Source organism: Trifolium pratense, linkage group LG4 (genome assembly GCF_020283565.1).
Source record: "Trifolium pratense cultivar HEN17-A07 linkage group LG4, ARS_RC_1.1, whole genome shotgun sequence".
Lineage (NCBI taxonomy): Eukaryota > Viridiplantae > Streptophyta > Magnoliopsida > Fabales > Fabaceae > Trifolium > Trifolium pratense.
The window spans coordinates 53,984,396-54,056,484 of NC_060062.1; the positions used below are offsets into that span (position 1 = coordinate 53,984,396).

Below are 72,089 nucleotides of genomic sequence, written 5' to 3' on the forward strand. Positions count from 1 at the left end.
TCATAGAAATTGTTTGGGTGTCATTTAATTAGAAAACTTGCTTACGTGACATTCAATTGAATTTTTTGTAACCCATTATTTAAGAAAAAAAGATCTTCTAAAAAAAAGATTTAAGAAAAATAATACAAAAAAATCTTCTCAAAAAAAGATTTAAAAAAAAAAGGAAAAAAAATAATCTTCATACCCAATAAAAAAAGATTTTTGTATCTCACTATTTTTTGGATTGATGGTTGGATATATACAAATTAATCTGTAATAAAAAAACACAACTAAATTAATCGGATATATATATAAGCTTATACAAAATTATATTCTATTATATATACAGAACTTATTCATTGTGCAGTATAACATGCCATGTCAATTTATCTAGAATATCGACAAGAGTGTACATAACTGAATCGGGAAACATTAAATTTCATTACATATCGTCCGAATACATAAATAGGATTACAAAAATCCAAGTTATTAATACTAAGTTGAGCTAACAATTGAAAACATAAAGAAACTAAATCTTATTCACAATATAAGATAACATGACATCAGCTCAACTAGCATAATCAAGCATCTGAACTCCATGCTTGCAGACCATGATATCTCGATCAACCTGTTTATCTGAAATCAAATAAGTGGGGGATGAGACAGTCACTTCGTCTCAGTGGATTCCTACTACCCAATTACTATTGATGTCTACACCGGGGGCAACTGATGAACTAATGTTCCTTGATCCTGATAGTCAATCTCTAAATATGATTTACATAACATAATTTCATAACATAATACATAAAGGTGTAACACAAATTATTTATCTTGTTCGTTTTATCCATAACAAAGACACTCTGAGGTGAGCCGGTCTCAGAGGCCTGACATGTCCGTCTGCGATAATAATGTACATCGACACGACTGATCACAATCATAACATGATTGGATTCTAACGAATCCCATAACGTGGTACATAAGTAACCACCATAATTGATTGACTTTCTTAACTTAACTTAATAATCCTGATTGTTATCCTGCCCATGAATTCCCTCCGGGGTAATACTAACTTGTCCTGATTTCCTGATTATCATGTACCTAACGTGTAATTAACATTCTAATTATTTAATGTACTTACAGTATCCACAAAAAATATCTAGAAGGGTCAGAGATCTAAAAAGAGTGAAACCAAAAATTGCCTAAACCCAAAAAATCGGCCGAAAAACCTAAAATCGGCCAGAAACCCAAAAATCGACTATTAACCCAAAATGAAAGGTAGTTTAAGGAGAGGGTACCTCGACTGTCTCTTCCGCTTCCTTTGGAGATTTTCGCACCAACATCAGATGGTGAAGCTACCATTCGTAAAGGAATAAAGTCATTCGGTGTAAGGGCTGGACGTTCAGATTCTCGATCGACAAAGTTACCGGCAAGAAGAGACCTTTGCCGCTTTCTTGTTTCTTGAAGCAGAGGAACTTGTTCATGACATATCACCTTCCATCTCTTGATCAACAAAACAAATATGTATGTATAGGTATGACTAACATAACAAGACTAAAAGGTTTTTAAAACAGAATTTTCATTGAAGTAATAGACACATACTTTCGGCATTGGGAATCGGTGCGGAGAGGCACATATTCCGCAACCTTAGACCAGCAATATCCATACTTGGTGATTGCAGCTTCTAATCTTAAATCCTCATCCTCAGTCCACCCACCCCATTTCAAAGAAGGATCCAAACTATTAAGGTATCTGCAATAAGAATGCTCAAGAACTTCAACAAGAAGCCTAAATCATAAAAAGTCTGTTGCTAAAATGTTTATAAAATAGAATAGAATGCAATACCTGTCCCTACACTGAGATTGGATCCTGCCAGGAACATATTTGGCTATTTGATTCCATTTCCGGCCAAACAGCATGACTGCTACTGTAAGGCGTTCATCCTCCTTGAGAGTAAAGCTCCCTTTCCTCACAGGACAAATTGATTTTTTCCATCTGCATCAATTATAATTTGTTGCATTAGTAGACAAAATACAGCAACATATAAACAACTTCTCCAGTTCTCATGTTTCAGTTTTTCAGTGACCAGGCTTTGTTAATCATTAATTGTGTTATTTCAATATCAAGAATAAGCGTAACATTCTCATTTTATTTTTACATTTAGCAACCTTGCAAGAGAAATATAGGAACGATTTGGGGGCTTAAGCCTATTCCAAATGAAGTTGAGAACATAATGCACGGCCTCAGAGACTAACCTCGATGACGACACAATAATTTTCACATGATGCTACATAGCAGCTTAGGATTGGAAAAACATAAAATGTCTACGTCTAAAAGTTGCAACCAGATATTCCCAGTTAAAACCAGAATGTAAGTCAACATTTGATACAACAGGGTAGATTACTGTTTTGTGTACTAGAAGAATGGCAAAAGCTTGAAGCTGAAGTTACAACGGCATAATACTTCTTTTCTCAATCTTCCAATCATAATCATAACACTATATAAACAAAGAAGTCAAACAGTTGAGGTTCAAACTATACTAAGCTAAAATGTAATTAATATTTATTAGTCACTTGTAACTGCAAGGCCACATGACTTTCCCTTGAGAAAATAGATTATTAAGCCACCAATATAGTTGTAAATGAAATACTTATGAATAGGCTTTAAACTAGCATATAATATGTACATCGCTAATTTAAGTGATAGGTTACCATCGCTAATTATAACAAAGAGTTAACCTACCTATTCGAGCACTGGGTTCCCGTCCGCCGTTCTAAAACAGAAGCAACATTCTGCCAATTACTATCACCAAAATATGCAACAGCAGAACAACGTTGGGCATCTTCTTCCTCAGTCCATTCACTATTTATCATCGAAGAATTTAAGCTCCTTTTGAATCGTGCCAAACATTGAAATGGAATCCTGTTTGTGGCCAATGATACAGCAATATCTGTTGGAAAATCAATTTTAATAAGTGCAAAATCAAAGTCTAATGCCGTAAAAGATTTTGTTAAAATGGTGCAAAATCAATTTCAAACAAATATTCAAGTATTTAGAAGTGATAACGGCAAAGAATATTTTAACACAATGTTGAGTGATTTTTTTCGTGAAAATGAAATTGTGCATCAAAGTTCATGTCCTAACACTCCCCAACAAAATGGAGTTGCAGAAAGAAAAAATAGGCACTTGTTGGATGTGGCTAGAGCTTTACTTTTCGCAAGTAAAGTACCAAATTATTTGTGGGGTGAAGCAGTTTTAATTGCTGCATACTTAATTAACAGAGTGCCCTCCAAAGTTCTTAATTTTCAAACTCCAATTCATATTTTCAAAGAATGTTTTCCTAATGATCGTGTTTCAAACGATTTGACCTTAAAAATCTTTGGTTGCACTGCATTTGTTCATGAACATAAGAATATTAGCAAACTCGAATCGCGTGCTATAAAATGTGTTTTTGTTGGGTATTCTCCAACCCAGAAGGGATATAAATGTTTTGATCCAAAAAACCAGAAAATGTTTGTCACCATGGATGTTACATTCTTTGAAAACAAACCTTTTTTTGACACGCATCTTCAGGGGGAATTTAAATGAAGATTCGTTTCAAACTGAGGACACGAGTTTTTTTAATAATTTATCTTTGCCGGTATCACAAAGTTCTAAGACTTATACTTCTGCACCAACGAAAAATGGCCATGATTCTTTATCTAATCCTACTCCTGTTATGAGTAGTGAACTTAGTGAATCCGAGCCTACATTTTCTCATGAAGAAAACAATGAGAATCTTGAAAACGATGATAATGATGATCTAATTGAAATGCCACAAAATAATGAGTCATATAAAGATAATAGGTTTGAAGCAGGAATCAAAACTTGGAAAGGAAAGGTTTTTGTGAGAAAGAATCACAAAGAAAGTGATGAGTCCACATCTCAACACTGTCATGAATCTGAACCGGGGGATGATCAACTTCCTAAAAAAAGAAAAGGTAAGTCTATCTCTGTTTCTGAGAGTCGTATTTTGTATCCTGAAATCGATGATCCTGTGACTGTTAGAAAACCTGTTAGATCTTGCACTAAATACCCATTGTCCAATTTTATATCATATTCAAATTTGTCTTCGTCTTTTTCTGCCTTCACCTCAAAATTGTCTAGTGTAGAGATTCCAAAAAATGTACAGGTTGCTCTAGAAGTTCCAAAGTGGAGGGAAGCTGTACTTGAGGAGATGAAAGCTCTTGAAAATAACAAAACTTGGAGTGTTATGACACTACCGGATGACAAGAAGACGGTTGGATGCAAATGGGTGTTTACTGTGAAGTATAATTCAGATGGGTCAATCGAAAGGTACAAGGCTCGATTGGTGGCTAAGGGTTTTACTCAAACCTATGGTATAGACTACTTAGAGACTTTTGCTCCTGTTGCAAAATTGAACACTGTCAGAATTCTCTTGTCTCTTGCTGCTAACTTAGATTGGCCCCTACATCAGTTGGATGTTAAGAATGCTTTTCTCAATGGTGATTTAGAAGAAGTATATATGGACATTCCTCCTGACTTTGAAGACAAGTTTGGATCAAATGTATGCAAACTAAATAAGTCTTTGTATGGATTAAAGCAGTCTCCTAGAGCTTGGTTTGAAAAGTTCACTTATTCCATGAAGAAACAAGGGTACATTCAAGGACAAGCTGACCACACCTTGTTCACAAAGTTCTCCCAAGATGGAAAAATTGCTGTCCTAATTGTTTATGTTGACGATATCGTCCTTACTGGAGATGATATAGTTGAAATGGCAAGAGTAAAAGAGAAATTAGCATTAGACTTTGAAATCAAGGACTTGGGATCCATGAGATATTTTCTTGGTATGGAGGTTGCTCGATCAAAAGATGGTATTGTAGTTTCCCAGCAAAAATACATTCTAGATTTATTGAAAGAAACAGGAATGTGTGGATGCTGACCACCAGATACTCCCATGGATCCTAATGCAAAACTTTGGGAAGAAGGTCGTGTTCCTGTTGATACTGGAAGGTACCAGAGATTGGTTGGGAAACTGATTTATTTGTCACACACTAGACCTGACATTGCTTTCTCGGTTAGTGTAGTAAGTCAGTTTATGCATTCTCCTTTTGAGGAACATCTTGAGGCAGTCTATAGGATACTGCGATATTTGAAAGCAAATCCTGGAAAGGGATTATTTTTTAAGAAGACTAGTGAAAGAAATGTGTCTATCTTTACCGATGCTGATTGGGCAGGTTCAGTCACTGACAGAAGATCAACCTCTGGATATTGTACCTATGTTTGGGGTAATCTTGTGACATGGAGGAGCAAGAAACAAGGAGTTGTAGCAAGAAGTAGTGCAGAAGCTGAGTTTAGAGCTATGGCTCAAGGTATTTGTGAAGGATTATGGATCCACAGAGTCCTAGAAGAGCTTAAGATGAAAATTGAGCTTCCATTGAAATTATACTCTGACAGTAAAGCCGCTATTAGCATAGCTCATAACCCAGTTCAACATGACAGAACCAAGCATATTGAGATCGATCGACATTTCATAAAAGAGAAGTTAGATGCCGGAATCATATGTCTACCTTTTGTAACTTCGAGTCAGCAAACTGCAGATATCTTGACCAAAAGCTTAGCAAGACCCACCTTTGAGCATTTGATCGGCAAGTTGGGCATGATAGATATCTATGCACCAACTTGAGGAGGGTGTTGGAAAATATTTAGTTTCCTACTTTGTTATTTCTAGGAGATTCTAAGCTTATCTATTATTTCCTTTTATGTTTGTACTCTTCTTATTTAAATCAGCCTTGAGCTGAAGAATAACACACAACAGTATTCACTTATTATTTTCTACAATATCAAACAAGTTCCTGATGCCCTTCTCTTGGACAATAGTCAAAAGAGACCTATCCTCTTCTAAAGTCCATGGGCCATGGTTGATCAAAGGGTCTTCACAATTCAACCACCTATGGTTGCAAACATTAGAAGAATTAGTCAAATATTATTATGTCTAAGAATCCATCCATTTACATTAAGTTATTCTATGTTCTAATTAGATTCAAGAAAGGAGTGTCCCAGACATATGTGATGACAATCATCATCACAGACATGTTAAGCACCGCCATTTTAAAAATCATTTCATGGACAGTCCCACCTGCATGATCTATGTTGATCTTGAACTCTTATTGAAACCCAAAAAGGATAAACTGTCTGTGATTGTGAGCGTCATAGATGTTTGCAATGCCCAGGAAGATATTCTTCATTGAAAGGCAGTAAACATGAAACAATAGTCAAATAACACACTGATAATGAAGCATCTGATAACACATCCCGTGCATAATCACACTAACTACACAAATTCAACACAACTTTAGGGTAATTTTAGCTACATGTCAATCACACAATCATGCAGAAAAAATCCTAACTGGAAAAATTTGAAAAACTTTGCTTCTTTTGGCCAGCAATTTGAATTTCCTTTCCCTCCCATTCATCTCATTGCTTGCTGGGCCAAAAACAACAGTCCAATCCATTAAGGCACAAACAAGCCCGGTCCGGTTTGTTGAAAACAATAAAAAAATCGAAAAAAAGCAAAATAGGACAGTGGAAGATCATGAGGCGTCGTTTTCATTGTTCTGCAAAGCATAACTCCTCTTCTTCTTTTGGCTAACAAATTTGAAACCATTTTCACAACCAAAAAGTTTCAATTACTTATCGATGCAACATCTTCTTCTCACTCTGTCATCGCTAGAGAAATTTCATTTTTAACCCTTCACTCTCTTCAAATCCTCCTCCAATTTGACAAATTCAACACAGCTTTAGGGTAATTTTAGCCACATGTCAATCAGACAATCATGCAGAAAAAATCCTAGCTGGAAAAATTTGAAAAACTTTGCTTTTTTTGGCCAGCAATTTGAATTTCCTTTCCCTCCCATTCATCTCATTGCTTGCTGGGCCAAAAACAACAGTCCAATCCATTAAGGCCCAAAAAAGCCCGGTCCGGTTTGTTGAAAACAATAAAAAAATCGAAAAAAAGCAAAATAGGACAGTGGAAGATCATGAGGCGTCGTTTTCATTGTTCTGCAAAGCAGAACTCCTCTTCTTCTTTTGGCTAACAAATTTGAAACCATTTTCACAACCAAAAAGTTTCAATTACTTATCGATGCAACATCTTCTTCTCACTCTGTCATCGCTAGAGAAATTTCATTTTTAACCCTTCACTCTCTTCAAATCCTCCTCTAATTTGACAAATTCAACACAGCTTTAGGGTAATTTTAGCCACATGTCAATCAGACAATCATGCAGAAAAAATCCTAGCTGGAAAAATTTGAAAAACTTTGCTTTTTTTGGCCAGCAATTTGAATTTCCTTTCCCTCCCATTCATCTCATTGCTTGCTGGGCCAAAAACAACAGTCCAATCCATTAAGGCCCAAAAAAGCCCGGTCCGGTTTGTTGAAAACAATAAAAAATTCGAAAAAAAAGCAAAATAGGACAGTGGAAGATCATGAGGCGTCGTTTTCATTGTTCTGCAAAGCAGAACTCCTCTTCTTCTTTTGGCTAACAAATTTGAAACCATTTTCACAACCAAAAGTTTCAATTACTTATCAATGCAACATCTTCTCACTCTGTCATCGCTAGAGAAATTTCATTTTTAACCCTTCCCTCTCTTCAAATCCTCCTCTAATTTCAGAAAAATTTCACATGTCTTTACATGAAGAAAACCCCAATGTTGAAAAATTACCATTTTAATGATTCATTATTTGTTGATTTTGCAGGTTTGGTCAATATACATGCAGATTGGATTTTCCTCCAAAGGGATATAAGATAAGATCAAGAGGTAAAAAGTAATTTCGAATTTCACTTTCAGTTTCTCCCGCCTTGAAATTCAATTGATTTATTCATTTTATAATTGAAATAGGGTTAGAGGGTTTGTCTATTTAAGCAGTTATGGAGTGTATTGTCTCCGCCACACCAAACAAATTCATTTGCTTCTTTCCTCGTCTGTTGTTTTAATTGCTTTTTTCAATCACTATTTAATTTTTCAAAACAAAAAAAAAAAACTGTTTTTAATTTAGTTGAAAATGGCTTTCATGATTGGTAATGGTGAGCATTTTTCTGAGATTGAAAAAATTGATTATGAGAGAACAAGTTGGAATTTCAAAGCAAAAATTTTAAGGCTATGGGAAGTTTCTGATTTCTCTCGACCTAACAGTCAGTTTTCTTTAGAAATCGTTTTAATGGATTCTGAGGGTGGAAGAATCCATGCAACTGTTAAAAAAACACTTATCTATAAATTTAAGGATGATTTAAGTGAAGGAAAAGTTTATAGTTTTGAAAATTTGGGGGTTTCGACTAATGGTGGAGCATACCGTACCACTCAGCATCGCTACAAGATGAATTTCCAGTTTGGATCTGTGGTTCAGAGGATTACGAACCATGATGTTAAGGGATCTCCGTTTCATTTAGTTCCTATTTCTGATGTTGTGAGTGGAAGTTATGATACTGACTACTTAGTAGGTATGTGTTTTGCATTTGTTGATTTTCTATGTTATTTCTTCCAAAAGATTGTATTTATATATGCTAATAATATTTTGAGTCATTTCAGATGTTATACGGGTGTTGACTGGTGTTGGAATAGAGCATGAGGTAACAAGCCAAAATGGATCTACCACTAAGCTTAATGTGATTGCTCTAGAGGCACAAGGGTATGGATATTTTAGTTTGTTGCATTATACTAAGTCTGGCTTTTTAACTTGCATTATTGGGAAACTTGCATTATAAACTAAATCAAAGAACAATAAGATTTTTAACTGAGTTTGTTATATTAATATTTTGTACATAGGCATAAGATTCATTGCACTCTGTTTGGTCCGTATGTTGATGAACTAAATGCTTTTATTGCTTCTGCAGATTACAACAATGCAGTAGTTATTGTGCAACTAGCAAAGGCCAAGACTTATCAAGGTTAGCTGAGTAAAACATATATATTTATATTAAGTTTTAAATATATGTGAAGGCTAATAATTTGTTTAAATCTATATATTTTTTGCATATTGAAACTGAAGTAATTGATATGGAATTTGTAGACAAGATTCACATACAAAACTGTATGAATTTGCACACGGTTGTTAAACAACATTTCAAGATTTGACGAATTCGTTGCGGCAGCGGTAGTGGTTCCGCCGATGGAGGTGGTGACGGTGGCTGCGATGAGCGAATTGATGTATCAACTGTTTCAAGATTGGTACCAGTTGATGAATGTGGTTGTGATGAAGACTGTGGAGGTGATGACGACGGCGGTGGTGGCAGTGGTGGCGGTGATGGTGGACGTCGCGGTGGTGGTGACGCCATTGTGATGTGATGAGTAGCGGAAACGGTTCAATATATATAATCAGTATGGAATATTCATATAAAATGTATCTGTTAGAATATCTATTATATTAATTTAAATTATATTAGAGTATTTCTTGGGATCAAATTTTATATTATTTATTAGGAAAAATTCTTATTTATTTGTAACACATTAGTCCTTTATCTTATTTTTCTCCCATTTAGGTCCTTTATCTACCAAAATCTACGCATGTTGATCCTTTTTACCATTTTTTTATTAAAAAATTGCTGAAATAATAATTTTATCAATAATTTAAATTTTAAAAATATTTTTTAATTAAAGATAAAGAAATTCATCATCTTCATGTTCATTATATTATTCCTTAAAATAACAAAAAAAAAAATGTTTCACTCAAATACACTTTCAAGTTCCTTGTCTATCTTCACTATCATCTTTTCTGAAATTAAAATTTGAAATTGCAAACTTTCAATGAACCCTAAATTTATCAAAGTTAAAAAAATCCTCAAATTTAATTGAAAGACAGAGGGGTTTGAAAAAGAAATTTGGGGATTTGTTGAATTATGTGCACCAAAACCTTCGACTGATTGAACAGTCGTGGCACGGCTAGCTTGAAAGATTGAAAGTCTTTCTCTGTAAAATCTCAACGCAGAAATAACATTAGATAGAAAGTCTTTCTCTAGTATTTAAATGTAATTTTGGGTATTCAAGATTGAATTTGATGAAATGTCAACTAACCAATTTGGGTTTCTGATTTAATATATTATAATAATAGATAGATTGCTTTGTCCATGATTTTTATTCTCCAGCATCTTTCACATTTTTTCAGTTCTTTGATTTTTGTTCAAACTTTCCTCTCTTTTATTTGTTTCAGCTTATTGATTCCATTTAAAGTTCTCTTGTAGGTTAGATAAATTTAGGGTTGATTGAGATTTGAGTGAAACATTTTGTTGTTGTTAATAGATGAGGATGAAAATGATGAATATGGGATGAAGATGATTAACATGAGGATGAAGATGATGATGATGATGATGAATTTCTTTATTTTTAATTAAAAAATAATACAGTAGACATAGTTCTCATAATCATATATAAGACGGGATATGATATGATATGATGCATGAGCATGGCGCAATAACAAAAACATAAAGCACAAAGCTTCAACAATTAAGAAATACACACCTTGATTCACATTCACCACCAGTACGACCAGCAACATACATAGAAGCCAATCTATCCCAACTAACTTTATGTAAAAATCCTCTAATCCTCGCTGGTGTAATTTCAATACCTTTAACGGATTCAATTATGCTATCAATGTCATTTGCATCTTCAGGTGAGCAACCTGAACTGTCAACTAAATCATGGAAATTAGTGCAATGACAAAGGTCAAAATGGAACATTTAGCAATATACAACAATATAAATCAGTTATTACCTCATTCTATCTACTGAAATTTCAAGCACTGTTTCTTGGAATTATTGCTTAATCCCCTTCAAAAGATTTTCCCTCCATTTTTCCAATCCAATGAAAGCGGAAATCTTTCCAATACCATCTTATAGTTAGCATAGATGGAAGCGATGAAGGAGATGGTTAGATGAGGCATCACCCATGTCATTTTTTAGACCGATTTCAAAAGAGTAGTTGATGCAATACAAAAGCTACATAGGGGTGTGTCCGAATTTAGTTCCATTATTTGTAATATTCAAAGTATTTTGTCTTTAAATTCTAACTTTAAGGTGAAGTTTGCTAAGCGACAAGCGAACATGGTTGCCCATAAACTTGTTAGAGCGGCCATTTCTTTGACTTGTTTGTATTAAAACTACTTGTAATGAAATGATTTAAGTTTGTGATTGTCAAAATAAATAGATAAATATATTAAAACTAGTAATAAAATGACACAAATGTTAAAAAAAAAACAACTCACACAAATTGAAAACAAATCTACATTTTAGAGGATGTTTCTTACCAAAACTAGGTAGATGTTTTTTGGGGACAATTACGGCTATCATGATTTGCATATTGGCCACATGCTTTACAAAATCTTGTTCTTTTTTTATTTTTCAATAGCCTTCTCTTTTTCACCTTTTAATTCTTTTACCACTACCTTTTGTCTTAGACATCTTTGGGAGAAGAATTTCTACTTGATCGGTAATATTGGAAGCAATAAAGGTTTGTATATCATCATCCTTGGTTTGTTTAGAACCACCTTCACACTCATTCAATTTGCTTTTCACTGTCAACAATTTCATTTTTAACAACAAAAAAAATTTATACTTATCCCTGTCTAGCATTGTCTACACACTTAAAAAAGTTATCCCACAAATCTGAAATGAGCTTATTATCATTTTCAAGTTCGGAACAGTTTTCCGAAACATTGTCATCTATATCATAATTCAATTTTTGGCCACATTGTAACTATCGGGAATTTCACCTAGATATTTCCTGCAATTTATCTTCAAAAATATTTTATAGTTTCCTGCGGATTTGTTTGTAGGAAAATCCACCAGAAATATTATATTTTTGTATTAAAATTGTTTCCTGCGGTTTTTTTTAAGGTAATTCGTAGAGGATAATTACGATTTCTGAAGGAAACAGGTAAATTTGTAGGAAATAATACATATTCCGTAGGAAAATCTATTTAATCTGAAAGAATCATAGTAAATCTGTAGGAAAATAAATATTCAATACAAAACTTATGAAATATTAGGGACAAGGGTCATTAAGTTCATAATCCAAAATCACTTTTAATTGCAATCGCGGAATTGAACTTAGGGACTAATGCTGTTTTTGATTTAGGTGAATTAGGAGAGAGAAGTTGAAGCGAGAGAGATGTGAGAGAAATGGCCATTTCTCTAGTTTGGCAGAGCCAAGAAATAAGTGAGAGAAAGATAAAAAGGCGTGGGGCCCAGGTTTTCAGAGTCTTCGCTCTTATGCGAAGAAATAGCAGAGAGTGTTTCTGTTGGTTATTTAGTGAAATATAGTGATTGTATAAGCAAGAACTAAGATGTAATCTGACTGCAAAAAGGCTTATTATATTATTGAGCAGCAAAACTTGGTACTTATACAGCCATAAGGAAAAATAAAAAGGCAAAACATTTACTATGTAACTGATACTTAGAGACTTTAATTATTCTGATCCCAATAACTAGTTTAAACTTTATTGCCTAGAAATTAGGAGAAATAAACATTGATTGAGCAGCTCATGGGTCATTCCATCAAACACTCCTCCTTGGCACTAGAGCTGCATATTCCAAGCCTTTTCCTCATGAACTCAAATCTGGTTTTTGAAAGTGCCTTTGTTAAGATGTCTGCATTCTGATGTTCTGTTTTACAATAGACAAGCTGAACTTCTCCATCCTTTTGAACTTCTCTTAGATAGAAAAACTTGATCTTGAAGTGTTTGGTTCTACCATGGAACACTGGATCATTAGCAATTGAAATTGCAGCTTGGTTATCCACAAATATCTTTGTGCTTTCTGTTTGATTCATGTGCAAGTCTGTCATGAGCTTTCTGATCCAAATAGCTTGATTCACAGCAGCAGCAGCAGCTATATATTCTGCCTCTGCTGTCGATTGAGCTATAACTTCTTGTTTTTTTGAACACCATGAAAAAACTCCAGAACCTATTGTAAAACAATAACCTGATGTGCTCCTCATATCATCAACACATCCAGCCCAATCACTGTCAGAATAACCAAGAAGGCAGAAACTTTTTACTTGACTGAACCTTATTCCGTAATCAAGTGTGCCCTTGACATATCTAAGAATTCTTTTAGCTGCTTGAAAATGAATTTCACTAGCACAATGCATGTACCTTGATAATAAACTTACAGCATACATGATATCAGGCCTAGTTGCTGTCAAATACATCAAACAGCCTATTATGCTTCTGTACAATCTCTCATCAACCTTTTCAGCTTCATCTTCTTTGCAAAACTTCTCTTTTTGATTCATTGGAGTTGTAGCTGGTTTACATTCTTCCATATTGAACTTCCTGAGAACTTCTTTTGCATATTTTTGTTGGCACACAAATATTTTATTTTGCTTTTGTTGCACCTGCATTCCAAGGAAAAATGTCATTTTTCCAAGGTCCGTCATCTCAAAAGCACCTTTCATTTCCTCCTTGAACTTGCAAATAAGTTCCTCATGACTTCCTGTAACGAACAGATCATCAACATAGAGTGATACAACAAGTATTTCATTATCAACCTTTTTAACATATAAGGTAAATTCACTTGGACTTTTTGCAAAGCCTAAGTTCATCAAGTGTCTATCTATTCTGCTATACCATGATCTTGGTGCTTGTTTTAGCCCATACAAAGCCTTATTTAATCTATATACCTTCTCCTCCTGTCCTTCAACAACAAAACCCTCTGGTTGTTCAACAAATATTTCTTCTTCTAAGTATCCATTCAGAAAAGCTGACTTGACATCCATTTGATGTATAACCCAACCATTTTGTGCAGCTAGAGCTAGCAACAACCTTATGGTATCCAATCTAGCTACTGGAGCAAATGTTTCAGAAAAATCTACCCCAAAGATTTGGGCGTATCCCTTAACAACAAGTCTTGCCTTATACTTGTTTAGGGAACCATCAGAATTAAGCTTGGTCCTATAAACCCATTTGACTCCAATAGCTTTCTTATGGTTAGGTCTGTCCACCAATTTCCATGTCTGATTTTTTTCAATCATCTTGAGCTCCTCCTTCATCGCATCCATCCATTTTTTATCTGTTGCAGCTTCTTCATATCCAGCAGGTTCCATGATCGCAACATTACACCTCTGATAAATGTCAGAAAGTGATCTTTCTCCTCTAACAGGTTCATCATCGACATCTTCATTCACCTCTTGGAATTCAATCTTGTCATTTTCCCAGCTCCAGCTATCTAACTCCATGAATTTTACATCTCTGCTGATAATTATTTTGTTTTGATGTGGCAAATATATTCTATAGGCCTTAGCAATTAAGCTATAGCCCACAAAAATTCCTGGTTCTGCTTTCTTATCCAACTTGTCTCTCTTAACTTGATGTATATAAGAGAAACAAAGGCAGCCAAATGTCTTCAGATTAATTAGCTTTGGTTTGCTGCCATGCCAAGCTTCAAATGGAGTCTTTTTCTGGACGGCTTTTGTTGGCAGTCTGTTCAAAAGAAAAACTGCAGTATTTGCTGCCTCTGCCCAAAATTCCTTTGGCAGCCCTTTGTCATGAAGCATACACCTTGCCATCTCCATAATTGTTCGGTTTTTCCTCTCTACAACACCATTCTGTTGTGGAGTGTACGGTGCTGTTAATTGATGTTCAATGCCTGCATCTTCACAAAATTTATTAAATTTTTCAGAGGTATATTCAGTTCCATTATCTGACCTGATCACCTGCATCTTGCTTCCACTTTGAGTTTCAACCCAAGATTTAAATTTCATGAAAATACCAGCAACTTCAGATTTAAACTTCATAAAATAAATCCAACACATCCTTGAATAATCATCAATGAATGCAATGTAATACTTACTGCCATTCAATGATGGTGTTTTCATAGGTCCTCCCACATCTGTGTGTACCAATTGCAGCTTTTGTGTGGCCCTCCAAGTATTGTTTTGTTGAAAAGGAAGCCTTTTTTGTTTCCCATATTGGCAAGCGATACATTCAGGAGGCATAACTTCTAATTTTGGCAAGTCATTCACCAAGTTGTTCTTCTTCATAAAAATTAGAGCAGCATGATGGAAGTGGCCCAATCTCTTGTGCCAAAGCATTGTACTGCTAACCTCCTTGTGCATTGCAGCCTGCTCCTTGTTCATGAAATCTAAGGCAAAACTTTTGCCTTTCATTTGAATTTTGAATACCTCTCTACCTTCTGAATCTTTAATCATGCAATTTTTATCTTCAAAAAACACCTTATAACCTTTTTCCAGCAACTGTGGAACGCTCAACAAATTTTGATTTATTTCAGGAACAAACAAAACATCAGAGATAAGTTTCAAACCTGTGTGACCTTCAATGGCCACAGTTCCTTTGCCTTTTACTTCAATGTATGCTCCATTTCCAATCTTGACTTTAGAGAGAACATTTTCATCAAGCTCTCTGAATAGCTCACGATCATAAGTCATGTGATTTGTACAACCACTATCAATTAGCCAACTTTCCGTGGAGTAATTGGAAGCAAAACATGATGCAGTGAACAACTGCTCATCTTGTGATTCATCCTCAGCAACCTTGACTTCTTGTTGTTGTTGTTGAGATTTGCATATTTTTTCCACGTGCCCTAACCGACCACACTTGTGACACCTTACATCTGGTCTCCACCAACACTTTTTTTCTGGATGATTAGTTTTTTTGCAATGAGGGCAGGATGGATACAACTGAGTGTCACTGTTTTGATCATTGTTTTTGCTGTTTGAAAAACCTTCAGAGTTGTTGCGACCTTTTCCTTTTTTGTTGATTTGCAACTTGACTTGAAATGCACCCTCCATAGATTCCTCTTGCCTCATAAGCCTTCTTTGCTCTTGTGCCTTCAGTGCATGTAATACTTCTGCCAGTGTAATATCGCATAGATCTTTTGTGTTCTCCAAGGTGGCTATAGATGCTTCATATCTTTCAGGTATTGTCACAAGAATTTTTTCTACAATTCTTGAATCAGGAAACTCAGCACCCAGCAACCTAACCTTGTTGGCAATGTTGAGTAATTTATCCGAGTACTCTTTGATTGTCTCAGATTCTTTCATTCTTTGTTGCTCAAATTCTCTTCTTAAATTTATCACCTGCATGCTTCGTATCCTCTGGTCTCCTGCATATTCTTCTTTCAGATAATCCCAAATAGCTTTCGCTGATTTGAGAGTCATGATTCTAGTAAATACAGTTTTTGAAACACCAGCAAATAGACATGCTTTTGCTTTTGCCTTCTTGGTTTTTCTCTGTTTGTGATTTCTAATCTGAGCCATGCTTGGATTTTCTCCTAGTGGCGGAACATCGTAATCTTCTTCTACAGCTTCCCAAAGATCTAAAGCCTCTAGGTAGGATTCCATCCTCACAGCCCAAAGGTCATAGCTTTCTCCATCAAAAATAGGTGGAGCAACCTGCGAAAAATTTGTTCCGGCATCCATTTCACAGATCCCGTAAGAAGATTGCTCTGATACCAATTTGTTGGTTATTTAGTGAAATATAGTGATTGTATAAGCAAGAACTAAGATGTAATCTGACTGCAAAAAGGCTTATTATATTATTGAGCAGCAAAACTTGGTACTTATACAGCCATAAGGAAAAATAAAAAGGCAAAACATTTACTATGTAACTGATACTTAGAGACTTTAATTATTCTGATCCCAATAACTAGTTTAAACTTTATTGCCTAGAAATTAGGAGAAATAAACATTGATTGAGCAGCTCATGGGTCATTCCATCAAACAGTTTCAAACCTGTAATTTCCAATTTTGTCCTTGGTGTAATAGAAGAAAAAGAAATGAAGCAATGAAACAGCCATAGCAGAGTTGTTGGGCCACCTTCTTCCGACCTTCTTCCGGTTGATGTATACCCAGGAGCTCGCTTTATAAACCCGACTGATATATGAATGCTTTAATTTATTAATTTTTTCAAACAAAAACTCAAATTAGTTGCGATTAAACTCATGATATTGTGAGCATAAAAAAAAAAGGGTGAGAATCTGTGAAAGCTAGAAGGCAGTTGGCTGGGTAAAGGAACAAAGTGTAGTGGGCGGTGGGGAATCAAGTGGCGTTTAGGCAAATAGGTTGGGTTGATTTTACTTAAAAATTTAAGGGCCCGTTTGGTAGGCAGGATAACATAGTGACATGATAGGATATAAAACAGGATAAGGATATGATAACAATTATACTCAGTTATCATATCCTGTGTTTGGTGCACACAGGATAACAAACATGATAACTATTATATTTTGTTTTTAATACATACTTGCTCATTATAATATGATAAATTATATAACATATTTAATTGACAAAATTACTCTTGTAAAAAAATTGTTATTTTTTTAAAATTATTTTGTAATACTTTGAATTTTATAAATAAAAAATATAAATAAGTAATCAAATAACTTTATATAATTTAAAATAAAAATCATGAGAAAATAATCAAGTTTAATTTTTTATATGAATCATGATCAAATAAATAACTCAATAATATATACATGTTAGATAAGCCAAATAAATATATGATATATCTCATACGTAAATAATAAAACTACTATTGCAAAAGAATTATATTTAATTTTTTATAAAATTTAAATTAATATCCCTATTTGTCAATTTTTTAATAATCATTTTACTTTAAAATATTGTAATTTTAGTAAAATTTTGATTTTTTAGAATATATAAATTACAAAATTACCCCTGTGAGAAAATCATATATATATTTAAAAATTAATTATTTTACTATTTATATTTTATTAATTTTATTTTATGTATTTTAAAATATATTTTATAAAATAAATCAGTCATTTTTTTTTCTTCTTATCCTATCCTGCTGGTAACCCAGCTCAAATTCAGGATAAGAATTATAACTAGAGAGACAGAATAGGATAAACTTTAGGATTAACTTATCATATCCTGCTATATCACCAAACACTGGATTGCGGCAGGATATGATACAGTTATCCTATCCTGTCTCTTATCCTGTGCACCAAACGGGCCCTAATTAGTTTAAACAGGTTGGGTTTAGACAATATTAGTTCTTTTCACTTTCTATTAAAATAAATAGTTACTCTTGACCTGTACAAAAAAAAATTAGTTACTCATGATAAAAAAATTAAAAAAATAGTTACTGAAATTAAATAAAGTTATTTAACTAATTGAATCATTTTTAAGTGAGAATTTTTATTTCAAGGGTATTTTCGTCTTTTTAATTGTAATCAACATTTCTCTCTTCTCTATTTCTCTTCTCATTCCCTTATACCAAACAATCTATCAAATATACTCTATTTCTCACATCTTTATCTCTTCTCATATTCTCTCTCTCCTATTTCTCTCGCTCACTTTTTCTTCTCACAACCAAACACATCCTAAGGGTCATCAAAGCACAATAAAAATTCATGCATTATTATGAATAAAACTTCATTGTTTTTTTAATAGAAAAAAAGAGGACACCGATGGAGACAATTGATTGAGTAACAATTAAGGCAACAATTAGCTTTTTCACATTCAGGGACTAGAGTCATTAAGTAATTTATACAGCATTTTTTTTGGGCATCAACAAAGCATTCATAATGCATTTTCATCAAAGGTCATTGAAGCATTCGTCCCTTACCAAACATATGAAACACTAGGGACAAGGGTCATTAAGTTCATAATGCAAAATCACTCTTAATTGCAGTTACAGAATTGAATTTTGGGACTAAGGGTCATCAAAGCAGAATATATATATATATATATATTAAATTATGCATTATTGTGAATAAAAATTCAAAAAAAAAAATTAATAGAAAAGAGGACCGACAGAGACAATTGCTTGAGTAGCAATTAAGGCAACAACTAGCTTTTTCACATTCAAGGACTAGAGTCATTAAGTAATTTATCCAGCATTTTTTGGCCATCAAGAAATCCAATCCCTTACAAAATTTGAGGGTTTAATTGTTTAGAAGATTAAAGGTTTTCGAATAATCAAGAAGCCTGTCGTCGTTCCCAACAAGTATCGATTATAAATCAGATAGGGCAAATATGTTGGAATGAAAATTTTAAAAACGTGCGAAATTCCATTATCGTCAGACAAAAAACTGTCTATTAAACTATTGGTACACCAAACAGGATCTTGGAACAGAAACACTTTGCACAATTAAGGTTTTTTTGTTTTTCTCAAGCAGAAGATTGAATGTTCTTTTTTTTTTTGAAACAAGAAGATTGAATGTTCTTGAATGATCAAGAATGAGAAAAATGGCTAAAGTTCCTTTTTTCAAGTTGAAGATTGATGAATGTTGTGTTAATAACGAAGAATGAGAAAATGAATCATAATGAGAGATGAGAATATCTAAAGGGATGCCAAATTAATCAATCAATGTTAGTTAATGTGCTGATTTGATTTTATGTTAGTGGAATATGATAAAGTAGTGGAAATTATCTAATGTAAGTGAAGAGTTACATGAGTGAATTGTCATTGTTATTAGTGGAAGCACTTAGTGCTTAGTGGAGTGTTTAATCATTGATTAAGCACCTAGTAGTGGTGACTCTTTGATAGTTGTAACCATCACTACTCATGCTATATATATTCATGTGTATGAGATGCATTTGAAATAAGAAAAATACATGAATATTCAGCCCCAAAAATACTATCCTACTCTAAATTATGCAACAATATAGTTTATAATATATACCACCTCTAGAATACCACCAACAGAGTGGTATCAAAGCTGCAGATCCTTGCAGCTGCAGCAAAAACAACAAAAAATATGGCTTCCACAACCAACCCTTCCGCAGTTTATAGCAATGTTAAAGTTCCTTTGTTTGAAGGAGAGAATTATGATTTTTGGGCTGTTAAAATGGAGACTCTATTCACCTCTTTGGATGTCTTGGAGTTCATCCAAAAGGGGTATGAAGAACCAGCACCTAAAGCAAATGAAAAGGATGAAGAATCAAGCACCCGACTTGAAGAATTGAAGAAGAAGATCACAGATGCTGGAGTTCTCGGGATGATTCAAAGAGGAGTCTCTCTATCCATTTTCCCAAGGATTATGAGAGCAAAAACATCAAAGGATGCATGGACTATTCTACAACAAGAGTTTGAAGGAGACTCAAAGGTGAGAACTGTGAAACCTCAATCTCTTAAGAGAGACTATGAAAATGAAAGAATGAAGGAGAATGAGAGTTTGAATGAATACTTCAACAGACTCTCTGAATTGGTGAATCAAATGAAGTCACATGGAGATACAATAGATGATCGCAGAATTGTTGATAAAATTCTGATTAGTTTGACAGAAAAATTTGATCCTATGGTGGCTGTTATAGAAGAAACTAAGGACCTATCAACTATGTCAGTTCAAGGGTTGATGGGGTCTTTGAGATCTTATGAGCAAAGGTTGTTACGACGTTCTGAAAAATCAGTTGAGAGTGCCTTTCAATCTAAACTCAACATTCAGCCCAACAATGGTGAAAATAAGCCTCCAACACAAAATAGAGGTGAGTCTTCTAGAGGTGGCAGATTTGGAAGAGGCCGAGGTAGAGGCAGAAACTCACGAGGTAGAGGAAGAGGTGCGAATGATGGAAGATGGCATGAAGGAGCATCAAATAAATGGTGCAACATTTGTAAAAGTAACACTCATGCAGAGAAGGATTGTTGGAACAAGGGCAAATCACAATGTTACAATTGCAAGAGATTCGAGCACATTCAAAAAGATTGTCGTTTTGGCAATCAGCAGCATGCTTCATTTGCAGAAGGAGAAAATGATGAAGGTAATTTATTCTTTGCTTGTCAAAAGGCATTTCAAGAAGATAAAAATGTGTGGTATTTGGACAGCGGTTGTAGCAATCATATGACCGGAAAGAAAGAAGCTTTTATCAACATTGATTCTTCATTTGGCTCAAAAGTTAAATTGGGCAATGGAGAACATGTTGAAGTAAAAGGCAAAGGCAGCATTGGAGTTACAACAAAGCAAGGAAGCAAAGTCATTCATGACACTCTTTATGTGCCGGAGTTAGATGAGAACTTGCTAAGCATTGGACAACTTTTGGAGCATGGCTATTCTCTAAATTTTGAGAATCTAGAGTGCAGAATTTTTGATTCAAAGAGAAGAAATGTTGCTGTTGTAAAAATGACCAGCAATAGAAGTTTTCCACTTTCTCTTAATTACGAGAAAAATTTCAGCATGATGGCTAGAGAAGATAATGACTCTTGTTTGTGGCACAAAAGACTTGGGCACTTGAACTACAATAGTCTCAAGTTGCTTTATCAAAAGAAGATGGTGTATGGGCTGCCAATAATTGAAGAAAAATCTGGTGTGTGTGAAGGATGTATGCTTGGCAAACAACACCGCCAACCATTTCCAAAGGGAGGAGCATGGAGAGCTAAACAAGTGTTGGAACTTGTACACACAGATGTGTGTGGCCCTATGAATACTTTGTCCCATGCCAAAAATAGGTACTTTATCTTGTTTATTGATGATTTTACCCGCATGACATGGGTATATTTTATGAGACAAAAATCTGAAGTTTTTGGAATTTTTAAGAAGTTTAAAGCTTTTGTTGAGAAACAAAGTGGTAGGTTTATAAAAGTGTTGAGAAGTGACAGGGGGAAGGAGTACACCTCAAATGAATTTCACAAATTTTGTGAAGATGAAGGTGTTGAAAGACAGCTCACTGTTGGCTATACACCTCAGCAAAATGGTGTATCTGAAAGAAAGAATCAAACCGTGATGGAGATGGCGAAGTCTATGCTGTTTGAGAAAGGTTTACCTAAAACCTTTTGGCCCGAGGCTGTTAATACTGCTGTGTATTTGCTGAATAGATGTCCAACAAAGGCTGTATGGAATAAGATTCCATTTGAAGCTTGGAGTGGAAGAACACCTTCGGTGAACCACCTTAAAGTTTTTGGGTGTGTTTGCTATGCTCAAATTCCTAAACAAAAGAGGACAAAGCTGGAAGAAACAAGTGAAAGATGTGCCTTTATTGGCTATAGTTCCATGTCAAAGGGCTATAGACTTTACAACATGAAGACAAACAAAGTGATCATTAGCCGGGATGTTGTATTTGATGAGAATGCTTCTTGGAATTGGGAAGAAGACAAAACGGAGGAGAAAACAGTCCCTGCAATTTTATTACAACAAAATTCAGCAGCTGAAAATGAGCAACCAGCCCCATGTACACCAAGTTCTTCATCATCTCCAAGTTCACCAATTTCAAGTTCATCATCTCCGAGCTCAACTCCAATAAAATTGAAAGACTTGAGTGATATTTATGCAAGGTGCAACTATTGTGTTGTGGAACCAGAAAATTTTGATGAAGCAATCAAAGAAGATGTTTGGAGGAATGCGATGCAAGAAGAAATAGATGCAATTGAGAAGAACAAAACATGGCAGCTAGTTGAAAAGCCAAATGACAAAGAAGCTATTGGAGTAAAGTGGGTGTACAAATTGAAACATAACCCTGATGGTTCAATCCAAAGAGCCAAGGCTAGATTAGTAGTCAAAGGCTATGCACAACAACCTGGAATTGATTATAGTGAGACTTTTGCTCCGGTTGCACGATTGGACACTGTAAGAACAATCATTGCGTTAGCAGCTCAAAAAGGTTAGAATTTGTACCAACTTGATGTGAAGTCAGCTTTCTTGAATGGAGAATTAAAGGAAGAGGTGTATGTGCAGCAACCTCAAGGCTTTGTGTCTAAAGGCCAAGAGGAAAAAGTTTACAGGTTGAAGAAAGCTCTCTATGGGTTGAAACAAGCCCCTAGAGCGTGGTATAGTGAAATTGACAGCTACTTCGTTCAGCAAGGATTTCAAAGAAGTCAAAGTGAACCTACCTTGTATGTGAAACATCAAGGTAAAGATGATATCCTTCTTGTTGCCCTTTATGTTGATGATTTGGTGTATACTGGTAACAACAAGAAAATGGTTGAAAATTTTAAAATAGAGATGATGAAAAAATATGAGATGAGTGATCTTGGCTTGCTGCATCATTTTCTTGGCATTGAGGTTTACCAAGATGAGTATGGAGTTTTTATTTGTCAAAAGAGGTATGCTGAAAATATTTTGGAAAAGTTTGGCATGCATGGCTGCAAACCTGTGGATATTCCTTTAGTGGTGAATGAAAAATTAAAGAAGGAAGATGGTGGAAGATTAATAGATGCAAGCATGTATAGAAGTTTGGTTGGAAGCTTGTTTTATCTTACAGCTTCAAGGCCCGATTTAATGTTTGCTGCTAGTTTACTCTCAAGATTCATGAGCAAACCAAGTCATTTACATCTTGGTGCAGCAAAAAGAGTTCTAAGGTATGTCATGGGAACCATGGAGTATGGAATCAGATTTGAGAAAAATTCTAAATTTGAAGCTAAAGGCTACTGTGATAGTGATTGGGCTGGAAGTGTTGATGATATGAAGAGCACTTCAGGTTATGTATTCAACCTTGGTTCAGGTGTGATCTCTTGGTGCTCAAAGAAGCAAGATACTGTGGCGCAATCTTCAGCTGAAGCTGAGTATTTAGCAGCTGGTTTGGCTACACAACAATCACTTTGGTTGAGAAGAATATTGGAAGACATTGGAGAGAAGCAAGAGGGAAGTCTCCAGCTTCATTGTGACAACAAATCAGCTATTGCCATGGCAAAGAATCCTGTTTTTCATAGCCGGACCAGACACATTAACATAAAGCATCACTTCATTCGAAGTGTGATTGAAGAAGGAGATGTGCAGTTGATTTTCTGCAGTTCACAAGAGCAGCTTGCAGACATCTTTACTAAAGCACTACCAAGAGGAAGATTTCAGCAACTTAGAGAAGCAATGGGAGTTAAAGAGCAGCACATTAAGGGGGAGTATGTTAGTTAATGTGCTGATTTGATTTTATGTTAGTGGAATATGATAAAGTAGTGGAAATTATCTAATGTAAGTGAAGAGTTACATGAGTGAATTGTCATTGTTATTAGTGGAAGCACTTAGTGCTTAGTGGAGTGTTTAATCATTGATTAAGCACCTAGTAGTGGTGACTCTTTGATAGTTGTAACCATCACTACTCATGCTATATATATTCATGTGTATGAGATGCATTTGAAATAAGAAAAATACATGAATATTCAGCCCCAAAAATACTATCCTACTCTAAATTATGCAACAATATAGTTTATAATATATACCACCTCTAGAATACCACCAACAATCAACTTCAGGTTGTTTAAAATCAAACCAAATTAGAAAACTGAAAAATGAGAATTTGACCTTTGCTCACAATTGTTTAATATCTAAAGGGATGCTAGAATTTGCAATCGCAGTTGAATTACCTGAATTTGAAGAGAATTCATAAAATCACCAATGTCTATCGCCTGACAAAGCTGAAGGAGCTTATCAGAAACATTTTTGGAGATATCCCCACTGTTCAATTTCGCAAACAACCCACCAAGTTTCTTTGAGTTGTCTTCTATCTCCCGCTTCTTTGGTACATTTGCACGTGGACCTCCCAGTGCTTCCGATGTCTCGTTGAAAAGTCTTTTCAATGTATTGACGTGGTAAAGCAAAAATTAAAACCAAAAGATAATCAGACAAGGAACACAAGAAAAGCGAAATAAATTGTATAATTCAAGACTTATGCTTTCTGACTCAAAAATTAAACACCAGTAAATTTAGTTAGTCATTTCATTCAAAGAAAAACCCAAAGTTACTGAAAAAATAAAAGAAATAGTACTAGGTACTCTTGAATTATCACCAGTCTGCACAGTAGGTGGTGGAGCTGCTGGTGCAGCAGCCGGTTGAACAGGTTGCGGCTGAGGGGGATGGGGAGGTTGACTTGATCCCACCCCAGGTCTTTAAACGCCAGCAGAACTAGGGATTGGCATGAATCCCATTGGATTAGTTGTTTAGAAGCCGCAACATGTGGCAAGTTGTGGCTATGACCCAAGTTCATTTGTGATGGATCAGGAGGTGTAAGCTGGTAAGGTGGGTTGGTAGGCTGGAATGGTGGATTGTCGTTTGTCTGAAAGAGTAATCCTAAGGTCACACCTTCTAACACACTCTTTTAACACACACCACTTATAATTAGCCACATCATCCGATTTTTTTATTTCTTAACCTGTTAACCGGTTGAACAGGTTGTTATGTTACAAAAAAAAATGACACTTTTTTTTCGTCTCTCTCCCATGAATTTGTTTTGTTCGCTAATCTCCCCTGCCTTGTCACTTTTTTTTGCTTCGTCTGAACATTAAGAGTTCGTTTCTTGTTTTAATTTTTTTACAATCACAATAAAGTTTCTACCAATTGTATACATGTTTTTCTAATTACTTTTCTGTGTTATTTATTTTGCCCTCATTATGTAAAGCATAGCAGCAACCACAAAATCTCAATAGTTCACAACAAATTGGGGAAAATGTTTTGCAATATAATCAACAATAAAATCAAACTCCAATTTTACTATGATATGTTAACAGCAACAATATGAACCAAAAAGCTTAAGATTGTCGTCGCCGGAATAAGTCGCAACTTTCTCCGCCACATTGGCGAATCCGGGTGAGCATCCTTTCAAACTTGTGTGACCGGTGTGAGAAAGAAAAGAAGGTTTGAGAGAGCAACTATTACTTTTGAACAGAGGGAGAACAATGAAAGAGACAATCTAGTTTATGGGGTAGCTAGTTGATAAAGAAGATGAAAGGTTAATCCCCAAAATAATAATTAAAAAAAATAAATAAATGGTTCAAAAAAGCAAACCGGTAACAGGTACAAGAATTTAAAAGGTGGATGTAATGGCAAAATATGATTGGAGTGTGTTAGAGGAGTGTGATAAAAGGTGTGATGCTAGCATTACTCTTTTCTGAAATACAAAAACTTGTTTTATAACCTTGCAAGTAGTCAAAAATACTAGATAATATCATATTAGAATTTAAAGATTAACTTACATTATACAATTGAGAACCCAATGTGGGCTGCTGATAACACTCCACGTTTTTAAGCACAGGAGGAGTTTGAGGATCAAAAGTTCTCACGGGAGGAGGTGCTACAGCAGTACTTGAGAAGTTCAGCTACAAGAAAGAACGAATTAAAGATTAAAAGCAACTCATCCAAATCACTCAAACCAACTACTATAAAAGAAAATTGTATACAAGGAGGACTTGCTACTCAAGCCCACTAAATGATAATAAGTGTAAGCTGGTGCATGATCTTTCTCACTTTGTACCTTCCAATAACAAAATTAAAGCAAAAATACTTCATACACAAATAGTACCTACATGTCATAGTAGACAAGAAATTTCAAATGTACTTGTATATAAATGATATGAATGCCACTGCATGAGTTTGGACTTAAATTCCATACAACTTTTTTCCACTTCAAAACCAAACATTTGTAGTCAAAACTAAAACTGAATATACGCCACACATGGTGAATTTCAGAAGTCAACAATAAATTGACCATAAGAGTGGTCAAGGGATAAAATTCTTCACAATAAACTAGTTGTCTGTCAGTAATCAACTTAACAATAAGTAAATTTTATGGACGTAATCAGGGAATTGCTGAGGCAACTTTCACACTCTAAATATATTCACTTCAGAACTAATTTGGCCAAAGAGTTTTAAAAGAGAAAAATATGCATCAGATGAAATTTAACATTTGCTCATATCTTTTATGAGTAGTTAAGGTAACTTGATGATGAACATTATGTAGGTTCACAATAAGAGCTATCATTGGGACACCATGACATTGCAATTATGCCTGATATCAGAGATTTAGACAATAAAATAAAGTCAGATAAACTTAAAACAGTGATGGAGTACATCATACTTGATCAAAAAGCAAGAGCCGGAAAATACAGCACTAAGGAAGAGAATACAATAAATCATAAATAAACGAATGGCTGACTTTACCTCTAGTGTGCCCCACAAACTCCTTAATCTGCAGACAATCTGCAGAGACTATACCCATATAGAAGGAGATCCGTCTTCATCTGATGCAACAACAAGTTGTGTAGCAACACCAGGATTCCACTGCAAAGCTGAGTACCGCCGTCTAACTGAGTCTGCAAAGCTGTCAGTTCAAATAGGACATACAAGGTTACAATGAGTTCTTTTTGGCAAATGGCAATATAATATCAGGCTTTTTCAAAACCAAAAGGCAAGAGATGATCGAGTTACCTTATCACTGACTTTTGCTTCTTTAGGTCCCAAACCACTGGAGAATAAAACCAAAATTTTAAAAAATAAACAAAAAAAAAAATTATCATCCCAACGAACAATACAACAATGAGAAAAAAATATAAAGGTTGAAGTGAATGCTAATATGTGTTGCCCTTTACTATTCCAAGATAAGAATGAAACTTCCCCCTGGGAAGCAGAGCCACTACCCTGCACAGTGATCATAAACACTATATGTGTAAAAATATCAAATTATAGAGCCATATATTTAAAGATTAAGAGCATATTAATCCATCAAAAGAAGGGGTGACTAAACACCAGAGGCAAAAAAAATTTTGAGCTTTAACGGTGGAAAATGTGTAGGCTCTGAAGGATTGGCCAAATCCCATATGCAAATTTCACCATCCTCAGCCCCAGATGCAAGAAGATTGGGTGCAATTGTATTAAACTCAAGTCCACGAACCTGAAATATAAGAATGTTGAAGATATGATTTCAATAGAAAACACTACATATATGCCAGAGAACAAAGAAGACAATAAAAACTTGCAGCAAGTAGGCTCATAAAAACAGAGAAGAACATACCGGTCCCTTATAAGGTGTCCAACAAGAGAACGTTCATTTTTGTCCGAGCTGAGAAAATTTATCAGAAAAACAAAATCATCCGAAAGACATTGAGAAAATTGTATCATGCGACACTACAATTAAAACATTGATCAATAAAGCTATGAACCTACATACTGAATTAGAAGTGTATTTTATCAACAACTTCAACCAAACCAAAGAAAAACATGAAGCTAGCAAAGAAGCTCAATTTGTTTACGCAAACAGAAACTACCGTGTTTCTCCATTTTCATGACAATTGACAACCATTCTAGTATGGGAATTTAGTTTTGAGTTTCCCAACACATAGATTATGTATAAATGGCAGCCAAGATTATCCTTCACTTGCATCAAATCACAAAAATTGACAGGAAAATGCATCTCAAAACTCAGGATAATAAGGCATTGTATTTGTATTTATAAAATAAAATTAGTGGAATTTTGCATACAAAAGTGTAAAATTCAGGACCCAGCCATAGTGATATATTCATCAAGAAAGCAAATTGTAACAACGAGCAGAGAAAGTATATATTAAAATGAACCAAAATTCTCCAGACTTAAACCACCAAAGCATTTAGGACTATCTGAAAATTGTAACTGAACTATATAAAACAAAATTTTCAGCAAATTCCAAGATCAATCCATAACGTCAGAAAAACCTTTCTACTTCTCCAAAATCCGAATTACTGAAATATAATCATCTATCCAATCAATGCATTTCACAGTCTATTAAACAAAATCATCAATTCTTAATATGTAAAAAACAAAGCCCATGATTGAAAAAATAATCAAATTACCGTATCAGAGTGAGAGGATTCCAGATATCAATGTTTCCATCGAATAATTCACCAGCAACGAGACCAAGAGAAAAACCTTCAGAAGAAGAACCGTTTCTCGCCCAAGATAAACAGTTGAAATCGTCGGAGCTAGGGTATTCAGCAACAAGAGGCAATTCGGGATCAATAAGTAACCACTCTACTAGTTATTAACAATGTTAAAAGAGCGGTCAATAAGTAATCACTTGAGTAGCTAGGTCTTTCTAAAACCGGCAATATCTTCATGAGATATGGTTAGGTGTATAATGTTGCACGTTTAATAACAGCAAAATATAACTATGCACTGATGTTCACTATGCAATTATAATGGTAATGCTATCCCACCAGAATAAAATACACAAAAATGCTAGTACTTGAAGTATTCCTCAACTAGAAGTGGCATTTGAAGAGTCACTTGCTAATAAATAGCATTCAATTTGTATCATTTTCCCCTATTTTTTTAACCATGCCATATAGAAATCCAAGAAAAAGTTTACCAGGTTCCGTGGACAGTGCAATTCGGTACTTCAATATCACAAGTTCTGTCGAAAGTTGTTCAGAACCCAAAAGTTTTAGATACTCCATTGCTGTGGTCAGCAACCCTTGACTTGCTAAGATTTCAGCATATTTCTCAAAGAGCTTGCACAGAGAGGCACTAAAGCGCTTCTACCCAGTTGCCAAGGCAAGAACAATAGTTTTTTCCATCAAATCCTAACAACGAATAATTGTCAGTTGTCAAGCTGTACTATTGGTAAGTGGGAATTTTATATTATAGTTATATTATACATATTTGCATGTACAAATACGAGTATCAACCTTACCTGAAGAAGGTCAACATAAGATTTCCCTTCATACTCATCTAACAGGCACCTTGACCAAATTTCAACTGTTTTATCAATATTTCCAGCACATATAATTTCAACTGATTGTACACCATGCATATAGGGGGGATAGGCAGCTCAAATCATAGAATTACCATATTAAGAAAACTTGTTCCCACATTTACTTCGGACATAAAATGCCTGCCAGTTAACAAATCAACCTTGAAAGCTGGGATTCAATAGAAAGTTCAGAGCACCTGTTATTGTTCCCTAGTTTCTATCCTGTAACCAAAGCTTCAATCATCTCTCTAGAGTCTCTCCACATATAGACAGTGGTCTCATAATGAATCTAAAATAATGACAGGCTGCTATTACAGATTTCGGTTTCCAAATCACCGTTGAACTTGTACACTGCTATGTTCAGCAATAAAAGGTTTTGTATTTATCAAGCAGAAGATTGAATCTTATTAAATGATCAAGAATAATAAAAATGGATAAGGTTCTACCTTTTTTCAGTTACTAAATCGAATACTTACATTTAAAATTATCAACACAAATCTTATACCAGTGGCATTTGCAAAATCACTTCATATTGTAGTTCCAAAACTGCATTTAGGGACTAAGGGACCATCAAAGCAAAATAGATAATAGCATTTAGGGACTAGGGTCAAAAACTAGCTTTCACATTAAGGAATCATCCAACCTTTTTGGGCCACCCTTACAAAAATCATGGAACAAAGTCTATCCATCCACATTTTGAATAAATTTCATATTAAAATTACTTTGCTTTGAAAGCCACCAACCAACTTTTCGATTATGAATAAAGAATTCATAATGCATTTTCTCAAAGGTCATTGAGGCATCCATCCCTTACAAAATTTATGTAACAATTTACAAAATCACTTCTAATTGCAGTTGCAAAATTGAATTTAGGGACTAAAGGGTCATCGAAGGAGAATATATATCCATTCATGCATTATTATGAATAAAAATTCATAATTTTTTTTAATCGAATAGCGAACACCGATAGAGACAATCGCTTGAGTAGCAATTAAGACAACGACTTGCTTTTTTACAATCAGGGACTACAGTTATTAAGTAATTTATACAGCATTTTTTGGACATCAAGAAAGCATTCATAATGCATTTTCATCAAAGGTCATTGAAGCATTTGTTCCTTACAAAACATATGAAACATTAGGGACAAAGGTCATTAAGTTCATAATGCAAAATTACTTTTAATTGCAGTTGCAGAATTGTATTTCGGGACTAGGGGTCATCAAAGCAGAATATATATCCATTCATGCATTATTGTGAATAAAAATTCATAATTTTTTTTAATAGAAAAGAGAACGCCAATAAAGACAATTGCTTGAGTAGCAATTAAGGCAACAATTAGCTTTTCACATTCAGGGACTAGAGTCATTAAGTAATTTATCCAGCATTTTTTGGGCATCAAGAAATCCAATCTCTTACAACATTACTTTTCCACTATGAATAAAGAATTCATAATGCATTTTCCTCAAAGGTCATTGAGGCATTCATCCTTTACAAAACTTATGTAACATTAGACACAAGCATCGTTCAGTTCATAATGCAAAATCATTTCTAATTGCAGTTGCACAATTGAATTTAGGGACTAAGGGTCATCAAAGCAGAATATATATCTATTCATGCATTATTATAAATAAAAATTCATAATTTTTTTAATAGAAAAGCGGACACCGATAGAGACATTTTCTTGAGTAGCAATTAAGGCAACAACTAGCTTTCACATTCAGTGACATTTAATCGCTTACAAAAATTGAAGGTTCATTTTTTTTCCGAAGCAGAAGATTGAAAGTTCGACAACCCATCATCGTTACCAATAGGTATTGATTATAAACCAAATGGGGCATATATGTTGGAATCAAGTTTCCAATAAGCAGAATATTGGAAGTTATTGGGACAGAACATGTTTCATCAAATAAAGTTTCATGTTTTCAAGCAGAAATTGAATGTTCTTGAAATATCAAGAATTAAAAAATCGGCATCACAACATGTATCAATTGTAAACATGATATTGGCACATAACACATTTTTGCACGATTAAGGTTTTTTTGTTTTTGTTTTTCTCAAGCAGAAGATTGAATGTTCTTGATCTAGGGTTTATTCCTTTTATCAAGTAGAAGATTGAATGTTCTTGATCTAATGCTAATTTTATCATTTTCGTACATTCTCATTGTCCAAAAACCATAGCTTCTAAGTCTAATTCACCAAGGGACAACTCTACTAATTAAATAAGTCAGTGGCCGCCACTATATTGAATAAGATAAAGTACCTCTCCACTCTCTCACAACCATGCTGCTTAGTATTTTTTTACATTTCCTCAAAAAATGAACAAAAGAGTATGTACTCTAATTTTCTGCTCACACCATGATAAAGAATAATGCGGCGCAAAAAGCTTTAAGACAAGATTTTGGAAATGATATCGCTATCAAAGTACGATGAAGTATCTCCGAAACAAGTCAATAATTTTCTTTTGAAATATATAAAATTTAGAGGGAACTCGGAGCATATTTTGAGGAATATGGTAGGCATATTGGTATCAGATACAGGTATACCACCAATGCTTTAGCAATTTTGGAGTATCTAGGCTCCACATCACATAACTAATAAAATACAGGTTCCAATGAGACAATTGAAGGAAATAACGTGACACAACACTTAGGAGGAGGGTTTTGAAATCATAACTCACCCGTAATGTTGTATTCCAGCAACTTCCATGGCAGTATCACCAGCATTCGCAAACCTATTAACCCAACCTGTCATGAAATTAAATCTGTATGAATACACAGCCGAAGCTAAAAAGTAATGTACAGAAGCGATAACTCAAAAATGAATTGCATCAAAAACTTCAATCACTTGCCATATAAATTTAAAATGGGTACTGACACATATCATTACTCTCCACATCCAAGCATTCAACAATATAATCAAAACATAAAAACTGAGACAGGAATCATATACCTCTTGATCTGACTTTTCATTTTTTTGGGATAGAAAAGTTGCTCTAATTTGTCATGAAGCCACATTAACACCAACACCTGAACCATCAACCTTCCCCTTACCCACCAGGATGCTTTTAACTTCAGTTACAGTCCTGCACTAACAGTTCCATGAGATTTTGGTTTCCAAATCACCGTTGAACCTCAACACCGCTATGTTCAGCAATAAAAGGTTTTGTAGTTATCAAGCAGAAGATTGAATCTTATTAAATGATCAAGAATAACAAAAATGGGTAAGGTTCTACCTTTTTTCAGTTACTAAATCGAAGACTTAAATTTATAATTATGGACACAAATCTTATACCAGTGGCATAGCACCCACCATATTTTATCAGATATACAACCTCATTATTGATTCCTCCATTAATCATAATGCCATATTATAAGAAATAGTTTAGCGATGTAGGAGAGTTTCCTTAATAATTTATTATTTTAGCTATATTTAGTTTTATTATATTTTAGGCGGATTTCTTATTTTTATATTTCACCTAGATTAGTTATTTTTATATTTTAGGTAGATTTGTTATTTTTATTTAGTTAGGTTAGTTATTTTTATTTTTACAATCTTTTAGGAGATTTGTTATTTTTATTTTTCACTACTATTTTTCACTACTGACGACTCGAGTTCTGAGGATGAGGAAGTTGTGTCCGAAGAGGGAGGTGAAGAGACTCCAAATAGGATAAAAAAAATTGTCTTGTGCAAGTCTGGCGATCCACAACTTGATGTCGACCTACCTATGGCGGCTCTGTCTAAGCCAGATGTATTTGTGCGAAATCCGACAACAACCTCACCGCCACTAGAACCTCGAGACACTAGGATGCAGGCGACGACTTCCATCTCAGCAAAACCGCCGCATCACAGCCGTCACATTGAACTCAAAGGTTTGCTTGTAGATCGGGTTCAATTCGGGTTTTACCTTAAATCTTATGGTTTAGGCACTAGCTCAAGCATGTTAACTGAGTTGAGTCAAATACCCTTTTGTGATAAATTTCCAATTCGGTGTGCCATCTTTGAGCAATGGAACCCCGGTGGTCATTTGGATGTGTTGACACGAGACAGGTCCTCTCACTTCATTCAATGGGATCCAGGAGGGTGGTCTCTTGTTCATTGGAGGAGTCAACCTGCAAAGGAAGCTCTTTATCAAAACGAGAACTCGGGGTCGAGTTCTTTTGAGGTAGAGGAGACTGATGTAGGAGGATTTCTTCTGTATATTATTATTTTAGTTAGATTTAGTTTTATTATATTTTAGGTTGATTTCTTATTTTTATATTTCACCTAGGTTAGTTATTTTTTTATATTTTAGGTAGATTTGTAATTTTTATTTAGCTAGGTTTGTTGTTTTTATTTTTACAATCTTTTAGGAGATTTGTTAATTTTATTTTTCACTCTTATTTAAACTAAATTATTGTAGCCTTGAAGGCAACCTTTTGATTTAATAAAATTCAGAGATTTTTCTCAAATTTGGTGGATTCCAAATTACTCTTTCGGTGGACTCCAAAACCCTATTTTGACAAGTTTGTGTTTGCGGCTTGTCTTTATCCATTAGGTTTAGCGTTTTGCTAACCTAGCGCTTCCGTACTGCGTCAGTTGGTATCAGAGCAGGTTTCTCCTGTTCTTTTCCTAACGTGATCAGATGGGAGATCAACCGGTGACGAAAGCAGAGTTTTACGGTGCCATGACGGCTTTAACCGCGGCCATCACCGCTCTGACAACACAGGTGACAACGTTATCCAACAACAACCGAAACTACAACAGCAATAGAAACAATAACAACAACAGAAACGGCGACAACAACCGCAACAACCCATCTACTGATGACTCGAGTTCTGAGGATGAGGAAGTTGTGTCCGAAGACAGAGGTGAAGAGAATCCAACTAGGATAAAAAAAATTGTCTTGTGCAAGTCTGGCGATCCACAACTTGATGTCGACCTACCTGTGGTGGCTCCGTCTAAGCCAGATGTATTTGTGCGAAATCCGGCAACAACCTCACCGCCACTAGAACCTCCGGACACTAGGATGACTTCCATCTCAGCAAAACCGCCGCATCACAGCCGTCACATTGAACTCAAGGATTTGCTTATAGATCGGGTTCAATTCGGGTTTTACCTTAAATCTTATGGTTTAGGCACTAGCTCAAACCTGTTAACTGAGTTGGGTCAAATACCCTTTTGTGATAAATTTCCAATTCTGTGTTCTATCTTTGAGCAATGGAACCCCGGTGGTCATTTGGATGTGTTGACACGAGACAGATCCTCTCACTTAATTCAATGGGATCCAGGAGGGTGGTCTCTTGTTCATTGGAGGAGTCAACCTGCAAAGGAAGCTCTTTATCAAGAAGTGAACTCGGGGTCGAGTTCTTTTGAGGTAGAGGAGACTGATGTAGGAGAGTTTCCTTAATAATTTATTATTTTAGCTATATTTAGTTTTATTATATTTTAGGCGGATTTCTTATTTTTATATTTCACCTAGATTAGTTATTTTTATATTTTAGGTAGATTTGTTATTTTTATTTAGTTAGGTTAGTTATTTTTATTTTTACAATCTTTTAGGAGATTTGTTATTTTTATTTTTCACTACTATTTAAGCTAAATTATTGTAGCCTTGAAGGCAACCTTTTGATTTAATAAAATTCAGAGATTTTTCTCAAATTTGGTGGATTCCAAATTACTCTTTCGGTGGACTCCGAAACCCTATTTTGACAAGTTTGTGTTTGCGGCTTGTCTTTATCCATTAGGTTTAGCGTTTTGCTAACCTAGCGCTTCCGTACTGCGTCATTTAGACTCCAAAGATTTGGTTTCTTTGTACTTTGCTTCAGTTGATTCTTTTCTTCCTTAGAGAATTCCTTTGAAACCCTTATCAGTGGGCCAATCAAAAACAAGGAAACACCTTATTTTGCATTTGCAAAATCACTTCATACTATAGTTGCAAAATTGCATTTAGGGACTAGGATCAACAACTAGCTTTCACATTAAAGCATCATCCATCATTTTTGGGCCACCCTTACAAATATCATGGAACAAAGTCTATCCATCCACATTTTGAATAAATTTCATATTAAAATTACTTTGCTTTGAAAGCCACCATCCAACTTTTCCATTATGAATAAAGAATTCATAATGCATTTTCCTCAAAGGTCATTGAGGCATCCATCCCTTCCAAAACTTATGTAACATTTCGGACAAGGGTCATTAAGTTCATAATGCAAAATCACTTTTAATTGCAGTTTCAAAATTGAAATTAGGGACTAAGGGTCATCAAAGCAGAATATATCGATTCATGCATTATTATGAATAAAAATTCATAGTTTTTTTAATAGAAAAAAAAAAGAGGACACCGATAGAGACAATTGATTGAGTAGCAATTAAGGCAACAACTAGCTTTTTCACATTCAGGGACTAGAGTCATTAAGTAATTTATACAGCATTTTTTGGACATCAAGAAAGCATTCATAATGCATTTTCATCAAAGGTCATTGAAGCATTTGTTCCTTACAAAACATATGAAACACTAGGGACAAGGGTCATTAAGTTCATAATGCAAAATCACTTTTAATTGCAGTTGCAGAATTGAATTTTGGGACTACGGGTCATTAAGGGTCATCAAAGCAGAATATATATATCCATTCATGCATTATTGTGAATAAAAATTCAAAAAAAAAATTAATAGAAAAGAGGACACCGATAGAGACAATTGCTTGAGTAGCAATTAAGGCAACAACTAGCTTTTTCACATTTAGGGACTAGAGTCATTAAGTAATTTATCCAGCATTTTTTGGGCATCAAGAAATCCAATCCCTTACATTCAGTGACATTTAATCTCTTCCAAAAATTGAAAGTTCATTTTTTTCCGAAGCAGAAGATTGAAAGTACGTTCTTGAATACTCAAGAGTGAAAAAATCGACAACCCATCATCGTTACCAATAGGTATTGATTATAAACCAAGGTCAACAACATTGAAGCAGAAGAATAGATAATGAAAGAGTGATGTTCAAAGAGACTAAAGTACGGATAATTTTCCTGATAAGAAGAGTGCCAGACACACAAAACAAAAGGAAAATAACAGAGGAAGAAGAATGCTTATGGGCGTGACGCTGGCAGATGAAAGAAGGCAGCTTGGTGCTGATATTCTGTGGCATAAAGCCTTGGACCAGTCTCGGGCAATGTTCCGGGTGATGTAGAGCTTATGTTTGTGTCCAAGAATGGATTTCCACTCTGCAATTCAAATGCCGCATGAATAAGTTTTTTTAATTTTGTTATTGGAAATAAGTTATTTTCAGCTTCTGAAAAACTGAAACATGCATAACAATGGCAATGGCATCCAATACATAGGTCACTAGGTCGGTGTAAAATTTAATTACTCCATCAGTCCCTTAACTATTTAGAAATTTCTAACTAGGCTCTGGACTACAAAAGTCTGTAATTATGTCATTGAACTAGTCAATAATTTGTAATTGAATTCCTTAACTTTAAATAATTTGTGATCGGTTAACTATTTCAAAGACTCGATTTAAATAATTTGTAACTAGGTCTCTAAACTTGTCAAATTGACCATTTAAATGTGGAGCTCGGTAAAATGAATGCCCGGCTAAAAAGTATGTCTATTAACGGGGAAATTGACACGGAGCCATCACAAAGACACAAATACCAAAATTTTGAGTCCCATGGGATTTGAAGCATGGACAGACACCCAAGAACTCAACATATTAGAAATGTAACAGTAGAATTTGGTGTCGGTTCTGTTTGACCAAGTGTCCAATGCAGACAAGGTTCCTTATTTTGGAGCTTTAGTGCTTGTGTCATGTGTTAAGAAGTCTCTGATAGTTAACCAACACAAACACAACTCTTTAATTCCTTGTTGCTTTAGACTATCGAGTGGGTACTGCTACTGTTTTCATTTCATTCATGGCTATCTAATCAGTTAAAACACAAAACTTGAAAAGCATTGGGCATTGAGATCTTTCCATCTGCTCTGACTCTTAACAGGAAAGTACCTTTATGTCTTTCTAGTTTAGTTGTGCTGAGGTAGGAAAATATACTTGACTTTTATGTGAAAGCCACTTTCTTGACTCTCCTCAATAGCTTATGTTATCTTGTGTACGTACGAAATGGTTAATATTTCCATGAAGGAAAACCCAAACATGTTATCCTAAAAACACGACTCCCAAGAAAAAACACGAAAACCAATTTGATCCCTCAGAAATTAAAAGTATCATAGAAGATTTAGGGTGCGTTTGGAAAAGAGCTTATCTGGACTTATTTATAGAATAAGCGCTGAATTTCAGAGAGCTATAAAAATAGCTCATGACTTGTGTATAAACTGTTTTTAGAAATAGCTTATACATAGAGGTTTATATGAAAAGCACCACTTCATTAAGCACTTAATTGACATTTTTACCCAACACACCCTTAACACCAATTCAATATATATTTTTTTTAAAAAAATAAACATATGAGCAGAGCTGTGAAAATTACCATATCAGAATGTTTATCGTCCTTTAGTCCAGACTGGTAAGCATTTCCTGTTGTATCAAGTGACAACTGGACTCCCAATGGACAAGCATCATCTGGTGAAAATTTATTAAGCAGCTTGCACAAAAAACTGTATGTTAATACACTGACCCTGATAAACAAGTGCAACATTAAATGATAAATAATAAATAGTTGTTACATCTGCGGGTTTTTCTAGACTCTGCACTATCATGGTAGCACAGGATTCATTTGACTGGCTTTCAGTTAGTTTGATCGATGAAAGTGCATTTAAAGCATCCTCGTTTGATCCGTAAACCTTACTTGGCTTCCAAGATGTATCAACAACAGCTTGTAACTTGCTGTCGTTAACCAATTGCAAGAAAGGATCAACCTGAAAAGAAGCATAAAAACTATTAGAGATGCAAAGGAGTGATTGATCATGTAAAATACCAGTAAGAAGTAGGTAGAAAATAGGGAAAGAGGGAAAGTTGGATAACTCAAATGCAAAACATTGAACAAAACAATATGTACATACAGTTTTATCTGTCAAAGCCATTTTAGCGATAGCAATTTAACTGGAAAAAAGAAGAGTTTCAAAACTAGGCACCTTAACAATGCTTCACAATTTTAACCCACTTCATCAAAGAGAAACTTAAAATAAATACAAATGAAATATATCTAATATTAGAACATATGTCGTAATTAATAAAATATATGCTATAACTTCAAGTTCGTTTTTTTTTTTTTTTTTTTGACTAAATAACTTCCAGTTCTATATGTAAGAAATCTGATGAATTTTGTATATCATGCAAAATGCTAACTGCCAAACTTTCCTGTTAAGTATGTTACATCACGCACTGCATTAGAATTTTCCATGCCACTGACTACAATGTTTTAATTACAATCATTAAAATTAATACGAATGCTTATCATTTATTCTTTTCCGTTCAATCTTTTTAAATCAGATATTTGATGTCGCATATGAATCCTGACAAAAGTTTAAGCTATCGTAGTTATATGATTAGAGAAATGGAAGAAATAAGGCACTGAGCCCAGGATGTCAACAACTAGCAAGTTATCACTGATTAGGGGACAATGAAATAAAGAATTTTCTGCAGAAACTTTGTTCACAAATTTTAACCTTCATAGTAATCTGGAATCTGCCGGATAAAATACTTACTCATAGAGCCTCCTATAATTTAAACATTTAATTAAAATGATTATAGTTAAACGATTAAAACCAAACTGAGAGTTTCTCCTATTGGTTCAAAAAGAATTTTGGGACATTTGGAATCAATGGAGAATGGAATCAACGAACAAGGTCTAATACATTCATAACTGCAATGATTTTTTATTCCACCACACTAAAAAGGAATGACCAGTCCTGTCTTTGTAGAACCAAGAACTGAAATGGAATTGGCACTCATGTCTTCTTTTCATATCAAATTGAGGAATCACCATTCTTGCTTGAATACTAGAGATGGAATGGAATGTTTTTGATGGGATGCCCCATATGGTCCAGAATGTTAGGGAAGCAAAGGGCGGCATGTCACTGTGCCTTAAGAATGATTAGCTCATTACTCTGAGGGTGTATGATGAATGCAGAAACAAGAAAGAAAACGTGTGATCTGCCTAGCTGGAAGTTTGTTAGAATATGCCAATATAGATTAATGTGGGAATAAGATTATGAGGGAATCATGAACATCTTTCAATTAGGACCCTGGTGATTGGCACAGAGAGAGAGAGAGAGAGAGAGAGTCTCTCAGCTCAGAGGAACATTTGCTATGGTTTCCTTGTATCTAAGAGCTTATTCTATTCTTTAATTCAATACGTTCCTCCATTCTTTGTTCATTTAATTTCTCTACTCTATCAATTTCCTTTCCGGAGTACCAAACCTTCCCTTACAAGGAATGAATGGGGGGAAAAAAATGTGATTCTAAACACAGGTTCATAAGATATCCATATCATATGTCGCTGATATTGAGCTCGTCTTTCTTACAAAAGACATAGTAACATTCAAACATTAAATAATATAGATTCAAGGTTCTACCCTTTTCATTGAGAGAAATGCTCCTCAAGGAAAATGCCAACTGAAAACTTTGAATTAGAGCATCATCGGAAGAATTCTGCAGGAGCCATGAGGATAAGATCAAAATAAACATAAAAATAACAGTCAATAAAGACTTGTAAAACACTTATAAAAACAATTAAATGCTGGTAAAGATGTAAATGTCCTCCCAAGGATAATACAGTACTCGTGTAACTATTAAATATCACATAAATTTTTAAATATTTTGTAGGTCCCTAAAATATTTGAGAATTTTTAAATAGGTCCGTTAACTAAAAATTGTAATCAGGTTGCTGAACTACTATACTTTTTGTAATTAGATCCAACTGTTACATTGTCTCTTTTAGCGTTATTAACCATAAACATTTTGATCATGTAATTTCTAAACTTGTAGGGGTATGGCCATTAAAATTTATAACTTTGATTCTAACCATTGTAATAACCTGCATGTTATGTATGAGTAAATTATCTGAGGTTGAGTTTAATCTTAGAACAACTTTACAAATAATAATCTATATTGTCATTAAGGAAGCTTCTATAAGAATCTGATAGGTACTTGGGTATTATGGGCTGCTTAAGTCCCACATCGAGTAGTATGGTAAGCTCAGTGTCAGTGGGGTATTCAAGGGGTTTGGTTCTCCCCCTTGATAGCTAGCTTTTAAGGGAGGGTTCCCGAAGTGCTTAGATACTTATCTGAATCATTCTCAAATAAATTGAACTAACTAAAAAATGAAATAATTGCATTAGGGAAATGATATATGTTAAATAGACAAGATTTTTATCAGAAAGTTGGTACACTGAAAGGGTTGGGCTAAAAATTGGTCAACTAATCCATACACTGAAACCATTTTTTCAATCCATGTATAGATGGTAAAATAACAAGAATTGTCGCATTACCTTATTCCGGGCAACTAGCAAGACAAGGTTGTAGGTATGAGCAATTGCTTCAAAATTTTCAAGTGTATTCAGAGGATAGACTGACTGCACCCAGATTGATGATAGCAGAAGGGTAATCTGATGACTACTCAGCCTAATCGGTAATACCTGTGACATGGTAGTCATAACAAGAATGGTAGTATCTGATGGTGTTTGATTGATAAGTTCTATTATTATTAAAATATAATGTCAAAGTAAAATAAGTGCAAATACATACCTGTTGCGTATCAGAACTATTTGTAGTATGTTCTTCAATAGTTACAGATGCTTGAGGCTTCCTCACACTAGCTACTCTTGACTTCAATCTATTCATCATAGAAGGATTACTACCCAAAATGTCATCAACACTCAGCAGGATTAGATTATCTGAAAACTCTTGTCCACCAGCATTAGCTTGGCTTCCCAAACCAGAAGTTGGAATATCATCATCAATAGTAAATAATGGAATATCAACCTGCATAATTTCATGTAGGTGAACTGTACAGGTTAAAATACAATCGAAATATATATACTTTTTTAAAAAATAAACATATGAGCAGAGCTGTGCAAATTACCATATCAGAATGTTTATAGTCCTTTAGTCCAGACTGGAAAATATTTCCTGTTGTATCAAGTGACAACTGGACTCCCAATGGACAAGCATCATCTGGTGAAATTTTATTAAGCAGCCGTTCTTTTAACATGGATGACTCCTATTGCACAAAAAATGTACGTTAATACACTGATCCTGATAAAGAAGTGTAACATTAAATGATAAATAATAAATAGTTGTTACATTTGCAGGTTAGTTTGATCGATGAATGTGCATTTAAAGCATCATCCTCGTTTGATCCGTAAACCTTACTTGGCTGCCTAGCTGTATTAACAACAGCTTGTAACTTGCTGTCGTTAACCAGTTGCAGGAAAGGATCAACCTGAAAAGAAGCATAAAAACTATTAGAGGTACAAAGCAGTGATTAATCATGTAAAATACAAGTAGGAAGTAGGTAGAAAGTAGGGAAAGAGGGAAAGTTGGATAACTCAAAGGCAAAAAAATTGTACAAAACAAAATTTACATACAGTTTTATCTGGGAGAAGACAGCGTGAAGGAAGAATGAATAACACAACATAGTAATAACACCAACAGATATATTTCATAAAAATAAGATCTTAAAGGTCCATAACCTGTTTAATTTCATGCCAGATGTCCTTCGCTGAGATACCCTCGTAAAAACCAGATATAACAAAGAGAGGGCATTCTGAGACATGAACATATTCGGTCTCTTTTGCGGCACTTGCAAATGTGACGGGAGATTGCTCTTTTGCAGTCCTGTACATGCATATATCAGTTAATTTACAAATTTAAGGATTGTATTTCTTTTCATCCATTGCTTGAAAAGATATTAATAAGTTAGAGTTGCTTGTGATGTAGGAGCACCCCATGCACCCCATCAGGCATCCTGGCATAATGTGATCTGTATCATGAATGTTGAATAAAGTACAGGCAAGCTGTGGGGATGAAGTAAAGTAACCAACTGACAGTTTTCTTACTTTATCTTTGAGTTGAAGTGCTGACCAGTAAATTCAGAATGTCCTCCAACAGAATTCTGAATGCACACATCAAATAGTTTGCACTCAATTCCTCAACAAAAAATAAGTATTTAAAACTAACATACTGTAACGGTAACAGCCACTAAAAAAACATAGCACTTACAGCCCATGTGAAAAGCAAGGTGACATCTGCTGTTGTTTTGCAAAAATTATTCAGCTGCATCAAATAAAATTGACGATTATTGTTAACTTTATATATAAAACTGTAACTTAAATTTATATTTAAGTGAGCTTTGCCTACCATAAAAGTAAAAACTGATACATGATAGCAACTCTCCTTGTAATTATGGGGTATTAACAGGCGAAATCTGGCAACAAACTATTTTCGATGCTGGATCAGGTTCTGCATTTGAATAATACAGATGATCAGTGTAAGAGATGCAATACAGTATAAATATCATAGAGTTGGTTTCTTTGTACTTTGCTTCAGTTGATTCGTTTCTTCCTTAGAGAATTCCTTTGAAACCCTTATCAGTGGGCCAATCAAACAAACACTTTCTTTTTGCATTTGCAAAATCACTTCATAATGTAGTTGCAAAATTGCATTTGCAAAACCACGAAGGATTTTCAGTCCTTTACTGTAGTTGCAAAATTGCATTTAGGGACCAAGGGTCCATCAAAGAACAATAGATAATAGCATTTAGGGACTAGGGTCAACAACCAGCTTTCACATTAGGGCATCATCAACCATTTTTGGGCCACCCTTACAAAAATCATGGAACAAAGTCTATCCATCCACATTTTGAATAAATTTCATATTAAAATTACTTTGCTTTGAAAGCCACCATCCAACTTTTCCATTATGAATAAAGAATTCATAATGCATTTTCCTCAAAGGTCATTGAGGCATCCATCCCTTCCAAAACTTATGTAACATTAGGGACAAGGGTCATTAAGTTCATAATGCAAAATCACTTTTAATTGCAGTTGCAAAATTGAATTTAGGGACTAAGGGTCGTCAAAGCAGAACATATAATCTCTTAAGTCCATTCATGCATTATTATGAATAAAAATTCATAATTTTTTTAATAGAAAAGCGGACACCGAAAGGGACAATTGCTTGAGTAGCAATTACGGCAACAACTAGCTTTCACATTCACATTCACTAACATTTAATCTCTTACAAAAATTGAACGTTCATTTTTTTTCCCGAAGCAGAAGATTGAAAGTACGTTCTTGAATACTCAAGAATGAAAAAATCGACAACCCATCATCATCGTTACCAATAGGTATTAATTATAAACCAAACGGGGCAAATACGTTGGAATGAAGCTTCCATTAAGCAGAAGATTGAAATTTGTTGGGACAAAACACGTTTCCTCAATTAAAATTTCATGTTTTCAAGCATAAATTGAATGTTCTTGAAATAACAAGAATTAAAAAATGGGTATCACAACAAGTATCTATCAATCGTAAACATGATCTTGGCACAGAACAGATTTTTGCACGATTAAGGGTTCCTTTTGTTTTTCTCATGCAGAGGATTGAATGTTCTTGAATGATCAAGAATGAGAAAAATGGGTAAAGTTATACCTTTTATAAAACAGAAGATTGAATGTTCTTGATTTAGGGTTTATACCCTAATTTTCATCAAAAGAAGAAAAAAGGGGTTTGATTTGATAAAGCAGAAGATTGAATGTTGTCGTTTAATAATCGAATCAAAATGCAAATATGTGGAAAGAAATTACCGTAGCAAACAGAAATCGAGCATACCAGATTCTTGATCTTTGAGCGACCCACCCAATTGTGAGTGTTTCTTGAAGAAAGTTTTTACTTTTTATTTTCTTTTCACAAACTAGCGCTGCGTAAGATTGAATTCTTGTTTGAAAGAATGAGTTTTTATTTTCTGAACAAATGTGTGTGTAAAATTGAATCGTCATATTTCACAATGAGTTTTTTGTTTTTTTGGTACAAAACGTTTCCCAAAATATACCCTTACCCCCCTCTTATTTCCCGTAATACCCCCTCTCAATTTTATTTCCCGTAATACACCTTTCAGAGGACAAAAGCTGTCATTGCAGCAGGGGAGAAGGGTAGCGACATTTCATATGTCACCATTGACACATGCATAGCGCCATTCAGAATGGTGCCATTGACTAGGGAATAAATTTTTTTGTCCTTTGCTGTTCATGTACGCGTGAGGCTTGCATGGGAGGTAGAGAAAGATTGTTTGAATGCATGGGAGGGATAGAAAGAAAAGAGTCTTTGTTTGAAATTTTTTGAATTTTTTTTATTTGATTTTATTTATTTGATGAAAAAAATAAATTATATTTATTTGATGAATAAATAAATTGATTTTTTTTATTTGATGGAAAAAAATTTATTACAAGACGATGATATAAATAATTTTTTACAATAAAACCACTGAAATTCCTAATGTCTACGTTGGCCTCCGGTGCCACAAGGTGGAGGACGTGCATTCCTCGGATGTCCTCGTCCATATAATTGCTCTTCCTCATTTGTTTCTTCCTCGTTAAGCATATTGTCGATATTGCTAAGATGTTGAGACCACGAGGAACCTTCACCAGCAGCCCACGTTGAATTTAACATCTCGTCCGGTACAGCAGAACCCCAAGATAAATCTACGGGATATGTTGGGTTTGTTGGGTTTGTTGGGGTTGTATAGAATCACCGGGGTAGTAAGCAAATACTGGCGGGACCTTCGGCCGTTAGTTACAAATATGGGTAAATATTTCTAAATTTTACTATTATATTTGCCACTACTAATTATTTGCCGCTAATATATTATTGAAAATAATTTATTTATTTTTATTCAATTTAGGATATGCACCAAGGGAACCTTCATTCCAATACTGGCGGGACGAACTTAAGAAGGAAAGCGTGGAGGCTTTAAATTGGGTTGATAAAATCCCGAAAGAAAAATGGACGCAGGCGTATGATGGAGGTCGTCGGTGGGGTCACATGACGAGCAATCTTGTCGAGACGATGAACTCAGTGTATAAGGAAATTCGCAGCCTACCAATCACAGCATTTGTCAAAGCAACATACTCTAAGACTGCAGCACTTTTTGGAACACGCGGAATGGATGCAATGGCTGTGTTAGCTTCTGGTCAGGTGTATTCAGTCCCATGTCAGGAAAGGATTACGAATGCAATGACTAAGGCCCACTCACACGTAGTCACTCGTCATGATAGGCAACGTTTCTCAGTGGAGGAAACTGCGGATCCCCGCGAAGGCCGACCAAAGGATACATTTAAAGTACACTTGGAAGAAAAATGGTGTGATTGTGGAAAATTTCAAGCTTTACATTTACCTTGTTCACATGTTATTGCTGCATGTTTTCACGCTCATTTGGACTATCAAGTGTACATTGATGATGTATTCAAAGTTGTCAATGTATGTCGCGTGTATGAGCATACATTCGAAGTGGTTCAAGGCCAAATGTATTGGCCGAAATACGAAGGTCCGAAACTTTTTCCCCATCCCGATATGAAAAGGGTCAAGAAAGGTCGTCCAAAAAAGTCCCACATTAGAACCGAAATGGACGAATTCGGCAAAAAAGAGCGCCTATGTGGTTTATGCAGAATGCCGGATCATAACAGAAATAATTGTCCTAATGTTGCGGGACCCTCGTCGTAACTTTAATTTTTAATTTTATGTAATTTTTTTTCTATGTTTATATTATGAATGAATCCATCAATATTAGAGGTTAAATAATTTCTAATTTTTTTTCTATGTTTATAATTGTCCACATTCATACGAAATAATTAAAATCACATTCATACGAAATAATTAAAATCACATTCATACGAAATAATTAAAATAAAATAAAGACTTACATCATTTTTAAGAAACTAAAGTTCACGTACATAAACCATAAAATGAAGACTTGCATCATTCTTAATTAACCATAGTACATAAACCATAAAAAATAAATAAACCACGTACAACAACAACTTAACCACTTTTCTTTAAGGTCGCGTATAAACGATGTGGTTCATTTTCGTTTTCAACAAAGGAAAACATCAATTGCACTTCCAAATCACCTTTCAATTTGTACCAATATTTTGTTATTGTAGCTTCGATGGAGTCACTTGTGATGTCCGTGCATGAATTTAAATAGGCCATATGTTAGATTTGTATATGTTCATTGTTTTTTAACAAGAACATTTCTTGAATCTTATTCTTTAAAGCTGCAAGCGAACTCAATTTGCCAATCAGTAACTTAAAATGTTCTTGGCGGCCTTCAAATTTAACAGAAAAATTATGGCAACCATTGGACGAAGATGCCATTTCTTATAAAATAAAGAGAGTGAAGAAAATAAGATAATAAAATGAATAAGATGAAGTTAGTTGAGTGAAAAATGAATGTGTGGGATGTGATATTTATAGAATGATGTAGTATCAAAAAATTTCAAACAAACACTCTTTTCTTTCTATCCCTCCCATGCATTCAAACCATCTTTCTCTACCTCCCATGCAAGCCTCACGCGCACATGAACAACAAAGGACAAAAAAATTTATTCCCCAGTCAATGGCGCCATTCTGAATGACGCTATGCATGTGTCAATGGCGACATATAAAATGGCGCTACCCTTCTCCCCTGCTGTAACGACAGTTTTTGTCTCCTGAGAGGTGTATTACGGGAAATAAAATTGAGAGGGGAGTATTACGGAAAATAAGAGGGGGGTAGGGGTATATTTTGGGAAAAAATTCTTTGTTTTACGATATGCCACACGGCCGTCCAATTAAAATTAATCGTTTTGCCATGTCATACTTTTTAAATATAAGAAAGTTTAAATATACTTTTTAAATATGGGAAACTCAATCGGTTACTCTAACTAAGCGTGTGTTTGGTTCTGCGGCGGAGAGAATTGATTTTGGCAGAATTGATTCTGTAAAATTGATTCTGGCCAAAATTGATTTTAAGCTGAAGTGGTTTATGTTTGGATATATTCATGAAAAAGTGAGTTGAACAAAAAATTTGAGTGTAAAAATCAATTCTAGAATCAGAAGCTACGATTTCTAGCTTCAAGTAGAATCAATTCTGGAAGCAGAATCAATTCTACTTTTGAGAAACCAAACAAGTCAGAATCAATTCTACACGTCCAGAATCAATTCTGGATGCTCCAGAATTGAAACCAAACATACACTAAGCCATATTGGAGCTTTTTAACTTCCCAATGTTTGACCAAATTTTAAATTCAAAATTTTATTCCCTCTATTTCATTTTTTTCAAAATTCTATTATATCATCACTCAATTTCTCATCTCACATTTCTATCAGGTTCCTCTTTCTTCTCTCACTTTTAATTTTCTCTCGCTGTTCATATTGCTGCATTATTTATCTCTATTTTTTTTCTAATCTGCATTTTAATAAATTTCATCTTCATCTTCTTTGTCTAAGCAGATGAAATTTTTTTCTTTCAGAAAAAACGTGAAAATAAAATATAAGAAAACAAGAGTAAGAACTTGATTTTGGACACTACTTCATTATCTTCTCATCTTCAACTTCATTTTTTCTAACCATACTACTTTTTTTTTTTTGCAGGAACAACCAATGATATCCTTATCTCTGAAAGGAACTACAAAGAAGGATATGAGTAAGTAACTAAATAATTAAAGTTTGAATTTGATATACTTTTTTTCTTTCCCTTACTTTCCTTTTCACAAAATTGATAGGTTGATAACAATGAAGACAAAAGAAATTTTGTATTTGAAAACATAATTGGAAAAAACAAAATAGACATAAATTTGTGTTAAATTTATTTTTTCTATCCATTTTTCAGATCCAAAAAAAAATACATAGAATTTACACGGGACAAAAGAATAATCAGATCCATAAATATGTTTTATTTTTCTTATGTCTAGAAATTCTTTTGAGATTGTCTTTTTATTTTTCACTTTTATTGATTTTACATTTACTTCATTGTCTTCTTAAAAAGTAGAAGAATGCAACCAGATAAAGTAAAAAAATAAACAAACCCAAAAAAACTAAAAAATATAATATTCTTCTTACAAAATTACAAGGTTAGAGTAGGGGAGTTAGAAAATAGTTTTTGAATAGTGAAAAATTAATAATAATGAATTGAGATTTTCGGAATAATTTTGGAGACCAATGAGTGTTTTGTTTTATTTTGTGGGTCTCAAGACAACTTTACATATTTTAATATGATTATTATTTAGATACACAGTAAAGTACAATGCAACCTGCAGCTGCTTCAATGTGATAAAAGTAGTGAAATGGAAGTACGATATATTTTAATAAATAAATATGATAATGCATTATAAATATTTCACATTTAGAAATGAATTTTCTCAGATCCAAACAAATAGATGTAATTAACAACAAATTTACTCATAAATAAATGTACTATAAAAACAATTTTATCAATTCTGCAAGAGATCCTCAACTTCCACAATTTATTTTAAATACTAAACGATGTCCGATTTGAGTAAACGACCACTCGTTGGAAAGCTTAGGGTGTCAAGAATACAAATATAATTTTTGTTTTAAGGGTTAACTATCCAATTGGTTCAGTTTGACAAAATAATGGGTACTGGTACAGAAACAGAGCAGAAACTTTTCTCAAACTTGTAGGTAGATTTTCTCATACTTTACTTAATCAAATTTAACTATTCTGGTGTAAATCCTGTAGTAAATTTTGTTTTCTTTACACTAGATTAAAAATCATTAGCATACGACTTATATTTAGAGAGGTATGCTAATTTATCATAGATAGCTCTACACGAATTTTCACATAAATCTTTATTCTTTTTGGGGGGTAAATTTATGTTATTTCGGTTTCCATAAACCGAATTTTTTTCCATGTTTAAAAATTTCGGTTGGTAGAAACCGAAATAAGTTGACCAAATTTTTTTCAAACTGCAAGGGGCAAAATAATATTTTTGGGATATAAATGAAAGGCAGGGGTCGGGAGAGAAAACTTCAAAACTTTATACAGTGTGACTTGATCCAATCCAAAACTCTAAGCAATACATTTACCTAAAGAAATTGAGAATCACACAAGATAAAAAAAAGACTTTTGGAAAATTGTGTTTTAATATGGCTTCTAAAAACGTAGTGCAACAAATCACCTAATCAATGAAGGAATCATCTAATTAATTACTGCAACACTATCAATTCTCAACCAAAACAAACATTTAACCACATATAATATACATCATACTCATACATAGGGTCCATTTGGCCCAACTTTTTTTAGAGCTTATGCAAACAGTTTATGCAATATAAATTAGGTTTTATGGAATTTTATAAGTTTAGACTAGTGAAAATTGTAATTTTATAAACTATTTTATCATAAACTACTTGACAAACTTATAATAATATAAAAAAAATTGCATAAGCTCTAAAAAAGCCGACCAAACCGGCCCATAGTTTATAAACAGACTTTGTACTTCAAACCCAGACATACATAATTATTTTATACGGATTATATTATGTCTATTTAATTGTGTCAACCATATTCAATTATATGTATATCTGTTTAATATTTTGTTTAAAATTTAAAATTAAAAGAAATATACAAATATATGGTTTACTTATAACATGTAGATAGAATTGGTTTTTTAGTGCGAACAGATTTGCTAACATATCAAATATTGATGAGGCATCTAGAGAATCGTGAGTAATCTCATCTTCAAACTTTTTAAGGTGTGTTTTTAGCTAACATTGGTGTTTCTGTATACTGAAACTTGCGCTGCAATTTATGCCGTTGAATTAGTGTAAACTGTTAAATACCTCCTAAAATTTTAAAATTCGTCAAATATCCCCTTGAATTTGGAAATAGGCAAATACCCCCTGAAATTATAAAAAAATCAATCAAATTGCCCCTTGACACTACCAGTCAGAGTCCACGTCAGGAGGTAATTTGATTGACGTTTTATAATTTCAGGGGATATTTGCTTCTTTCCAAATTTCGGGAGGCATTTGACGAATTTTAAAATTTCTGAGAGTATTTGGCAGTTTACTCCATTGAATTTGCTCATGCTAGAGGAGTGTGACTCACTCCTCTTAGTTCAAGCTTTTACAAATGTAAATTTGGTTCCTCGAAAGCTTAAGATCAAATGGAAAAGTTGTCTTAGAATCATTATAAATTTTCATTTTATATACTCATATATTTTTAGAGAGGGAAATCGTGGTGCAGACAAACTAAAAAATGTTAAATATTTTATGGATGATTTTTGGTGAGATCAATTACTAACTTAATTGTTCTAGAGAAGGTTTATTTAGGGACAAAGTTGGTTTGCATTATTATTACTAATTTTGTTGATCTTGTTTTGGTTGACCCTTTGTTTTATTTTTTCAATAGTACTGTTTTTTTTTTTTTTGGCAAATTACACTAGTCTCTCTTAAAATTTGTTTAAATATCACTCACACCCCCTCTATTTTTTTTTATCTAAACACAAATCTTCCTTACTTTATTTTCAATGTGACAAAGTGTAAATTAATTTTACACTGACATCTAATAGGAATAAAAAATTCTACATGTCATACAAGCGAAGTCGGGTAGAGGGGTGATTTAGCGAAATACACGGTTGTTATTGAATGATACTGTAAAAGGCTTAATTACTAGATTGGTCCCTTAAAGATATTTTTGGTTTCAAATTGGTCCCTTAAAGAAAAAAAGGCCCAAATTGGTCCCTTAAAGACTTTGCCGTTAAACATTTTGGTCCTTTCCGTCCAGAAACTGTTAATTTGTACAGATGGCAAACTGAGTGCTTACGTGACATACAATGACTAGGCAAAAAAATAGGTGATTGTGTATTTAACTTCCTTGTTGATTTTAATCAAAAAAAAAAAATTAGGGTTCTTCATCTTCCTCTTCATCCATTCTCTCATTATTATTCAATCATCTTCTACATTCCAATCCTCTTCTTCTTCTTCTTCTTCCTCTCTCATCGAAACACTTGTCTTGTTACCCACAAAAAATGGCAAGCACCAGTGATAGCTTGTTTGCACAGCGCATGAAGGTTGAAACAAGTGGAAGAAGTTCAATTGGGAACACTGGATCTATAAGTTTGGTCATTAGGAGACAACCACAACACTGCAAATGTGATGAAGTTGCTATATTACGAACTGTTAAAGACATTTCAAGTCGTAATTTTGGGAAAAAGTTTTGGGGATGTAGAAATTGGAGACATGATGGTGATGCAGGTTGCAGCTTCTTTAAGTGGTTTGATGATGATATTGTTGATGAACGTGATTTGAAGATTGCAAGGCAAAAGAAGAAAAATGGAAAGTTGAAGAATGAAGTTTATGTGCTCAAAAATGAATTGGTCATAACTCAAAAATGGCTAAAGATTTCAACTGGTTTTGGGTGTTTATGTTTTGGAATTATCTTGGTCTTAGTGACCATTATCTTGTATAGTGGTAGATTCATTTCCAACCCATCTATGTATTTAAGGTAGTTTATGTCATTATGTAATGAATGGAGTTTGTGTAATTTATGAAGTAATTTATGCATAATGTAATGGGGTTTATGTATTTGAGGTAGTTTATGTCATAACAATTAATGGAGTTATTATATGCCTCCTAATCTTCCAATATTATTGATTCAATGAAAAATTGTTGTGTTTAGTTAATTGATGTTATATATGGATTTGTTTTGCTTTATGCACAATTTAATTTGGCATGGCTACTACTTTTGCTTTAAATGAACATTGTTGGCCTGTAACCAAATGTGCGCAAAATTTTGAGACCAAAGATTGAGAGCAAAATATTGAGACCAAAGACTTTCAATTACATTAATTTGGTTTCTCAAATACATCATAACAATTAATCAAAAGATTGAGACCATACATACTAAGGTTCTCAGATACATGATAACCATCATACAAAAGATTGAGACCATATATAATAAGGTTCTCAGATACATGAAAGCCATTAAACAAAAGATCGAGACCATATATACTAGGTTCTCAATTACATCATATCAGCTGACTAAATATATACTAAGATTGAGGGCATATAAACAAAAGATCGAGACCATATATACTAGGTTCTCAATTACATCATATCAGCTAACAAAATATAACAGACACAAAACATCATAAACTTCAAATTCTCCATGTTGGTTGTGTTGAAGTTTGGTCTCGTCTCTTAAAAGGCAATTTATGTCTGTTGTTGGTTGTGACTTGTGGCTGGGTTGCTGCAGGCCTGGCTTGTTCTTTCTTCTTCCTTTTTGTTGAAGAAGGAGCTGCAGGCTTGTCTTGTTGGTTCTTCCTTTTTTTTGAAGCAGTCTTGCCTTGGGCTGATGCAGAAGCTTGTGTTGAGGCAGGTTGTCTTGCAGAAGCAGAAGCAGAAGCAGCAGGTTGTCTTGCAGAAGCAAAAGCAGCAGGTTGTCTTGCAGAAGCAGAAGCAGAAGCAGCAGCAGAAACAACAGCAGAAGTAGTAGCAGAAGCAGCAGGTTGTCTTGCAGAAGCAGAAGCAGTAGGTTGTCTTGCAGAAGCAAGAGGTTGTGCAGAAGCAGAAGTAGCAGGTTGTGCTATAGAAGAAGGTGCTTGTGATGTAGTAGGTTGTGTTGTAGCAAGTGGTGCTTGTGGTGGTTGTTGGCAAGTTTGTTTGTTGTGACCAGGTCTTTTACAATTACCACAAACAATTCCATGAAAAGCTCTCTTCATATTTCCATCACCCTTTTTCAATTCATCAGCTTCCTTGTTCCTCTTTTTTTTAGGTCTGCCATGTTGCCTTTTTATTGGTGGTGGTTGAAGGTCAGTAAACCGAGTTCTTACCCATACATTTTGACCATTTGTTGGGTAGATCATTGGTTGATAGCAAGCTTCATATGTTTCTTTTCTGAAGTAGTCTGGTACATATTGACCTGGATCAATTTCCATTTCTCTCATACAAGCTATTGCATGTCTACAAGGTAAGCCTGTCAACATCCATTTTCTGCAAGAGCATTCCCTTGTTCCAAGACTAACAGAAAATTGGTCACCACTAGCTGAAATGTGTCTAACTTCAAACAATTCATAACCAGCAGGCCTAACCAAAAAATGATAAGTAAAATATAAGTCCTCAACAATTATACCTAGTAAACTACATGTCATCAATATATAGACCTAGGTGATATTCATTAGATGAGAAAATAAGTCATCAACAATTATACCTGACCATCCAATTGTTGCTGAATGATGTCTCTCTTTCAAGCTTCTTTTTTTATGTTTGGTAGAATGCTTTCAACATATCTCCCAATTTTTTGTCTATTGGTTTCCCATCTCTCCATCATATACACTCTAATTTCTTCAAGCATTGTCACTATAGGCTTGGCTCTTGCACCAACAATCACTGAGTTGAAAGCTCCAGACATGTTGACCAATGTGTCACATTTTGCCTCAGGTGTGAAATATGATTTGCTCCAATGTCTTGGTGGTATTTTGATTAAATGCTTGAATGCCTCACCATTTATAGTTTTGATCTCTTGCATCTCCCTATGCCATGCATTAACATAAGTTGCATTTGCAGCCTTCCACATCAATTCCTTTAATTTCTTTCCAGGAAATTTCTTTTTGAAATTGTTGTACAAGTGTCTGACACAAAATCTGTGAGCAACACCTGGAAGTAACTCATCCATTGCTGGAAGTAGTCCCTACAACAAGAAAGCAGTTCAATTATTTTAAATAAGAACATTATAGTATATAACATCAATACATTAAAGTTTATGTAATTACCTTTTGTTGGTCACTTATGAAAGTGATTAAAGAACAAACTCTTATGCCTCCTAAATCATTGGTTAACAGCTCCAAAAACCATTTCCAATTCTCTTTTGTTTCACCCTCAACCACATCAATTGCAATGTGTAGCATTTGGTCATTAGGGTCTCTTTCAGTTGCAGCTAGTATCTGACCACCATAATATTCTTTAAGAAATGCCCCATCTAAACCAATTATTGGCCTACAGATTAAAAAACTTTCCTTACATCCCTTGAAACAAATGTAAGCCCTTTGGAAATGTGGACACAAAGGCCTTTCAGGATGTTCCAAGTCAGCCTCATCACCTTGAAATGGTGTAGTAGTGACTATAACTGTTGAACCACGGTTTGATCTTAGTAATTCATGGGAGTAGTCATAAAACCTAGTGTATTGTTCTCTAAATGACCCATCTACTAAATCAAAAGCAATACCCCTGGCTTTAGATGCTTTGCTCTTAGATATCTTTAAATTCCATTTTTGTTGTGTTTTCTTCATAATATCAATCAATTTCAAATTGGGATTCTCTTTAACCTTCTTATGTAATCTTTTTCCCAATCATTTGGCACTAAGTAAATGCACCTTAGGTTCCCTATTGCACTTATGCTTATCTTTAACAGTCATCAATTTCCAAGTTTCTTGCCCTGGAATATGTGAACAGTTAGCAGACCATACACAACAACTTTTACAAATCAGCCTCATCCTCTTCTTGTCATTCTTCTTATATTTAATAGCTCTTTGAGACTGGATTGCATAACATCTTATTGCTTCTTGAAACTCTTCTTTACAAGCAAAGTACATTCCAGACTCCCACTTATAATCTTTCATTGATGATGGCATCTTAAAGGTTGGCAATTTGTAATTACTAGGCCTTTCTGTGTTATGCTCATCTTCATCCTCACTATCCTCAACTTCATTCTCACTGTCACTGTCAGTTCCACTATCTAGCACATCACTATTATAATCCTCAATATCACTCAATCCTCCAACAAAGGCTTTATATTTACTTTTGTCAATATTCCCAACATCTTGTTGTTCAAATAACTCATCACCTTGTGCAGTTTGTTGTGCACCTTGAACAACAGACGTATTATATATATTGGAGTTATTCTTCTTCTTTTTTTGTTCTTCCCTTCTTACTTGTTGGTTTGCTAACATTACACTCTTGCCTCACTTTCTTACCTTTCTCCCTTGGTCACAGGTTCATCAACAACATTTTCATCCACAACAGTCTCATCTATAACAGTCTCAAAGTTATCTTCAAGCAAACAATCTTCTTCTGAATCATCAAAGTGTATTCCCAGGGCACTATCTTCACTGTCTTCCTCATACTCCACTTCATTTAATAAATCATAAATAACATCATCATCAATTCTCACACCTTTCCCTTTATCAGTCAGTTGTTCTCCCTCTTTCTGATTAATCACTTCAGCAGTTAGGCCAACCTTATCTCCCTCAGTAGGGCCAGCCTTATCTCCCTCAGTAGGGCCAGTTGGTCCAGTTTCATTGACTCCCTCACTTGGCCCATTATCAATTTAAGTCATCAGTTGGACCATATTCATTTACTCCCTCAACAGGCTCATTTTCATTTACTCCCTCAGCAGACCCATTTCCATTTACTCCCTCAGCAGACCCATTTTCATTTACCCCCTCAATAGGCCCATATTCAATCGCTTCAATTAACTCAGGCTCAGCCATTGGATGCACAAGATACAGCTGGACTCTTCCATCCATTCGTGCTATATTTTTCATTCTATTTGCATCCATATCATCCTCCAACAAAACCAACTCATTTACATCTTGTGGGTCATAAAACCACATTGTGTACTTGAGTATTTCAATTTCTTCTTAATCTCTCCAACAAACTCAAAGTATGAAAAATAATCTTCATCAACAAACCAACTTACATCTGCTCCAACATACCCATTGTGATCAAACTCTTCAAACCAACCCCCATGGTGTACCACCACCTCCAATCTATCACCCATGAATAATACACACCACACCTAATAAAATAACACTCAAAATAAACAGACGGACCACAACAACAAGAAGACAACAAAATTCCAAAACATAAGACAACAAACACAGAACCCTAAATCATAAACAAACACTAAAACCATAAATAAACAAGCAACAAGAAGAAGACAACAAGAAGAAGACAACAAAAGACAACAAAATTCCAATAAGAATCTTAAACAATTCGAAATCTAAAACAGAAAAGAAACAAACACAAAACCCTAAATCATTTTACTGCAAACACAGAAACACATAATTAAACATAAAAAAGATCGATTTCTAACCTGGTTGTGCAGTGTCTCCTTCGATTCACCTTCGATTCTTTTTTTCCGTTCGATTCGCCGTCGTTCGCATTCGTCGTCTCGTCGTCTTCGCAATGCTTCTGTGTTGAGTTCCTTCGTTCAATTGGTTTCCTTATGTTTTGTTTGTATAATTTTTTTTATTTTAAATTTTAACTTTAAGTTTTTTTTTTAACTTAAATGATTTACCTAGTAAGCAGTCATGTAAGCAACCATGTAAGCAGCCATGTAAGCACTCAGTTTGCCACCTGTACAAATTAATAGTTTCTGGACGAAAAGGACCAAAATGTTTAACGGCAAAGTCTTTAAGGGACCAATTTGGGCCTTTTTTTCTTTAAGGGACCAATTTGAAACCAAAAATATCTTTAAGGGACCAATCTAGTAATTAAGCCTACTGTAAAATTAGTTTACAGGTCTGTGCATATACTATTTTCTCTTTTTTCATAAAGAAATTCTTCAAATCAATGTTTTGGTAACCAAGAGACCAAGTTTAACATAATCGAAAAAATTTGGTTATAATTTTGAGTTTTTCTTAATTTTAAATAAAGGTGTGAGTTAAAATTGAATTTCTCTCTTATTTCTCACATTTAAAAGTGCTCAAACTTGATGCGCGCGCACAAACACACATGCATGCACAGTTGTGCGCCCGCACTTCTAGCTCTACCATTGTGTGCAATATACTAACATCCAATGTATTGATAGTTGCTTTCTTATTGTGTTAGCAAACATTGGATTTATCAAAGAGTAGCTACTGCCTCAATTAATGTTATTCTTTTTGCAAAACAGGTGTTTCATAATGACTAAATGACTTTGTTGCAGTGAAGTTAGGATATTGATGGATTAATATTTTCTAACTTTTTGAGGAAAAGTCATGTGATTTTGTTGGATTTGAATTGAATGCAATCAAAACTGCACGCAGTCATGCAGTTAAGAGAGATCTGACCGTCCGAGGTGATTGGTTGGCTAGTTTTGACAAATTTTCCATCCTGCCTTTTCTGGAGATCCATTGATTGGCCCTAACTCCAACGTCGCATAAGAGATTCAATGCGAATTACATTTTTTGTTTAATTTAAAAAGGAAGCGCTCTTATTAAATATGATAGAAATATGTTGGGGTTGCTCTTTTAATTCTTATTAAAAGAGCACTTCCTTTTTGTCATATTTTTCATAATAACGTTTTATTTTTATATATATAGAGTTAGGAGCAACCCCAACATCAAAATTTAAGGCAAAGGGCCCAAATATTCATAGTCAGGAGTCGAATATTCATGATTGCTATATTCCTGCATTTTTTATTTGCAATTCTGAATTTATTTGCAAAGTTGGCGATGAACGATGGCAGGAGCAGTTTTGTCTTCGTTTTCTGTCGCAGCATAATCGAATTTCTGGTTATAGCACCGTTTGCATTTTACTTTGAGTGGTATAATATATTCTTCTCTTCCACTTTTAATTAATTTTTTCAAATAGAGTTGTTGTCATAACCATAAAAAATTGAATTGTACTAAGAATTATAATGAACAAGTCTCTGAAAACGACTGTTACGTTTGCATTAGTTTAATGCATTGTGTTTCTTGATTGTTGCTTATTGAAGATTGTTTACGCCTGGATGGATGGTGATGTGCATTGCTATATAAGTGTTGCTTGAACAGCCCCACATAGATGTGGATTTTGTATCAAAGGACTGTTAGCGAACAGGTGTGCGCACGCGTGTGCCTACGTGTGTATCAAGTGTGAGCACTTATTTATTTTCTAATTTTTATAGGTAATGACTTTCTTCTTCATTTGGGGCATCATCTTCGTCAACCTCGCTATTGGCATCCTTCCACACGTTGATAACTTTGATCACATCGGGGGATTTGCAGTGGAATTTCATCTCGGTTTCATTTTGTCGACATGCCCTATAATTTTTTATAGGGCCCAAATATTCATAGTCAGGAGCCAAATATTCATAATTGCTATATTCCTGCAATTTTTATTTGCAATTCTGAATTTATTTGCAAAGTTGGCAATGAACGATGGCATGAGCAGTTTCGTCTTCGTTTCCTATCACAGCATAGTCGCATTTCTGGTTATAGCACCATTTACATTTTACTTTGAGTGGTATAATATATTCTTCTCTTCCACTCATAATTCACATTTTCAACTAGAGTTGTTGTCATAACCATAAAAAACTGAATTGCACTAAGAATTATAATGAACAAGTCTTTGAAAACGACTGTTTGCATCAGTTGTGTGCAAAATTTTTAAAGTTTAATGCATTTGTTTCTTGATTATTGCTTATTGAGTATTGTTTACACCTGGATCTACAAGAAAAAAGGTTTTTTGCAACGACAAATGTTGTTGACAATACATTTCGTAGCAAAAAAATTGTTGTTGGCATAGGTGCCGTTGCGAAAAGTTTTGCAACGACAATCAATGTCGCTGCCATATGTTTCCGCAACAACAAAGATTTTTGTCATATGATGACTATTGTCGCTGCAAAATTTATTTTTGTCAATAACTAAAGTCGTTGCAATAAGTTATTTTTTTCAACAATATAAATTATTGTTTTTATCTTTTATACGTCAACAACAAAATTAAATATTTTTGTTATTTTTTTATAAAAAATTAGCATCAATCACTTAATTTTTGGAAAACATTTTTCCTGAATATTATTTATAAGTTATGTTTCTCGTTCAATTTTATTTTTTTTAATCAGCGAATTATATTTATAAAAAATTAAAATACAAATACAAATCACAAGTATTTTAGATTGTAACAAAACCAAGTACTTCAAAAAAAAAAAGTGGTCATCCGCATAATATCAAAACCGTAAATTAGAGACTATACCAACAACAAGAAGCTAGAAAACACAAAATAGCACAAAATAGCAGTACTACTTTGAATGTCTATCAATTAATCTTATAAGAACACCACAAAAATGCCACCGATGACTTGATCTCTTGCCCACTCTTTTTTTCTTCATTATTCATCATCTTCTTTCATAGTCTTGACATTTTTCCTTCAATTATGTTAGTATTCTTCAAGAATGCTCTCTAATATTAGATGTCTTCTCGTCGTAGTTTTTTTTTTTTATTGAAACTATACTCAACTTTTAACGAGGTTATGTGTGGAACAAAGTGAGAGAAGTGATTTTGAAAGAAAAAATTATATAAGTTGATGAATATAATTAACGGTGACATGGTGGAGAAATGGGGCGGTTAAATTTTGAAGAGATCAAGTGAACAAAAGAGAAAGAGGAGCGTTGGATGAATAGTAATCCGCGGTGTAGAAAATTTGCAATACATGATTTAAGTGAGCGAATTTATAACTATTATTAAATAGATTTATTAATTAACAAATATTCCAAAATACATGGAAAATAAAATAATGGATTCTCTTTACTCAATGTAGATATGTATGAAGTGGTACTGTTTTGTTTTTTTTAAAGGGTATGGAGTGGTATCGTTGAGATTTGAAGAAAAGAAAACAAACTACTTTTTTTTTTAATACAAATAAACATAATTTAATTAATCTATCCTAATATAATAAAACAAATTACTACTTGCTTAAAAAAAAAACAAATTACTACTTGCTTAAAAAAAAACAAATTACTACTATGTTTACTAATTTGTCTCTATCAATTTTAATAATATTTCAAATTTTGTATACTTCGTTATAATTTTACTCTATTAACAATATATGCATAAAATAGGAAAAGAAAAAAAAAAAGATTATAGGAAGTTTAGTAAAAAAACCTAGAAAAAAGGGGTAGATTAGAAAAAACCTAGAAGAAAACAAACAAAAAAAATATTATATATGAATCTATGCATAAAAATAGGAATAAAACATTAAAAATTTGGTATTTTTTTATGTATAAAAAAATATTATGTATATTAAAATTGAAAAAAAAAAACTTATAAATAAGGACTTAAATTAGTTGTTGCTATACATACACTAAATGTAGTGATTTGTTATTATTATTAAGATTGAGATCGTAAGTTTGTTTTGCAAAAGAGGTCATACCATATTAGCAAAGTTTTTAGACAGTTGTTAAGTTTTGTTGTCATGGCAAATTCCAATGGTGGTAACATAAATCAATGGACTGGACAACCTTATTCAGAGAAGAGGAAGAACCTCGCAGTTTGGCAGCACAGGGATGAGTTTTTGAATGCTTTTAGGGCCAACCAAGTTTTGGCTCTCGTTGCTCAAACTGGTTCTGGCAAATCCACACAGGTTTCTTTTCTTTTCTCTTTTCTTTTTCTGCTCTTCGTATTACTATTACTCATCAAAAACTTTAAAAACTGTGTGTTTCTTTTTTTTGTGACAGATCCCTCAATTTGTTTTGGACGACATAACATCATCGGATGTATGTTCAAAGATGATGATTGCATGCACTCAGCCTCAGAAAGTTGCTGTAATGTCTGTTTCACATCGTGTGGCTGAAGAGATGGGTGTCACTATTGGGGAAGAAGTTGGTTACAAAATCAAATTTGAAGATTGCACAAGTTCAAGGACAGTTTTGAAGTATGTTTAATTCAATATTAATTCATTCTTCACCTCTTTGTTACTCATAAGGACTGGATATATAGGACAAGTTCAGCTATTCTGTGTTTGATTTTAAAACTGTTAGTAGTACTTGACAAACTGGAGTCAAGGGACATGACAAAACTGAAATTTTTGTCCCCACTGAACCACTATTTTATTTCCTCAGCACAAATTGTCTAAAATAAAAAAAAATCTTTTGTTCATCAAACATCTTACAACACAACACTTGTTCAATACCTTGATGTTTGTCTTGTGCTATATATTTTTTTGTTATTATGTGAGTCAGTGCTTATATTTTGCAGATCAAACAGACCCATAATATTATGTATTTATTAAACTGTTTGTTATTTATTTGTTTTCATGACAGATATATCAAAGATGATATGCTTTTGAAAGAAGCAATGATAGATCCACTTTTACAATGTTACAAAGTTATAATTATTGACGACATACAAGAAAGAACTTTGTCAACCGATTTGCTACTTGGATATTTATCTCAACTGCTTACAAAAAGACCAGACGACTTGAAGTTGGTTTTTATGACTAGTACAAGTCTTGAATCTGAAAAATTTAAGTCCTTTTTCCAACAACATTATCCTAGTATTCATATTATGAAACTTCCCGAAAGGTTACATCCTGTGGAAATTGTTTACAGTACTCATGAAGAACTCGAACGGAATAATTACTTGGATGCTGTTATTAAGACTGTGGTGAATATACATAGACATGAACCTCATGGAGATGTACTTGTGTTATTATCTGAAGAGGAAGAGGTAGAAGATGTATGTCAAAAAATATCAAAAGAATTTTCTAAGCTAGGGGATCTTGTGGGCCCTATGAAACTGGTTCCTCTATATTCTTATCTACCTGCAACAATGCAACACAAGATTCATGAGGAAACATGTAGTGGAAGAAAGATTGTGGTAACAACAGACATAGTAGAATCTTCCTTAACAATTCATGGTATTTCCTATGTTGTTGACTCTGGATTTGTTAAGAAAAAGGTTTTTGACCCTAAACTTCATATAGAATCTCTAGTAATGTCACCAATATCAAAAGCAAGTGCAGATATGAGATCAGAGCATGCTGGTAGAAGTACTAGTGATCGACGAAAGGGGAAATGTTTTAGACTTTATACAGAAGAAAGTTACAACAACAATCTTGATTTAGAGACATGTCCTGAAATTTTGAGATTAAATCTTGCCAACATGATTCTATCTTTATGGAAACTTGATGTAGATGATTTTTGGTCTTTTGGTTACGTTGACTTTCCTGATGTTGACTCATTAGTGTGCGCCTTTGCAACATTGGTGAACTTGGGTGCATTGGATCAAGAGTGCAAGTTAACAAATATTGGTGAGATTATGAGTATGTTTCCCTTGGAACCACAAATGTCAAAGATGCTAGTTGTTAGTCCTCAATTCAACTGTTCGGAAGAGATTCTATCAATTTCTTCCATGCTTTCGGGTATGTATTATTTCATTATTTAAACTTTTTAAATATCGATCACAATTGCGTTCGCATAGTGGCTTTTGCAATTTCGTCTGATACATGTGTTGATGTGTGTACTTTTATATGTAACCGTGCCACAACAAAGTTTTGTGGCCGTAACAGTGTTACTTCAAATATCATTTAAATGCAACATTTTTGACTTTAGGCAACGAAACTATAGGCAATGGCTGAAAAACCGTAGCTAGAAGGCAACGGTTTTATTTAGAGCTGGGTATGCGGGCTAGCCCGTCCCGTTTAACCCGCCCCGCATAAACCCGCATATTAAACGGGGCGAACAAGCCCGTCGACAAATATAAACGAGTTATATTATTAAGTCCGAGTACGGTCCGCATAAGCCCGCGGGTTAAACGGTTAACCCGCGGACTATTACCAAAAAAAAATAAAAAATCACTTTTTTCAAAATATAAACTAAATTAATAAAATATTTATATAATGAAAGCTTAAAAAATTATATTATTAATAATTTTATGTTATAACATATAAATTGTAACTAACAAATAAAAATAAATAAAGTTTGTGATATCATTGAGTTTATCTATCTTCCAGTGGCGGAACTAGGGGAGGGCTGAGGCGGGTCGCGGCCCTCCCTCAAAAAATAGGAAATTACTAATATATCCTTGGTATTTTCATAAAATTACATATTTATAATACTATATATATTTGTGAAGGTAAATAGGAAGAGAAGCGCAGGGTTAGCCTAGCTGGTAGAGGTTTCAATGCCTAATGCATTGGAGGTGAAGGCCATGGGTTTGAACCATGTCTTCTTTGGTTTTGCTTTTTTTTTTCCTTTCATAAATCAACTTTAACACACATCCTTGAGGATAAATGTCATTTTAAACATGTAAAGACATAATTTTGAGATTAATGTTTTTCTTATGATAAATGTCGTCTTAAACATGTAAAGACACAATTTTTAACGGCCCACCCAAGAAAAAATTACTGGTTTCGCCACTGCTATCTTCTCTTTGTAAGTAATGCAACTAAAATCAAATTCAACTGATTCTTATCGTCATTTTTGTATCGTCCATTTTAGTGAGAAAAACTTTCTACATGTACCCCAAAAAGCATAAAAAGATTAACAGATTCAACTTAACTAAATCACATCAAGGTAACCAAATTATTCAAAACATAATAGCGGAAATTACCCCCAAGAAAAATAACTTCCCATTTGGACATGTATCTTTTAAATATTAGCAAATGTATATACAGCTGAGACAAAGTAAAAGATAGTGAAAAAGAACAAAAGATTATAAGTAGAAGAACATACCTGAATCATGATGTTTTGTGTTGTTGTCTACTTGATTAAAATTGGAGTGTGTTGTTGCTTTTTATAATTAGGGTTTAGACTAAGTTTTTTTTTTTGTGGTTAAAAAAGTAGAATTTGGACATGTACCAAGTTATTTATATCTGATAAATTTTGTAATTAATTATATAAAAAAAAAAGAAGGCGGGCCACGGGCTAACCCGCGAACCCGCGGATTTAACCCGCATAACACGCGGTTTTAACGGTCCAACCCACACGGGCAAAAATGTAAACGGGGCAAAAAAATTTGGTCTTAAGTCCGTGCGGGCTGCGGGTTAAACGGGTCAGCCCACGGACCTTGGTCCGTATACCCGGCTCTAGTTTTATTCGCGTCGGCAGGCGCCTACACGAAGTTCGTTTTGCTGTTGAAAACGCAACGTTTTCGTTATAGGCAACTCTTTGTGGCAACGGTTTTATGCTTTAAGCTACGGTTTTGAGGGTTGCTGAAAGTGAAAAATGTAGTAAAATTTTGTCACTACCGTTCTATCGCCTTATAAAAGAAATTCATTTGGAGGCATTCTAATCCTAATTGATAATCTATTTCTTTGTTTAGTACCCAATTGCTTCGTTGGATATAGAGAGGAACAAAAAGAAGTAAAAGCTAAGTTTCACAACATTCATGGAGATCATCTCACACTCTTGAACATCTACAATGCATACAAACAAAATAGTAAGAGCATATATCTATTTTCTTCTTTCATAATTAGATAACTTTTTTTTTTTTACTGAATTAAGAGCATCTAAACATCAATGACAAGGTTTGACATTTCAACTATCATTAATTAGTTTTTTTTTTTTGAACATAACTATCATTAATTAGTTAATAATAATAATTATATCATAATTGTGTTATATGTTTTTCAGATGAGGATCTCTCTTGGTGCAATGATAATTTCATTAATTATTGGGCACTAAAAGAAGCTGATAATATTAGACAAGAGTTGGCCAGTATCATGATGACTAGATTGAAACTGAATAAATGTAGTACGGACGATAACAATAGTATCAACATAAGAAAGTCTATTCTTGCTGGATATTTCATGAACATGGCACATTTAGATACTACTGGAAATTACATCACATTGGAAGGAAATAAGGTTTGTTAACATATTTTAAATTTAGTCTCTATATATCATCTTCCACCTTCCATTTTTGTATTTTAAAATATTTTATATATTTTGTTTTTTGTAGGTGGTGAATTTTAATCCATCATCGAATGACTTAGATGGCCACAAGCCTAAATGGGTCATTTTTAATGCATTAGATGCTACTAATTATAATTTTATTCATACAATAACAACAATACACTGCGATTGGTAAGACTTTCTCTATTTGCGTATTATTGTTTTGTTCAAAAATCTTGATAAATTTTTATGATAATTTAAAATTGTAATTTGAAACAGGTTGGTCGATTCAGAAGCACCATGGTCTATGTACTACGAATTATCAAAATTTTCTAATAGTGAAGCAAAGAGTATTCTTGAGAGACTTCGTGCATATGCTTCGTATGCAAGAATGTTGAAGGAAAGAAAACTTGCGGATGGAAAGCTTGGAAAGCATGCAAACATAAGCACTTTCCATCGCTTGTTACCTTATCAGAACAATAGGAAAAGAAAACAAAGAATTTAGATTTTTCTTAGTATATGTATTATTATTTGGCTAAATGCAACATGCCTTGTACATTACGTACAATTGTTTAATCTATATAATACATATGCACGCTTATAATCTCCACACTATCATTTAATTTCATTATATATGTGGTTGCACGAGTTTATCTATTAGTAATTTTTTATGAGTACCGCTATATGGTAGGACTAACTCGGTGCACGAACCGCACGACATGTTCAACCGCATGCAATTTTCTTTGTTAATGGACTGATATATGTTGTTTTGTGTGTTTAATATACATGTATAAAAATTAAAAAACTAAACAATTATCAAATTAAAAAATATCAAACATATCCAAGGAACAAACGGTGATGTGATGGATGGCTGTAAGATATCCACCGTTCAATAATAGTGGGTGAGGTAAGGCTTTGGAGAACACAGTAAGTGAAAACATGTTTGTGGTTTCTCATATAATAATCAAGCTGAGATAAAATTTGTCATTTTAAGTGAAAATTTTAAGAAAAGTAAAGCAAAATACAACTTTAAATTGGGTCGTACAATATTGACGACAAAGTGTATCGTACATTTAAGCATTTCCCATTTTTTATATATTAATTTACACACGCGCAAAGGTACACACTACTAGACTACTACAAAAGTATTTATCATAAAAATTTATAGGAAAATGTTAATCCGGCACTGTTTAACGAAACAAATATAATAATATGATATCGAAGTTTGTGCAGTCAACACCTTAAAAGTCTAAAAAATGTTATTTTTAATTTAATTTTTTTTTAACAATACCGGGACACCAGTTAACATGACCCAAATTTATAATATGTGTCCAAGTTAAAAAGAAAACATGTATCTACAAATAGAAGAGAACGAACGACAACAACACATCCCCACTCATAGGAAAAAGAAAATAAGAGTTTCTCTCAAAATAAACTTAACTTTTATTTTTTATTTTTTTATCAAGCCAAAATGATATATATATATATATATATATATATATATATATATATATATATATATATATATATATATATATATATATGAGGGCTGCTAACTTAGACCCAGTTGGGTCTAAGTTAGCAAGGTGCACCTTTTCAGTTGGACAAAAATACCCATTTTGTTAATTTTTGAAAGAATAGAGCAACAGGGGCATTTCTGTAATTTACCCAACAGTACACGCGCCCCCACCTTCTTTTCCCACCCCCAGGACACGTGACAGCTCCTGATTGCACAAAAATCACGCGCGTGCATCACACGCGCCGACAGGCGCGCGTGGGTGGAAGGATGGGCGGAGAGAGAAAACTTTTTTAAAAGGTAAGGCCACGTGTCACACAATGGTTGGCTGCGTTAATTTTTTTTCATTTAATACTTTAAACTCGATTATTTCGTCGTAAATTAATTTTTTATTTTTTATTTTTTATACCAAAATTCATAATTTTTTTTTCTCTACAAATAGAGACTTGGTTCGTTTGATTTGGACACAGAAAAAAAAAACCCAATTTTTCACTACCTTAATCTCATTTTTCACTACCTTACATCAACTCACTGAAACCATTCTACCAGGAAAATGGTTTCAGAGTACAAATCTCTGAAACCATTCTACAAGCTAAATGGTTTCAGAAGCAAATAACTAATAATCAACTTACTGAAACCATTCTACCAGCAAAATGGTTTCAGATTACAACTCTCTGAAACCATTGTACCAGATAAATGGTTTCAGAAGCAAACACAATTAACAAATTACTCACTGAAACCATTCTACCAGTAAAATGGTTTCAGAATACAACTATGTGCAACCATTCTACAAGCTAAATGGTTTCAGAAGCAAATAACTAATAATCAACTTACTGAAACCATTCTACCAGCAAAATGGTTTCAGATTACAACTCTCTGAAACCATTGTACCAGATAAATGGTTTCAGAAGCAAACACAATTAATAAATTACTCATTGAAACCATTCTACCAGTAAAATGGTTTCAGAATACAACTATGTGCAACCATTCTACCAGTAAAATGGTTTCAGAAGCAAATAACTAATAATCAACTTACTGAAACCATTCTACCAGCAAAATGGTTTCAGATTACAACTCTCTGAAACCATTGTACCAGATAAATGGTTTCAGAAGCAAACACAATTAATAAATTACACATTGAAACCATTCTACCAGTAAATTGGTTTCAGAATACAACTATGTGCAACCATTCTACCAGTAAAATGGTTTCAGAAGCAAACATTAGTTTTTAATTACCGTTTTATCTCATTTAATTAACTAAAAATAGTTTCAGGTCTCCAAAAATTTCATAAAATATACCAAAAGTTCCAGAATATTATCTACTATTTTCCTGGTATAATGGTTTCAGTGAGTTGGTTGAGTGGTGCGTGTTAAATTACAACACACAAGTAACGTATTTAGTAGACAAAAAATGAGATTAAGGTAGTGAAAAATTGCGTTTTTTTTTCGGTGTCCAAATCAAACGAACCAAGTCTCTATTTGTAGACAAAAAAAAATTATGAATTTTGGTATAAAAATAAAAAAATAAAAAATTAATTTACAACGAAATAATTGAGTTCAAAGTATTAAATGAACAAAAATTATGCCCAGCCAACCATTGTGTGACACGTGTCCTACTTTTAAAAAGCAAATTTTTCTCTCTCCAGGTTGTATTCCAGTGTGGCGCAGGTGATGGAATCTGATGGATCAGGATGATCTGGGCTGTCTGATTGATCAGACAGTCTTGATGAGATCAGATCTTGGCTGTCTGATAAAAATCAACGGTCTGTAACCATGGTCCTTCGGTACGCGCGCGACACTGGATCCGCGTCTATTAATGGTTGCAGAAGGTGGGACGCGTGTACTGTTGGTGTAAAATTACAGAAATGCCCCTGTTGCTCTATTCTTTCAAAAATTAAAAGAATGGGTATTTTGGTCCAATTGAAAAGGTGCACCTTGCTAACTTAGACCTAACTAGGGTCTAAGTTAGAAAACCCCATATATATATATATAAGACGTGCCAAGAAGACTAAGCAAGGATACAAATAAAGTCAAAATATATACAAGAACCAAAAGAAACTATACAAGGCCCAGACAAAGCAAAAAACTTAACCACCAACTATGGCACTTCAAAGCTAAAGTGCTACTCGTCGCTTTCAACCACCTATAAGAAAAAGTCTTGATCTTGTCCAACATATGATGCAACGAGTTTGTTGAGCCCCTGAATAATCGTTGATTTCTTTCGGTCCACACAATCCAAACACAACCAAGCCATATGAGCTGCATAAAAGAACGTCGTGCTCGAAAAGTGTTCTGAAAGAGTCTGAGCAGTCACCAAAGAAGAGTCAATCAAGGAGCTGACAAGAGACCAAAAGGCGCCAAAAGTGCTGCAATAGAGGAACAAGTGCTCAGCCGACTCACCTCTCCGCAACCAGAAACGCAAAGATGAGCCTCCGTAGATAAAATCCCTCGAGTAACCAGATTTGCTTTGGTAGGTAACCTCGTAAGAGTCGCCGACACAAATGAAAACTTTCAAATAAACCTGACGGTGTCAAATAAGACCTGACGCAACATCATGATATTTTATATGCACGGGCTGGAGTTTGAACTCCAAATACTTGACTTTTTTTTTTGTTCTCCCTACGTAGAATATTGTTAAGATCATGATTGAAATTTGAAACCCTTAATGACATTAACCACTTCAATAGGAACAAGGTCCAATTAGAAACCACAAAACAAGAAGGGGACATTTTGAAGAATTTATTTGGTACCCCGGACTCAAATTAGTTCTCATACTTCATATTTTTCTCTAAATTCTACTTTTGCCTTAAAAAACTACAAAAATATATTTCAAATTTAAAAAATGAAAAATTACACAAGTCTATATAGTTTTCAATAATTGAAAAATTCATGACCCCATAATTTCTCTCAAGAAATTACGAAACACTATTACACAAATTAACCATCCATATTTGGATTGAAGACTATTCTCATTTCTCAATGATTACTAGTCCATTCTTTTTGTATCTAATTCAACACTACAATGCAATAATTCATGTTTTTATGTAAAAGAAGAGCTTGTTTAATTGTTGTCCTAGTGTTATATATTCACTCACCTTAAATAAATCAAAAGATGGTAACCAAAATAAATCAAAAGAAAATTGAATGAATTACATGCAACTTGCAAGTGGGGTTTGAATACATCGAACTAATATACAGAATCCAAAAATAAACTGAAAGTACAATTACACATTAAACATGATGCAAACTATATATATATACTGTAAAATATCATATGAATATAAGTGATGTGGCTTGCTTCTGATGCGAAATTGTGTTCTTTTATGCAGTTTCTTGATCTTCTAAAATGTCTGCTAATGAAACCTGAAATGTAAAATTAAAACCATCAAAATCCATTTAACTTTAACCAAATCATCATCATCATCATCATCATTTCAAACCAGACTTGCTTACCATTGTTAAAAGCACATAGAAGAAACACAAAGACCGCACCAAAATCAGAAACTAAAACACTCAAAAACAGAAAAATGCAAGAAACCAAAATCATAAAAATCCAAAATAAAAACACAAACTTACCACTTATCCTATCATTCCTTGAATCTCTTCTTTTCTTTCTTGAAGCATTCTTAACTCTTCTTCAAGAGCTTCAAGTTTTATGGACTGCTTTCTGAAATAATGTTGATTAAGTGAAGCACCTTTATGAACTGTGTTTAGAAAGTATCTTAAACACCCTATGTTTCTCTCAATCTGTTTGCACCTTGATTCGATTCTTGAAATCTCTTCCATCAACTTCTCCATTTCTTGTTTTCTTCTGAATTTTAACAACTCACTGTTTACACTAAGAAAACGATACCTTATGATACAAGTGAATTATTCTTTAAATAGAGCTGCATTCAAAAATATAAATTTGTACACGTGTTTTTTCCTTTTCTCAATTGCAACTAACATAATTTTCATTTTGTTATAATTAAATATTAATTTTAGTTTTTCTTTTTAATTACTAATTTCAATTTTACACGTACACATCAATTTTGATTGAGTATATGGAAAATAAATTTAAAATTTTAATTTATTTTAAAATAAAATAATATTAAAATATGATATCACAATTGAATATTAATAATTCATTAGATATATAGAAAAACTATTTATAGGGGAGGCTCGTGTAGAAAATCCATCCTTTCGGCAATGAAGGCAGTGTTAAGGTGGTTTGAATTAATCTTGGGCCTTAAAATGAATTTCTCAAAGAGTAGGTTATTTGGTTTTTTTTATTTATTTATTTACAATTGAGTTGAAGATCAAACTCAAGATCTCTAGCATAGTACCTAAATTCCTCACTACTAAATCAAACCTAGTGGCTTGTAGGTTATAATTTGTATGAATGTGGCAAATAATTTCTTAGAAGGGGCGGCCTCCATTACAAGAGGGGTTCTCTTCCATTTACTTACTTGGGCCTCTGGGTTGGTGCAAATCCAAGGCTATCTTTAACGTGGGAAGCGATGGTGAAGACTATTCAAAAGAGGTTACTATCTTGGAAGAATAGATTTGAGAGTTTGGGGGGAAGGGTGGTCCTCATAAATTCATTGTTGGCCTCAATTTCGGCCTTCTATCTTTCTTTCCTTAAAATGCCACCAATCAGTAAGAAAGATAATTGTCTGAATCCAACATAATTTCTTGTGCGGTGGCTCTTCGGGAGATAGGAAAAATTCCGTGGATTAGTTGGAACGATGTGTGTCGACCTATAAAGTAGGGAGGGCTAGGTGTCAGGGATCTAAAGTGGTTCAACGTGGTGTTACTTGGCAAATGGAGATGGTGGTTACTTATGGATCATGACTCTCTTTGGAAGAATGTGTTAGAGGCTAAGTATGGTGGTGTTTGGAGGGGGTGTTGTCGATTGGAAGGGGAAACAAATACTCTTTATGGTGGAAAGATTTGGTGGGGTTGGGAGGGGAGCGTGAGGTGGACGGCGATTAGACTCGAGATGTTTTTGTAAAAAAATTGGGGAATGGAGGGCTCACTAGATTTTGGTTAGATAAATGGGTGGGAGAGGCGCCACTTTGTGAGGTGTTCCCGCATCTTTTGTGAGTTACCACTACCGCAGCCACCAGAAAATAATATTATTGAAGCAATGTTGAAGTTAGAAGAACCAGAAACGACTTCTGCTGTTGAACAGAAGTTTTGGATGGGAATCGACGAAATTATAGAGGACAATCTTAAAGTCTGGATAAGATTCAGTAATTCTTTCACCAAGATACAGAAATACGAAGCAACTACAAAAGATTTACTATTCGAGTTATCGAAAATCGAAGAAAAATGTAAATCAACAGAAGGAAGTAGTAGCATAAAATATACATTGAAATCAGATTTAAGACCACTTTATAAAAACCTTTCAGAGATACAAATTGAACTTACAATATGGTTGGAAAGCAGTATAATGCTGAAGGAAGAACTTCAACAAAGATTCTTGTCACAAATTATTAGAAGATACGTTATATAAAAAAATCTGTCTCTTCGATTACAAAAACTGTATTTTTGTGAGAAGAACAATAAATAACTATCTAATTTGTCAAATAACTTTGTCTACAGGACATGTTTAAGCAATTCATTTAATCATTTAATCTTTCAATTAAGACTCAAGGTGTAAGAATTGTAGTTTTTGCCTTTGATTGACACAATAATGCTCTTATATTAT

At 34.0% G+C, this 72,089-nt stretch overlaps 4 protein-coding genes across 9 annotated transcripts in view; 1 reads left to right on the top strand and 3 right to left on the bottom strand.

Moving 5' to 3' along the window:
• Positions 1-290: 290 nt before the first annotated feature.
• Positions 291-30,198, bottom strand: LOC123924504 (myb-like protein L). Of its 3 annotated transcripts, XM_045977415.1 has the most exons (16): positions 29,316-30,198; positions 28,992-29,205; positions 28,477-28,605; positions 27,662-27,709; positions 27,079-27,541; positions 26,812-26,971; positions 25,848-25,970; positions 24,243-24,447; positions 10,745-10,862; positions 10,490-10,664; positions 5,821-5,927; positions 2,719-2,926; positions 1,822-1,971; positions 1,579-1,728; positions 1,275-1,477; positions 291-615 (listed from the first exon to the last, which is right to left on the bottom strand). In XM_045977415.1, exons 10-16 carry the CDS (start codon positions 10,528-10,530, stop codon positions 548-550), a joined length of 927 nt encoding a protein of 308 aa, XP_045833371.1. In that variant the 5' UTR covers positions 10,531-10,664; positions 10,745-10,862; positions 24,243-24,447; positions 25,848-25,970; positions 26,812-26,971; positions 27,079-27,541; positions 27,662-27,709; positions 28,477-28,605; positions 28,992-29,205; positions 29,316-30,198; the 3' UTR covers positions 291-547. The 3 variants fall into 3 exon arrangements, with proteins under 3 accessions (XP_045833371.1, XP_045833373.1, XP_045833372.1); XM_045977417.1 differs by lacking the exon at positions 1,275-1,477; XM_045977416.1 differs by lacking the exons at positions 291-615; positions 10,490-10,664; positions 10,745-10,862; ... (6 more) ...; positions 28,992-29,205; positions 29,316-30,198 and adding an exon at positions 6,116-6,743 and having other exon boundaries at positions 914-1,477.
• Positions 30,199-36,252: 6,054 nt separating this feature from the next.
• LOC123924505 lies at positions 36,253-44,295 on the bottom strand. 4 transcript variants are annotated; one of them, XM_045977420.1, is made up of 13 exons: positions 44,140-44,294; positions 42,668-42,769; positions 42,530-42,583; positions 42,367-42,422; positions 42,001-42,145; positions 41,681-41,750; positions 41,391-41,528; positions 41,054-41,290; positions 40,798-40,944; positions 39,883-39,958; positions 38,032-38,223; positions 37,836-37,927; positions 36,253-36,575 (listed from the first exon to the last, which is right to left on the bottom strand). In XM_045977420.1, exons 5-11 carry the CDS (start codon positions 42,087-42,089, stop codon positions 38,219-38,221), a joined length of 762 nt encoding a protein of 253 aa, XP_045833376.1. In that variant the 5' UTR covers positions 42,090-42,145; positions 42,367-42,422; positions 42,530-42,583; positions 42,668-42,769; positions 44,140-44,294; the 3' UTR covers positions 36,253-36,575; positions 37,836-37,927; positions 38,032-38,218. The 4 variants fall into 4 exon arrangements, with proteins under 4 accessions (XP_045833376.1, XP_045833374.1, XP_045833375.1 ...); XM_045977418.1 differs by lacking the exons at positions 36,253-36,575; positions 37,836-37,927; positions 38,032-38,223 and having other exon boundaries at positions 38,573-39,958; positions 44,140-44,295; XM_045977419.1 differs by lacking the exons at positions 36,253-36,575; positions 37,836-37,927; positions 38,032-38,223 and having other exon boundaries at positions 38,573-39,958; positions 44,115-44,295.
• A 16,167-nt stretch (positions 44,296-60,462) lies between these two features.
• LOC123922924 (probable pre-mRNA-splicing factor ATP-dependent RNA helicase DEAH3) lies at positions 60,463-65,457 on the top strand. Its single transcript, XM_045975581.1, has 7 exons — positions 60,463-60,630; positions 60,725-60,921; positions 61,310-62,409; positions 64,311-64,427; positions 64,622-64,854; positions 64,949-65,073; positions 65,161-65,457. Exons 1-7 carry the CDS (start codon positions 60,463-60,465, stop codon positions 65,384-65,386), a joined length of 2,166 nt encoding a protein of 721 aa, XP_045831537.1. The 3' UTR covers positions 65,387-65,457.
• Positions 65,458-72,063: 6,606 nt separating this feature from the next.
• LOC123924506 (nicotinamidase 1-like) overlaps positions 72,064-72,089 on the bottom strand; it is a 3,175-nt gene continuing 3,149 nt past the window's right edge. Inside the window, exon 5 of the mRNA XM_045977422.1 lies at positions 72,064-72,089. This exon is cut by the window's right edge and continues 359 nt beyond it. The gene's annotated coding sequence lies outside the window, so the exon portion shown is untranslated.

What these genes read in the sequence shown, in the direction of transcription:
- LOC123924504 (XM_045977415.1), bottom strand. Translation starts at nt 10,530, where the DNA reads ATGTATGTTGCTGGTCGTACTGGTGGTGAATGTGAATCAAG. An exon ending in GGAACCCAGTGCTCGAATAG is followed by an intron (nt 1,972 to 2,718) that starts GTAGGTTAACTC and finishes TAATTGATGCAG; the next exon opens with ATGGAAAAAATCAATTTGTC. An exon ending in ACCGATTCCCAATGCCGAAA is followed by an intron (nt 1,478 to 1,578) that starts GTATGTGTCTAT and finishes GTTGATCAAGAG; the next exon opens with ATGGAAGGTGATATGTCATG.
- LOC123924505 (XM_045977418.1), bottom strand. Translation starts at nt 42,089, where the DNA reads ATGTTCATGTCTCAGAATGCCCTCTCTTTGTTATATCTGGTTTTTACG. An exon ending in TCTGGCATGAAATTAAACAG is followed by an intron (nt 41,751 to 42,000) that starts GTTATGGACCTT and finishes GCTTCTTTTCAG; the next exon opens with GTTGATCCTTTCCTGCAACT. An exon ending in TAATACAGCTAGGCAGCCAA is followed by an intron (nt 41,529 to 41,680) that starts GTAAGGTTTACG and finishes TTTGTGCAATAG; the next exon opens with GAGTCATCCATGTTAAAAGA.
- LOC123922924 (XM_045975581.1), top strand. Translation starts at nt 60,463, where the DNA reads ATGGCAAATTCCAATGGTGGTAACATAAATCAATGGACTGGACAACCT. An exon ending in AGTTCAAGGACAGTTTTGAA is followed by an intron (nt 60,922 to 61,309) that starts GTATGTTTAATT and finishes TTTTCATGACAG; the next exon opens with ATATATCAAAGATGATATGC. An exon ending in TCACATTGGAAGGAAATAAG is followed by an intron (nt 64,855 to 64,948) that starts GTTTGTTAACAT and finishes TGTTTTTTGTAG; the next exon opens with GTGGTGAATTTTAATCCATC.